We start from the raw sequence: 72089 nt of genomic DNA on the forward strand, positions 1-72089 counted from the left end.
AGGTTTTCAATGAGGATATCCCTGTACTTTGCTCCATTCAGCTTTCCTTCCATCCTGACCAGTCTTCCAGTCCCTGATGCTGAAAAATATCCTCACAGCATGATACTGCCACCACCATGCTTCATTGTTAGGATATTGGGCAGGTGATGAATGGTGTCTGGTTTCCTCCAGACATAATGTTTAGAATTGAGGCCAAACAGTTGAATCTTAGTTTCATCAGATCAGAGAATCTTGTTCCTCACAGTTTGAGAGTCCTTCAGGTGTTTTAAAAACTCCAAACAGGCTTTCATGTGTTTTACACTGAGGAGTCCTGGTTGTGCCAAACTTCTTCCATTTGAGAATTATGGAAGCCCCTGTACTCTTAGGAACCTTCAGTGCAGCAGAAAAGCTACCGTATTGTAGCCTTCCCCAGTTCTGTGCCTTGCAATAATCCTCTTCTCTGAGCTTTGCAGGCAGCTTCTTTGACCTCATGGCTGTTGCTCTGCTACAATATGCATCCTCAGCTGTGAGGCCTTCTATAGAGAGGTGTGTGTCTTTCCAAATCACGTCCAATCAATTAAATTTACCTCAGGTGGACTCTAATAAAGGTGTAGAAACATGTCAGCAAGAGAAATGGGAGGCACCGGAGCTAAATTTCAAGTGTTGTTGCAAGGGGTCTGAATACTTATGCCAATGTAGTATTTCAGTTTTTTTCTTTTTAATAAATTTACAGACATTTTTAAAATTCTGTTTTCACTTTGTCATTATGAGGTACTGAGTATAGATTAATGAAATAATAATAATTTCATCAACTAGAATCAGGCTGCAGCATAACAAAATTGAGAAAAGCGAATGGGGTCTGAATACTTTCTGAATGCATTGTATATAGTTTCCTTCATTCAATTAGCTTTAAATTGCCAGAATATGATTTTTTTTAAAAAAAATAGCTTTTAACTTCTGACAATACTTTTACAAATTAATTTTTTATGACAAATAATTCTTTTACAACAAAATGCCAGTTTGGTCTAGGGCAGGGGTGTCACGCTGCCGGCCCGCGAGCCAGATGCATCATAGTGAAACTGCGCCCACCCCATTGCCGGCAATGGTAAAAAAAGTCACGACACGTTATGCGACCTTGCGATTTTGACATCCCTGGACTAGGGGTTAAGGCACTAGGCTAGAAAGCAAGAGAACATGAGTTCAAGTCATGCCTTAGCCATGAAAGCCAGCTGGGTGACCTTGAGTCAGTTACTCTATCTCAGCCCAACCCATCTCACAAGGTTGTTGTTTGCAGGGAAAATAGGAGGGAGGTGTGTTGGATATGTACATCACTTTGAGTATTTTTAAAAATAATAAAGACAGGATACAAATAAATATTCTTTTAAATACCAATATGTTAAAGGGAGCACAGACAAAACTGAATGTGCATGTATAATTATTAGCAATTGTATGCACTGTATAGCATGTAATAAACATCCTATTGCTGCGAAAATTTTCTTTAATGTGAATTCATGAAATAGCACATTTGATGGACTGAAAACACACCAATATGATTTGTCTTTCCTTTTATAAATGGTATAGTCTTTTGATTAAAATATTATACAAAGTTCAGATGTGAGAATCACTTGGTCCTCCAGATATGACTGAAGTGCAGCCATTAATCACCTCAGACAACATCTTCCAATAACAGTTTTGCAACAAATTAAAGGACCAAGAGTTGTCCACTCTGAATTACAGTGATTTAAAACAAGAGGGGTCAGCCTAGTGCCTTCCAGATATTTTGAATGACAACTTCCTCTGACACCTGGAGGATGAACTTGAGTTTGCTTACCATCTAGTATTATATCTCAGAAGGAAAGAAGAAAGTACTTTAAATTTCTAGGCAGCTTCAATTCTTTCAGACATAGTAACCATAATAGAAACTTGTGAATTGGCTGTATCATTGTCTAATAGTTTTTTTCCCCTTCCCATGATGCTATTTAAATAAGCTTCATTCAACCATGACTAACCTAACAATATCTGATCTGAACTGTCACCTAAAGAACAGGACCAACATTTTAGAAAATGGGCAACCAGCATCCTGGATGCTGATTTTCATTTCTATCAGCCCTAGAAAGTTTGGCCTCAGATATTTCAGTTCAGCTTCATTTTTAACAAATACAGGGAACATTATTTACATTCTATGTACATTTATTGTAAATAATCTCATTTAGATTATGTAAAGTTAAAGACTATTTTTGGAGTACCATTCAAGATTTTTAAAAAAGCATCTTAAGTTCAGTCTCACCACGTGATGATCTTGAACCAGCTTTCATATATTCTATAGTAGAATACCACTTTTATTTTATCTACGTGACTACTATAGAAGTGCAGGAAAAGACAGGCTCTCTAGCATCCAGAAGCTACCTTGTTGGTTAGATTAGTTACACCAGAAAAAAATGAAGCTTTTAACATAGTATTTGGATTATATGGCAAAATAGAAAGCTCAGACAGGCCTTGCTTTTTTAACAAGATCAGGAACAAACATCCTGATGTTTATCAGTTTTCATCCTGATAATTTTTCACTTAGGAAACAGCTGCCTTCCTACATACACATTTAGGCAAACTATTGATCAAGTACTGACAGATCTCTTCCTCCACTTTTTTTTCTGGATGGTAATCTGTTTCCTCATTTCCCTTACCTGGTGAAGGGAAATAAAAGAACTGTGAAACTTTGTGCCTAGGAAAATATTGAGGTTTATTGAGAAAATATGGAGGATAAAAAATTATCCAATTCAATGCTTTGAAAAGCTGATAGATAACTATAGTTTCGTGGGATCTATTTTGCTTTTTACTAGAATACCAAAGTTAATTAACTAGGCTAGATGGAAATAATGGCTCAAGTGGGCAGACTTATGGTAAGAATTAAAGGGATGCTCTGAGCATATATTCAACTATGATTGGTATCAAACCAAACACCCAGTTCTTTCATTTTTTTTTAAAAAAAGTTTCTTTTTCAGCACCCTAACTTAGGGGAAAATGTGTTTTAGTTGTTGTTATAGTATTTTAGGCCAGCTGGGAACTTGAACATCTGCTGGCAATTGTTTATAAATGTATAGATCTAAATCAGACTTGAGGTATTGCAGTTTAAATACAAAACAGCAATCCAAGTTTTACAAGTAACACACAATCCAAGTTGAGATTTTAATTTAAAAATTTCAGATTAGCACATTTCTTAACTACTACTCTTCAATATGTCATCATCAATGTAATAGTGAGTTTTGCTTTCCTTTCTGTGGGAGACATTACTGGCAGGAAATTAAATTAAATTAGTTTTGTTTTCTACAGAGAAGTCTGCAACATTTTCCATTTTCCACTAGAGAAAATTCTCTAATTTCAAATTTAACTTTCTTTCCGTGTTGAAGACTGTATTCTTACAAAAACTGATAGACATTTAACAATTCCAAAGAAGCTTCATTTTGGTTACTATGGAAAGAGATAGAAGATGCATGAGCATTAATTTTTGTTAATAGTGAAGTGTTATCTGCAGAGATAACTCTTGCCACGGGACAAGAGTTACACTAATATCAAAGAAATAGTGGAATAGAATCATTGAAGAAAGGATGCCAAAGGAGGGACAAAATGATATGTGAATGACAAAATTTAAAATAATTTTAACTATTTTAAATAAGCAAATTGGCTTGTCCCACAGTGAGTTGTCCCATGGCAAGTTGGCTGTGGCGAATTGTCCCATTCCGTCTTGTCTGGCATGCCTTTCTGCATTAACAGACATCAAAGATTACTGAATCACACAGCTTCTCAATACTTTGAGGTCATTCAGGTTGTAAAAATTGCAGTTTGTGCCCTGAATAGCTATATATTCAGTCTTCCTCTAACCAGGATTTGAGATCTGACCACAAACATGGAACACCCTAATATTTGCCAGCTAGTTATTATAATCTTGCTATGGTTTCAGTCTTAAGAATTCAGAGTACCGTAACTAATTAATTAAGCACAGAACTATTTTTGCTTACCTCCTGCCCTAAGGTTATCTGAATGTATAATGCTGTCAGAAGATAACATTCAATTTCATTGGGTAAGCTCTTCATTCTAATAGTGGACAGGATAAAATTAATTAATACCTATAACTGTGATGCAGACACCACTCTGGCTGAAGTTTAAAAGTTTAAAGATCCCTCACGAGAGCCATACCAGAGGTCTAGCTCAAAGTCTGATTATGTATTTAAAGCACAGGAAGTAGCTGAGAGCAAGGTGTGTAACCTCTGCAACGTGCATTTAATTTATTAAGCTTAAAGCTTCAATACTAAAGAAGTTTGATAGCAACAGGAATCAAGCAATCTGTAACTGGCAGAGTTTTCGGTTTTTGTTGCACAGCCTCACTTGGGATCTCTGAACTACATTTAAAATTCAATGATCATGGTAGCTTGCGACTGGGCATGGAGTTACTGGGAATAAAATATTCCTCTCCCTGCCAATGGCTCTACTGTAAATCCCCTGCCCAGCCCATCATCTCTGTTCTACAAATGCATGCCCCAGGACAGAGGCCAATAATACTTGAATAAAAAGCCTGGGGCAAGAGAGCCAATGGAGTATGAATTGACATCTGTCCAGAAAGCAGCTCAGGGACAAGCAACCCATGATAAACAAAGGTAGCTTTGGCAGAGATGCTGGATACTGGAAAGTGACAAACATTGCTTGAAATCAAACCAGGCCTTCGAGGATTATTCAGACAACAGGTGTCTTAACCTTTCCCAGCATATGGCTGTCCACACAAGGGGGGGGGGCAAAGAGACCAGGTGCATGAAACCATCTAATTACAGGGGTCTTCAAACTTGGCCCTTTTATGATTTTGTGGCTGGCTGGCTCAGGAATTGAAGTCCACAAGTCATAAAAGGACCACGTTTGAAGGCCCCTGATCTAATAGGTTAGGGAACAAATACATTAAACAGAAAGAGGAGCGATTCGCCGTTCTGAGAAAACTCCGCGCAAGGAAACCCTACACCGAGTCGGCCAGCTTCAACGTGGTTTTGCGCAGCGGGATAATAATAATTAATAATAATAATAATAATAATAATAATAATAATAATAATAATAATAATAATATTGGTCTAATTATTATTATTATTATTATTATTATTATTATTATTATTATTATTATTATTATTATTATTTTATTTTATTTATATACTGCCCTTCTCCAGAAGGACTCAGGGCGGTGAACAGGGCAGATCCCACCCCCTTTACAGGGTCTACTTATAAGGTATCTGTTAGTGGGGGGAAAGAGGCCTGGGGCAGAAAGGATGGTCCCATCTTACAACAAGGTGGAGGAGGGCCTAAAAAAAAAAGGGCGCCTGTTTTTTTTTTTTTTCTTCCTGCCGGGAGCCTCCCTTCGAACTCTGAGCGGGTCGCATTGTGACGCCTGAATGGTTGCCGCGAGTGCGGTTCCCGCTGGGATCAGCTCCCGCGCGGGCTCGGCGCAGTCCAGGCGCTGCAAAAAAAAAGCAAGCAAGCAAGCAAGAAAAAAAAACATGGGGCTCCGCAAGACGGGAGGCGTGTGCACACTCGCCTTCTTGCTGAACCTGTGGTTGAACCTGCTAGCCGAAGAAGAGCACGACATGGTCTTTAACGACTCGCTGTCTCTAGAAGCGGCTTTAGCGGAGCCTGTCGTGAGGCTCGTGGAGTCGGGTGAGGGACTCCGGGCGCGCAAAACGGCAAGCCCGGCTCACCGACGCCGAGCCTTTCTGAGATTTCCCATAAAGAAAGGGAGGAGCTCGGGGGGGAAAAAAGGCGGGCTGCCGAGAAGCACGCTTGCACTTGGGTTTAGGAAGGGGGCAGCTGGGTGTTATGGAACACAGAGCGGCTGAAAAATACTGTGCATATATTAATATATGTTCCTGGCGCTAATGTTCTCGTAATGTGCTTCCTCGTTGAAATTTACACAGCTGTAGGGAATAAATGCGGAGCTGAATTTTGAACATTAAAACGGATCCCATAGGTATAAAAAGCAGTTTTATGTTTAAGGGATTTGTAAGCCGCCCTGAGTCTTCGGAGAAGGGCGGGATATAAATGGAATTAAAATAAAATAAGTGATAATTTGGAATTTAAACGAAGAATATACCTGCCATATATGCTTGGGTAACTAAATTGAGGCAGAGTCCAGGTTGTTTCACATTATTGGGGGCGGAGGGCGGGGGAACTGGAGCAGCTTATTCGTATTTCAGGTGAATTGCACTAAAGAAGAATTTAGGAAATACACTTGGCTCTAATTAGGTAACTACCAGCTTGTGGTAACTCATCCTTTTGCAGGTGAAAATTTGACAGAGCCTAAAGAAGTAGAATTTGGAGAATGCACTGTTACATGTGGTGAGTATATAAATATATATAAATAATGCTAAGGGTAGTTTTTTATTGTTTTAAGTTGTATTTTCTTATTTACTTCATGGTGATTTTCAATAATTGTTAGATATAATTTACAAAAACAATCCAGTTGATTGTCATTAGAAATTTAGGTCAGTTCTGTTGTTAATTTCACAGCCTGTAAGCTCTTTTTAAAAAGCCAATCCTTTTCTTTATTGGTTATGAGCTGCTTTCACCAAAGTAACAATTTCCCTCTATTTGTTGAACATCTGTGAGATGTTCAGAAGCTGAAAGACCTTCTGATGCATCATCTCACAGATGTCTTCCCACTTAAATATTGCCAGCTCTATTAGCACAAATCACTTCTCCGCAGTAGCCTATTCAGCACTTATACAATTTATTAGTTGTGTTATGGGTAGTTCTGGCCTCAGAAGGAGCAGAGGGTTTTTAGAAGTGGAGCGCTCATTGTCTAGTAACAGATGTCTGGCTTCATGCAGAGAAGAGCAAATTGGATAGGTGTTTCTCCCAGTGTACAGTATTCATTTCTCAGGTAGCTGAGATAGAAAACAAACTGGCTTGTTTGTTGTTGGATTTCTGCAGTAAAACAGGAAATATCCTCCAATCATGCAGCATTTGTTGTTAGTAATACTATTTAAATCATATAACCCCCCACACATTAAAATCCACCAGTTGGTATTTATCTTATAGTCAAATGATCTCTATTCTTTCTCTATCCAAATCATTCAACAGTTCTTTATTCTGTTTCACATATTATCCCAGCTCTTTTCACTACAGTGCTTAGATTTTCAGCAATTACAATAGAAGGATCACTAGCAGTAACTATCTGTAACTCATCCTCTATAATTTAGAGCAAGGGTCTTCAAACCTGGCCCTTTTATGACTTGTGGATTTCAGCTCCCAGAATTCCTCAGCCAGGCACGCTGGCTGAGGAATTCTGGGAGTTGTAGTTCACAAGTCATAAAAGGGCCAGGTTTGAAGACCCCTGATTTAGAGGTTTTTTCCTGTCCCAGCTCAATCAATAATCTTTATCTGTGTTGTATTTTATTTCAGAAAGAATTTATTTTTATAGTCCTAGCAATAACTATAGCTATATGTAGCTATAAGTTGCTGCTATAAACATTTTAATGACATTTTATTGAAGGGCTCTTTCTTTTTTGTTCTTTTGAATCACTGTTTTACTTCTGGTTTCTTCCTGAACAGTTTTCCTGGCAAGGTTTTGGCATTGCCTCCTTCCTAGGGTTGAGAGAGTCCTAGCTGGCTTTGTACTTAAAGTGGAACTAGAATTCACAGTTTCTTGGTTTCTAGGTGCCTTTAATCACTGATGCCTTTAATCACTACCGCAAATTGGTTCTCTAGAGACTCTGTAATCGTATTAATAAATATCTTTGATGCCAGGATTACCAAGTGGGTAACCTGGTAGCTTCTTTTTCTGTTTCTTGCCAAGTTGCAAAAAATTACATATTCCTGCCTAGAAGTGGCCTTTTTTCTATGGAAGAACTTTTCCTGTTCTTTTCAAGTTGGTATTTCTTTCTCACCCATTTGAGAACTATTTTTTTCTCTCCTCTCCATGATCTTCAGAAATCAGTTGTGAAATAAATAGGTATGATGCAAAGGATTATATTTAAAATCTATGTAATCATTTGATTATATTTTCTTCACCTGGGTTCTGAATGCTTCCATTGTACTGAGAAATCATCCAGTCTCTTGGCTAGTTTCCGCAGGGCTTGTATTTATTGTGAACAGATAGATACGTTGTATGGAATAGGAGTATAGGTGTGGATTGGGAATATATGGAATTGTATAGTTAGCAAGCACTCCAACAGCTTGTTTTCTTAAATATATTGAATTTAGCAGAATGAATGTCAGAATAACTTCGACAGTTATAGACACTGGTTTATACTTTGGATGATAATAGCACAAGAGCAAGGATGGGATACCAGAGTGAGTTCACGATCTAAAAAGGCCTTAGAAAGCGAATGGGAAACCATTATTTCTCCCATCCCACCTATACTTTCCAAGAACTAGAGGAATTATTTGTTGTCTCCCTGATATGGCTGCTGCTTTCCCTACCTCCCTACTATCTTTGTCATCATCAGTTTTTGTTTCACTCTGTGTGTATGAAAAATATTCCGTAGGCTTGCAAAACAAGAAAAATATTTTCAATAAAAGTGTCAATTCCTAGCCATTTACATTTCTAGTTATTGTATTTTTGAGTTGAGCCATATTCAGCCATGTTGTAGAATCCTTATTTTGTGACAGTTCCAGTAAATATTGCTGCTTCCCTTTGTCACTTGAAGTAATGTTTTATGACTTACATGTAGTCCAAGAAATATTATAGTATCCATCAAGCTGTGCTCAATAGATTCAAAAGTACAAAACATCAGAAGTTATTTTTCATATGCCTAAAATACAACTCAGTATTCAAATACATTTTATTCTGTTTATCTCTGGGTCAACAAAGCATTTTTAAAGCCCTCTTTGCTCTGTACTGTTCAATAAACAAATGTCTCTATAATGGATGATAATCTCTTTGATAATTTGCTGTGACTAAACATAATATTCTCTCCTCCCTCACATTATATGTCATTTTAGCAAGCAGGGAATGCAGCATTTAGCATAAGAGAAGAAAAAAGCAAAGCAACTTAGCATTTGTGTTTAATATCTTTACATTTTTTTAAAAAATGACATGGTATTGCTAAGTGAAATATTGACAATAGAAATTTGGGACTCTTATCTGATTTGAATTGCGTATATGTGTATCTTTTTTCTGTTGGCTGGAATCCTTTGCATATTCACTAGGAAATATGTGCTCTTAATTTTTTTTATTTATTCCTGAGTAAAGAAGATAAGTGAAAATAATCTGAAATGATATAAAGGAAGTCCTCGACTCACAACAATTCATTTAGTGACCATTCGAAGTTACAATGGCATTGAAAAAGTGACTTATGACTGTTTTTCACACTTTTGACCCTTGCAACATCCCCCTGGTCATGTGATCAAAATTCAGATCCTTGGCAACTAACTCATATTTAAGAGCCTTGGTGGAGCAGTGGGCTAATGCTTCCTTAAGTAACACCAGCTGCCTGCAATTAGTGCAGGTTCGAGTCCCACCAGGCTCAAGGTTGACTCAGCCTTCCATCCTTCCGAGGTAGGTAAAATGAGGACCCAGATTGTTGGGGGCAATAAGCTGACTTTGTAATATAATGCCGCTTGGGGGGGGGGGCGCGAAAGCCCTAGTAAGCAGGCATATACATAGAATGAAGGCTATTGCTAAGCACATTGGTTTGTGCTTAAATTGTAAGCCGCCCTGAGTCTTCAGAGAAGGGCGGGATATAAATGGGATTAAAATAAAAAATGATGGTTGCAGTGTTCTGGGTCATGTGATCACTCTTTGTGAACTGCTGACAAGCAAAATCAATGGGGAAGCCAGATTCACTTAACAACCGTGTTACCATCTTAACAACTGCAGTGATTCACTTAACTGTGGCAAGAAAGATTGTAAAATAGAGGCAAAACTCAGTTAACAGCTGTCTCACTTAGCAACAGAAATTTTGGGCTCAATTGTGGTCTTAAGTTGAGGGCTACCTGTAATAAGCAATAGTAGCTTGTGCATCAGGCCCAGTGATGGTTATAAGGTAATTTATTAATTTGGACTGCTGGACTTTGCATAGCATGTTCATGGCTACACTTCAAAAGTAGGCTTGGTTTTGGGGGAGACCTAGGGATTTTTAAGAGAAAAAAAATTGGTCTATTAAAATTCTACAAGTTGTAAGGCACCAGTTTTGCCTCTTGACCATCTCCTCCCATGCCAAACTTAGTCCTGTTTTGTTCAGGTTTTGGAGTGTTACTGTGATGATGAACAGAGTCCCAACCCTCTTCGTCTAAGTTATTTCCAGAATTCCATTGACGTACATATTGCTGTTGCTCCAATTACCAAAACTGTCTTTTGTCAGATAAATAGAGAATGTTTGGATATTTATACTTTACCTACTGGCCAGCTTGATTTGCTGAGTGTGCTTGATTTGGCCCTTTACTGCTCAAATTTCTTTCCTTTGCTAACTTGGCTGAACGCAGGCAGAGATTTTAAAAAGTTGCTTACTTGCCTATAGTCTTAAGCATTCAATAGTAGGAGTTTGTGTCATTCTGCCTCCCTCTGGACTTTTTAATATAAAATAGGTTAAGTGGTGGAGATCATTATTATACTGTATTGTGGTCAGCAATGTGCTGAAGTTAGTACCAGGTTGCTGATCATTAAATTTTCTGGAGTTTGGCAAGCTGGTGAGAACAGAGCTGAGCTATGATATTGACATGCTATTCAGCTGACAACAAAGCAGTGGCAATGGACCATCAGTATCAGTGAGGCTTGGATGTGTTGGGAAAATGGGTTGGGGGAACTGGTTGTTAAATATTCACCTGCACACCACTGACTGTGGCAATGTTACTGTTATATTCAAAATCAAACATCTACAAATACTGAATTAAAATTAGTATCCTGCTCTGGAGAGTGTAAATTTAAATATTTGATGGAAACAATTTTCCCCATCAAAAACCACCACAAATACAGGTCATGCGTTCCATTATTGTCACTCTAAAATATAGAAGATGAAATTTATTTCAACATCTTAGACATTAATTTTAAAAACCCTATAAAACATATAATCCACCGAAAGGAACATTTTGAATCTAACAGAAATTCATGCTATTCCTGAGCACATCATTCATAGACACAGTCACACACATAAACACCATTAGTGAATAATTTACAAATAACATTTATCTTTCAAGAGTTGCTTATGAATGTAATATCTGAAACATCCTTAACTTGTATCTTCTTTCTGGAACTCCTAGATACAATAACATGTTCACTATTCTGATTTTTCCATTGATACCAATAAGCATTAAGGATGCTCAGTACCTGATTGGAATGAGCTCATCAGAGCAAAAATGCTTCAGGCACCAGATGGTGGATGCTTTGAAAGGCCAGGTTCACGAAGGCTGCAAGCTAACGTTGATATTTAAATTTTAATTAACTTGTTTGTTTCAATAGTGTACAAAATGAAAGTGCATATCGAATTCAACTAAAAAGAGAATATTTTTGCATTGTGAGATGATGATTTAAGAGGTGGTTTAAAGCAGCATTTTACTTAGAAAATGTTTTTCTGAAGTCCTTCAGGTTTTTGGCACTTTTATTTTAAAAGATGGAATTTCCAAAGAGAGGAAATTAAAATGTGAGCTGGGGATATATAGATATATAAATAAAAGACACATGTACACACATAATTCTTTTTAATAATTTTGATCAAAGGTATTGGCATTCGAGAAGTTATATTAACCAATGGATGTCCTGGAGGTGAAACAAAGTGTGTTGTTCGTGTTGAAGAATGCAGAGGACCAGCAGATTGTGGCTGTAAGTCAGGATGTAATGAAAAATTCTAGTTGGCCTGTAAGAATTTCATGGCTCTCTTCCATAATAGCATGTGTTCATTATGAGGTTGGTTATTTATTTACTTAAACTTATAGGTCACATCAATCAAAATAAAAACTCTAGGCAGGTAGCTATAATAGTTAAAACTAAAACAGCATTCTGACAAAGAAACAAACAAACAAATGATAAGAGAATGTCCACAGTGGGGAGAATAACACAACTAGTTAACAAAAACAATACAGAATGCACAACAGGAAGCCAGATCACAAGGCATCCTCTTCTAGAAACTGCTGAAAAGGGCCACATCTTCAAAAGGATCAAACTTGTATCGATTTCAGGGGGAATGTTGTTCCTGGAGCAGAGACATAGCTTCAGAAAAGTCCTTTCTGTGAGGTTCCACAACATGACAGGACCTGGACTGAGCCAAATCTGCCAGGTCTGACTGGACAGAAAGAAAAAACTAATGCAAAGCCTAGAACGATGGCAAATATTTTGGACTTTATAGGTCAAAAAATTGGGAAATGCCTAACTTGACTCTTCTGATGATATCTCTCTCTCTCTCTCTCTCTCTCTCTCTCTCTCTCTCTCTCTCTCTCTCTCTCTCTCTCTCTCACACACACACACACACACACACACACACACACACACACGAAACAATTCTCTATCTCCGTCTAGGCCACTCTGAATAACAGCACTCAGCATTAGTGCTGAGGCTGAGCCAAGTAGAGGCCCAGGCTTTAACTTCAGCCCTAGCCACACCACTGCCACTCAAAAAAGCTGCTTTGTGCCATTCCCCAAGGCATATAAACCTTGGGGAATAGCATGGTTGCCCCCATAGCCCAGTTCTCCCAGGATCTGCCACATGCCACTTACCTTCAGGTGGTGTGTTCTCTTTCTGTTGACAGGCCTACCTGAGGCTGCTCCAGATCTCCCAAGGCCTCCATTCTTGAAGTGGCTTCGGAGAATGCTCTTCCTCACCTCTGCAGCCACCTCTCAAAACCACCTGAAAGAACACTTTGTGGTTGTGCAATATTTGGAGACTGTACAAGAACACAGCCCTCACTCTGACTTCAAGAAGGTCTGGAGGCCATGCGTTCTCATGCAGCCTCCCAAAATTGAGGAAGAAGGGGGTGTGTTTTTAAATTAGTTGTTGGGTGTTGGTGATACCATTGACATGTGTAGTATCATAGGTTCACCATCACTGTCTTTATAAATAACAAATAGCAACCTAAATTGCATTTGGATGTGGTCTTTTAATACTTTAGGTCAGAGGTACTTTTTTAAAAAAATAATAAGCTAAGATGCATGCTGTTTATAATTATTTTAACTTTAATTATTATTTCCAGAGCTTTAGATCAGGGCTTTTCAACCGGTGGTACTTGTACCACTTGTGGTACTTTGCCACGTGGCAGGAGGTAGGTGATTGCTAGCCAAGTGTAGCAGGGGAGGGGAATGAGCCTAAGTGAGCCAAGCCTGAGGGAGAGGGAGAGGCAGCTGCAGCTGGAGGACTGCCTGGGTTCTGCAGAAGGGCTCCAGCTGATTGGTGCTTCCAGAAGCAGCTGGCAGCTGGAGGTGAATTGAAGAAAAAAAAAAGGAGGGGGGGAAGAGAGGAGAGGCTATAAAAGAACTTTGGGTGGGGGAAGGGGAAAAAGACAACAGGAAAGGTTTAATCCCTTTAAACAAATGTAATTAGTTTTAACCCCTTTAATTGATCTGTCTGTGGCTTTTAGAAAGTTTTCTTTGAAGGTAAAGTGGCTTAATTTAAAGCTAAAGCTTTTTGCAATTAGGAGCCTTTCTGTCTTGAATTGCAACATTGTGACATGCCTGAGGCAGCTTGAAGTGAAAAAAAACAACTGAGTTTGTGTTTCTTTATTTTCTTGCTTTGCACTTGATTCCTGTGTCTTTAAGGGTACAGGGAAGGGATTGGGGGGGGGGGGCTGAATTCTTACTACACTGGAAGAGCTCAGAAGGGCCAACCAGGTAGCTCAGTAGTCTACAAACTTAGAAACTTTAAGAATTGTGGACTTCAACTCCCAGAAATCCTCAACCAGCCATGAGGGCTGAGGAATTCTGGGAGTTGAAGTCCACAAGTCTTAAAAGTGCCAAGTTTGAAGACCCCTGAACTAGCTGGTAGTGGTGCATACTACTGCTAAGCTTGTAAGCCGCCCTGAGTCTTCAGAGAAGGGCGGGATATAAATGGAATTAAAATAAAATAAAAATAAAAAAATTAATAAACACGGATAAATTGGTCAGTGCAAAGGGAAAGTGATTCAGCAAAGGAACAGCCACCAAAGAAATTAAAACTGGTACTTTTTAAACTTTTTTTCTACAGTTTGTAATAGTTTATTAGATTATAGAATAAAATACAAAAGCAAATAGTAGGACACAGTGGGGAGGAAAAAGGGGGAAAAACTGAGGGGGAGAAGGGAAAAAGAACAGACTTCCTCTGTTGCAGTAGAAGGAAGCATTAACACGGAACCTCAACTTTTTACTTTTCTGTAATATTATAAACTAGCCATTTCTATAACAACAAATGAATCTAATCAAAATCCCCCACCCCTTTTTTTTTAGTCATCAAGTTTTTGATACCTTGCTAAGCACTGGTGGTACTCAAATATTGTCCTGTCCTAAAAGTGCAATCTGTGAAAAGGTTGAAAAGCCCTGCTTTAGATGGTTGGAATGAAAAAGAAAAGCTAACCTCAAATTGAGTTCAATTCTTGGTGATTACATGGATGTGTCCATGCAGTTTCCACATGGAAGTGGTTCACCATTGTAATCTTCTAGAATCTAGAAGGTTTTTTTAGTTCAGTTCCTCAGCTTAGTTTACAGCTCTGGTGGACTCATATACAAGTTCTAACCAAGCCCAACCCTACTTAGTTTCCAAAAATCATTAATATAGTATCTAGTATCATATGGTAATATTATTTTAATAATGGCATAAAGATATGATGAAAGCTGTTTTCTTGTAGGGGGCAAACCTATTTCTGAGAGTCTTCTTAGTGTGAAGATACCATGTATATTTGTACCACCAGAAAATCGATTTCAATATATTTGGAAAATGTTGATTCCCGACCAAGTAAGTAATTTGTTTTAGGATATACTGTATGTTTGCATCTTGCGAATTTATTGTGGGATTTTGCAAATTATTTCCTACATTTTGTATCTAAATTATCTTAATTTAACAATCTATTAGGTAGATCTAAAATTAATGCTATTTTTACCTCAAGAATCCTCATTGTAAATCAGAGAAAAAGATACAACCTGAATGGCAAAATTGAAAGTTAACATGAAAGATATATTCAAAAGTCATTTAAAAACAGTTCATTCTTTATTGCTTTCTGATCTAAATAAGGCACTATCTCTACTCCTTGTATCATCCTTCATTATATTTCCCTAAGGAAAGAATTATTTTTATTTGCAACAAATCTCTCTAAATCCACCTCCAAGTTCAACCATATTATTTTTTTCCATGCCAAGTCCAGATGAATTCTGTCTTTTAAAATATTTTATTCAGGATTAAACCATTCGAAACAGAGGCAGAAATAGAATATGAGAATGAGCTTAATTGTAGACTATATAGTAGTCATTCATGTTAGCTAGATTTTTATAGAAATTTGTCCCCTCATCTCCACTTTTCCTTATTTAATTAAATAGTAATTTAATTAATAATATTGATGTTAATCTTTCCCTTAAACATATTTCTCTGGAATATATAGTGTAAACGGAAATCAGTAAGAATTATAAAATTATGATTTATTCTACACTTTATCTTAATTAACATTCTCTGCCTTCCAGAAGATATTAAAACCTGGGTTTCTCTCCAAATGTTAGGTCCAGAATATCAGGGGAATATATATGTGCATTTGTTTATATGGGATTGTAATGTAATCACCATTTCTTGTATTGGGTTATTTTAATTTGTTGTCAGGATTTTTTAATATTGATTTGTATGGATTGCTAGCAGCCTAGATTTATGTATTTAAAATAACTAAACAAATAACACATGGGTAACTGATTTTTTACTCCAGATGCTGCCAAATAGTTCCCAGCAATCTCTGTCACTGTGGCAAATTGAGGGGTGCTTAGTGGTGTTGTTCAGCAATGTTTACAGGAGCATAGGATCTTTTAAAAAAGATATGACTGGAGTCTTCAAGATATTCTTGTTTTGGATATTATAAGGGAAAAAGGTGGCAAAGTTTTCGCAAGATGTTGATGTAAATTCCTAATTATGAGATACATTTTGTCTTTTTATCACCTTTGAATCACTAGCAATCACTCATTATTCCTAATGATTCAGCTATTTTGGAAGTACACAGAGATACTCATCCTGTTGCATTTGAGTGTGATACAATAGAAAATGATGAATTGATTGCATCTGTAAAATATACAGTGTACACCACAGCTGGTAAGTTCATGAAATTTGAAATTGTTTAGTCAGATAGTACTTCTCTTAAATGAATCTTTATGGAAAGAACAACAGACTTGTTAATTTATTTTCAATTAAATATTTAAGGTGCCCAATTCTTTATGACTCCTACTGTGTTTCCCCAAAAATAAGACCCAGACTTATATTTTTTTATCTCCAAAAGAGGCATTAGGTCTTATTTTCAGGGGATGTCTTTTTCCCCCCACTGTCTTGCCTCACAGCAGCGGCACCAACAGCCTCGTCAAGCAGGAGCCCACATAGCTGCCGCCGGCCCACTTTTCTGTGGCTGTTTGTCATTGCTTGCGTGCGTTGCCATCGGCCTTCATTTTACCAACAGAGGCCTTCAGGAAAGACTTCTGCAGCCCAGAACAGAGTTCTGGGTTGATGTGCGCATTGCCCCCCATGTCGCCCACCCAGCCTCCATTTCGCAAAATGAAGGCCGGGAGAAGTCATGTGCATCAATCCAGAGCTTTGTTCTGGGCTGTTGAGGCCTTTCTTGAAGGCCTCTGCTGGCAAAATGGAGGCCAGCGGGGGTGCAGAAGTGGGGCGGTGGTGGTCACGTGGGCTCCTGCTGGACGGGGCTGTTGGTGCCGCCCCTGCTAGGCGAGGCAAGTGTTGGGGCATGAGAGGCCTGGCTGTGGCAGTCCTCAGGTAAATGGGTGTGGAGGGTGTGGGGCAGCTGCACCCCTGCCCTAGCTTGATTTTTACTCGTGCACCTCGCCTCACCCCATCCAACCAGATGGTGGGATGGAGTGGGTGGGGTCTTAACTAGGGCTTATTTTATGGGTAGGTCTTATTTTCAGGGAAACATGCTAGTAGCATAAAATATAGAAGATTTAAAATAACTATACCATACAATAATACAAAAGGAATGTCTGGAGAAAACAAGTCACTAACGAATAGATCATGTGACCCACAAAAGGCTCTCGACTGCTTTAGGCAAAGACCTGGAGAAAGACCCAAGGGATTGTCTAAAAAAATAGATCAGGGTGGGGTCGATACTGATTTGTATAGATATCCTCTTCTTGGTTCCTGTCAGGTGGCTTTGCTTAATAGATGGATGAGAAACCTGCTAAATCTCTTGGATCATCTAGGGCGTTTTTGTATATGAAAGAGTAGATATCTGAAATTCATTAAAATAGGAATTTTTGGACTGGATGGCACAAAAGAGTTGGGATTTTTGTGTGTGTTTCTTTTCTGCCATCTAATCCTAATCTGCAGTTCTGCAGTCTAGATGTAGCCATAATTTAGTGGAAAAAATGTTTACACCAGTGTTTGATTCATTATTCCCATTGAAAACAATATTTGTATGACTAGTGCATGTTTTGCAATATATTTATATTAAGTTTCAGAAATGCCCATTTTTAATTTGTACTGTATAACAATTAATCTAGCATTTCGGAAGACAAGAACAACAAGTAGCTGGCGTCTGCCCAGTTCTCCCCAAGCTCTTTGTAAAGGTCTTGAAATACAGGTAGTCCTCGACTTACAACAGTTCATTTAGTGACTGTTTAAAGTTGCAATGGCACCGAACAAATTAACTTATGACCGTTTTTTCACAGTTACGACCTTTGCAACATCCCCATGATCATATAATCAAAATTCAGATGTTTGGCAACTGTTTCATACTTACGACTGTTGAAGCATCCTGGGGTCATGTGATCACTTTTTGCAACCTTCTGACAAGCAAAGTCAATGGGGTAGTCAGATTGACTTAACAACCAGGTTACTAACTTATCAACTGCAATGATTCATTTAACAACTGTGGCAAGAAATGTTATAAAATGGGGCAAATCTCACTTAACAAATTCTCACTTAACAACATACATTTTGGGCTCAATTTTGGTCGTAAGTCGAGGACTACCTGTATTACAGAGGAAAATTTTAGTGATACGGTACCTGCAGCTGTCATCCTGCATTTTACACCCAGAGTAGATAATAATTCCAAGGCTTTAAATGAAACCTCCAATCAACATGAAAAAATGCCCCCTTCTTTCAAAATAATGCTGTTCTTTTTCTATGGTAGTTACAACTTATTGTTAATTAGGGTAGGTAATTTTTTCAGGAAAACTCTTGAAAAAGCTCTTATGTACACTGAGAACTTGGGCACTGGAGACACATTCCTTGTGTGGCCAATAAAGAATTCTATTCTATTCTATTCTACTCTACTCTACTCTACTCTACTCTACTCTACTCTACTCTACTCTACTCTACTTTCTAGTCGTAGTTGTAGTCCTAGTCCATTCCAAGCTGTCATGTGAAAAAAAACAGCATGGAAAGAATGTATATTGTCTATTTGTGAAGAAGACAAATACATGCAGACCACAATGAGAACGTATATAGAAGTAGAATAGTGAGTATAAAACAATGCCTCTAATTATTGTGTAGAAGCAGACATTTTAATACTTTATTCTCAATACCTCTGTTAAGTCTGAGAGTTTGATCTTGGTTTGCATTTACCCATCTTCCTCATTACTGAAATTTGTAAAGTAAGAAACAACCTTGATAACAGTAAAATAGAATTGCAATGAATGTTCCAACTCTGTTATTCTGTTTCTGAGATATTATTTAATATACATACTGTAAGTACGCTATTGCTTGCTTGATATATTTTAAGCTATGTGAGTTCACTGTGATAATGACAATTGTATTGTTTTTAATATTGGGTAAATTCAATGTTATATCAAATTGACTGCTGCTGCCAGTGGCAATTTTGCTTCTCCTCCTCCTCCATATAACCCAGTTACTGTTTATTCTTGAGAAATGAGACATAAAATATAAAATTCATTGAAGAAATGTGCCATGAATTCTCATTTGTATGTTAATAAAAAGTAGGAGAAAGAAAGAAACAAGGGATATTGCTTAAAGTGAACTTCTCTGTATTTTTATCTGCCTTTTTTATACATAACTACTTAAAATGAACTTTTACCATTTTCTTTAAAAATAATATAGTTTAATTCTTTTTATTCCTTGTGAGATTGATCTGTCTCCCAAAGTAGGAGTATTGATTTGCTGTCAGGAAAGTGGCATTGTAGAATTAATTTAATTTTTATTATCTTTTTTCCCTTTTTACTTGCCAGTAAGGCACATGGTCTATGAATGCCCTATCTCACATATAGGAGTTGTGGGGAGGACATCAAGTATAAGCATGTCCCTGGAAAATAGGTATGGCAGCAATGATTATCAAGCTATTAAACTAAAGCAGGAGAAGAGTGTGGGTGTGTAGAGCCACTGGTTTCTGACAGAGGAAATTCTTTCGTCACTAGATAGCTACTTGCTCTAGTAAGCTGACTCAGTAACTCTGGATGACATTGCTATTTCTGTATAAATCCTGAATTGTAAAGAAAAATAAAGACTATTACTATTTATCCAAAGGAAGGCACTGAATTTAGGCAGAGACAATCTTCCATTTATTGGTAAGGAAGCTCAGCAGTATAAAGATTTTTGTATGTTTATAAACTTTTTTTCTTTGATATCTCTTTTTTTTAGAAATCTACCTTAAATTCACATTCTAAAAATAAAGATTTAAAGAAAAGTTTATAAACACATACAAAAATGGTTATACTACTGACCCTATCAATAAAATGGTGATTGCTAAGTCTCAATAAGAATTAGTATAAATTGACTAGCCGCAAGAAATACTTTCTAAATTGTAGGGACAGGGAAAACAATAATACTAATGATTACTGATTACATTTATATATATAGCTTAAAGCAGCGGTCCCCAACCTTTACGGCTTGGTGACCTAGTTGGGGGAGGGGGAGGGGAACCAGGCCATGAGAGTGGTGGGCTGGTGTGTGCATGCGCAGCTCTACTCGTGCAAGAGTAGACTTTGGGGCATGGTCTCAGCTCCTTCAGGCTTCTCCACACCAAAAGCTTTTCCAAAGGGACGGAAGGCCTGAAGCAGCACAAGATTGTTCTCCCGAAGCCTTTGGTCCATTCGCAAAAGCCTTTGGCACGGAGAAGAGAATCTGAAGGTCTCGTGCTCCTTCAGATTCACCAAGGCTGCCCAACGCTCCAGTGCGGGCAGCCTCAGGCAGCGAAGCTGAGCAGGGTGTGCTTATCCCACTTAGCTTCTGCTCTCACCACTCTGCTTTTGGAGTATTGGGAGCAGGCAGCTTGTTGGCCCAGCTCGGGGGAAGAGGGGAAATCAAACTGCCTGAGCAGCAAGCCAGTGTTCTGTACCAGCCTGCTACCGGCCCTGCAGAAAAGGCAACCCCTTTATAAACGGCAAATGGCTGGAATGACGTCTGCCAAATTTATTACTACAAAAAACAAACAAGACACGAACCAAGATACAGGAGCTTTGAAACACTATCTGAGCGGTTGCTTTCAGCAAACCAGCCCTCCCCAAACATTCCCTTTATAAAGAGTTCAGGGCGTGGCCTCTCTCTGCCTCCTTCCGAGAAGCCCCACAGCCTTCCTCTGTTTACTCCTACTTGACTGCCTCCTGCGTCGGGCGTCCTTGAACAGGGCCAGCTGTGGGTCATCTTCATCCACGCTGTCAGGCTCACACAGCTGGGTCTCCATGGTGACCAAGTGGGAGGGGCCTGCCTGAGGGCTATCATCAGCAAGATCTTCAACCCCCTCAGCAAGGTCTTCAACACCCCCCTCCTCCTCTGATTCGTCCGACCCAACTGCCGAACCCACAGGCTGACCCTGAATCACAACAGCCAGCGCGCGAGCATGCATAGCTTCACTTACACAAGAGAAAAGCCTTTGGGGCGCCGGTTGTGGGGCTGTGTGCTTACACCGATCGGCCCTCATGTTGCCCGGTTGCAAATAGGCCGTGGCCCACAGGTTGGGAACCCCTGGTTTAAAGTACTTCATTGTAAGGTTCTCACCTACACAGTACATACTCAGCCTATTCTTTCGTATGTAAACCATGCACATATATTCAGGCACACAAACACATAGTTACGAAGGAAAAAAAACCTGCAGAGATCTAATTTCAGCTACATCAGCTTTATTTATTTTTATTATTTATTTATTTCCTGTCTTTATTACTTTATAAGTAACTCAAGGCCAGAAACATACCTCATACTCCCTCCTCCTATTTTATCCACAATAACCCCACGTGGTGGGTGGGACTGAGAGACTGATTGGCTTAACGTCACTCAAGCGGTTTTCATGTGTAAGGTCTCCTAGTTTCTAGGCCAGCATTTCACCGTTAAACCAGCACTTCCACATGTCGATGTCTAGTTTGAAACACATGCTTTGTTCAGATGTAAATCTAAATCATGTATGTTTGGTTAATGCAAATGGGTCTCAGCAGAGGCATTTTAGGGTGAGAAATAGGAAAAATCATACCCAGCAGTGAAACCAATGGGAGGTAAGGGAAAGGGAGGCACTGTAAGATTACAGAGAAGAGGCACAGATAGACCAGTTGGGTGTGATATGTTTGAATTCAAGTACAGCGATCAAGGGGAAAGCATTGGTAGGATTTGGGATTTTGGTTTGGCTGAACAGTGGTCTGTGCAAAATGGTCCATTCAAATACCTGATAAGCCAGAATGTGATTTTCCATTGTATAAAACATGTTTTCCATTTCATTTCATGGTTGAAACTAGAAATTTAATCAGTAGATACCTTTGTGCTCAGCTGCAAGTAACAAGGTCAGTTATGTAAATTCCAGAGTTAGATGGCTCTTACTTCCAGGAAATTAGGACTTCTTGCGCTGTTCAGTTTGTGTATTAATCTCATCCTCATATCATTCCCCCACAAGATGAGTTTCCACCATCAGCCTCTCTGGTGATGAGACACCATCAGTTGAGGATCTTAATTTATGGAGAGTGTTTGCATGAATACTAACAAACACTCATCCTGTATTTATAGACAGCAACGAGAAGAGCAAAGCTGGGGCCCTTTTTTTGCTTTCTTACCTTCCTTTCCATCATTCTACCCTTCCATCCCTTATGTTTGCATCTTCTGTTCTTGGAGATTGATATGTACAGTTATGTTTTTCCCTCCATCATTCTTAAATAATAGTTTGAGACAAAATGTTCTTTTTTTCCAGTAAATAAGGGCATTTTTTTCCCTGGGCTTACGGCTATTCATGGATACTTGAGGTGAGGCATCTGGTGAGCTTTGCTTGCATACAGTTTCACAATTTTTTATGCGTTCTTTTGAGGCTATTATAGTTTGGCAGCACTTATATCTCATGATATTGAAGTTGATTCATCTCTTACCAGCCAGCCTTATTGTCAAACAGTCGTAAACAAAATACACATAACAAAAAAAAAAACCAGTAGCATGATATTTTTAGTTTAAGGTTTTCTCCAAAGATTCTGAGAATTGATTTTTTTAAAAAAGTTGGGGGGGGGAGAAAAAAAAACTTATTAGCCAGCTCTCCCCCATCCTCCTATGGGTTCTGTTTTTCTACTAGTAGTAGTTTTCCTATCATAAGTGCCCCAATTTAATGCCATCAACTAGAAACTCAGTATAGACACAATTGCTATTCTGTAAATAGAGTCTTCTCTTACTATGAAGAAAGTAGCAGTGCAGTTTGTCTTTCGTTTGCAGGCGTTAAAAACTAGAGATTAAAAAACTATGTCATTCTTCAAATGGTTAGAATATATAAACCATCGCCCAGTGCGCTCACACAGAGAGGGCCTCCTCAGGGTGCCGTCGGCCAGACAATGTCGTCTGGCGACCCCCAGGGGGAGGGCCTTCTCTGTGGGAGCACCAGCCCTTTGGAACCAACTTCCCCTTGAGCTTCGGATGGCCCCGGACCTCCGGTCCTTTCGCCGCAACCTCAAAACATTTCCATCAGGCTGACCTGGATTGATGATGGGTTTTTAAATATGTTTTAATTTTTAACTGTAGTTAATCTATTTTGGGGCTGTTATTTAATTCTTTTTTAATTTTTGTATTGTTGTTTTTATTGTTGTAAGCCGCCCTGAGTCCTTCGGGAGATAGGGCAGCATATAAGTCCCATAAATAAATAAATAAATAAATAAATAAATAAATAAATAAATAAATAAATAAATAAATAAATAAATAAATAAATAAATAAACAATGTATCCATTTTCTTGTGCATAATGTACAATTCAGAAGTTTTCATTATGGATGTGGAGGCAATAGGAACCTCAGTGCAGGCAAGCGTAAAAGGTGCCATCAACTATTTTGAGCTATCTTCTTTCAGTTTTGAGGTGGATTTTAGCGTAAGACTGGTATAGCGTGAAAGCTACCCAGAAGGAGCATTTTGGACGAAGTTTGTTTCATTGTACTAATCTTTGGTTGTTTGCATTCACAATTAAAGTGGCTTCAATTTCTAATCACATACTGGCTCAGAAACTGACAGATTTAAAACTTGTGTTTGTTTTTGTTAAACATGAGTTAGAGCAACTGGATTCTGTTGCAAAACACAAACACTTCTAATTATGGGTCAGGAAATTGCTTTTCACATCAGAATATACTGTGGGCATACCCCGTCTTTATAAAAAGTCACTCCTAAATACTCCACTTCCCTCCAAAAACTTTAGGATAAATCATTATTTTTGCTAATATATATGGTTGTTTTTTTTTAAAAAAAACTGTGCTGATACACTACAAATTGCTGGAGATCTGTCGGTAGATCTTGATCTACATGTTGCCTATATTAAAGGCTACACCTAGTAGAGGTAAACTAAACATCCTTTATATTTTTAACTGTTTTCCATCATCTCATTAATAAATGAATTTGGTATATGGGCTGGTTCCCACACTGCTGCTCTATTTCATACTCTAGCCTATTTTGGTTTGTAACTTGCTTTTGACAAAACCAGTGACATAAGGCAGTTTATTCATGTTTTCTGATAATAGTTCTGCGGGGGAAGCAGTGTGTTGTAAGTGAAAGGGATGGTTCTTCTTATCTTGCCATGTGAGGAGAGAGCCAGACGAGAGCCAGAGTGTGCTCCTTGTTCTGCCACCCATGTGAGTGAGTGTGTTGGCAACAACAGGGGAGGAGGTGGAGGCGGCAGCTGGCCAGTTTTCATAAATGGCAGCATCTCCCACATGAACATGGCACAGTTGGCTGTGCTGAGGCAATTCCGCACTCAGTTTTCATTAATTCAGTTGGTTTCCTTTGCAGGCAAAGGCTGTTGCATTGCAATACTTTGCCCTGTAAAACACATGTAGCATATTAACTAGATTTGTCATTATCTGGAATCATCTAAAGAGGTTCAATAATAGTGATAACAACTAAAGAACACAATATTCAGCCGTTTTGCTGTTTCTGCTGAGAAACAAAATATTTCCCTTTGTCTTCCACAGAGGACAGCTGTCCCGGGTCGTAATTTCCGAGGAAATCTTTTTTCCTCCCCCTCCCTTTTTTTAAATTAATATCCAGGATTCCTTTTCCTAGAGATACGAAGTCCTCAAATCCTCAAAAGCTTTTTTTCTCCTACAGAAAAGGAAAAGTATTGTTCCATATCATTCTGTATAGGGTATGTAAGACCCACACGCTTATCAAAGCATTGTTGTAGCTAACCTCAAAGTTGAGAGTTTGCACCATAGCAACAGATAATATAAAAACATAAATCTTGGGGTTTTATTTGTTACATTGCATATACTGTTCAAATAAACATTGGATTTAAACAGTTCTTAACTGAAATTCTTAACTATACATTCTGCAGGAGCATATTTACAAGATTAGGGAACAAATGAGAGTATTCAGATCTTTTCTGCCTTTGTGGTAGCTTCAGACAAGTAGCAGAGGAGAGTTACATTCTGCTTTTCTTATTCTGAAGATAATATTCTACATATCCTTTTAAGTTATTGTATTACTGAAACAGAGCAAAGATCAAATGAGAGTGACCCCTCTCTTTATTTGCAGCAAAATCAAAAATAATGATGATTTGCTCATTTGCCTGGCTTAGCAGGAGCATTTCACTAACATTGGCTGATGTCAGAAATCTAAGGAGGATTATATTTGGTTAGTATTTTGATGGAGATCACCAGGATGATTTATAGTAGGGGTCCCCAACCCCCAGTCCGTGGACCAGTACCGTGCTGCAGTAGACAGCACACAAAACCACGCCCCCTCTGGTCCATGGAAAAACCTCTCTCCATGGAACCAGTCCCTGGTGCCCAAAAGGTTGGGGGCCTCTGATTTATAGGCTATAGGCTAAACTGAGAAAAACCATCCAGGAAGGCACCTCCGTATTGTTAAAAAAAATCTATATAGATCACTCCATGAAATCATAAAGTTGAGCACAACTTGAAGAGAACTTTACCTTATATTTTCCATTTATATATGACTGATAGTATTTCCACATCTTCTAATTAGAAGTATGTCTCTCCCTATTAGCCCGGACTTTGATAATATACCACCATCCCTTCAAGACCCAAACTTGGTCTCCTAGGCTCTTCTGTATCAGAATAAACTCAAATACTATTTGCACTTCCTTGTTCACTTGTGGAATGTTTGATAAGAATGTTGCATATTTGATGTGTGTGTGTGTGTGTGTGTGTGTGTGTGTGTGTGTTAGAAAGAAAAGAATTGAGCAGCAGGATAGAAAAATAAACTTGACATGACGGGCACAACAAGCCTGCTCTTTGCAGGACCTGAACAACGCTGCTACAGGCAGAACAACAGCGATCCCCAGGAAGGATGAATCTACAATGTACCCTGTGTCAGACTTCAGGACATGCCCCGTATTAGATCCCGATTTGGAGAGCGCGGCCACAACAACGATTCCCAGGAAGGACGAATCCACCACATGCCCGGCTTTAGGTCTTGAGATGGAGGCTCAGGGTCGACCAAAGAAGAGGGTGGGGGAGGCACAAAACAACTGCGGCTGGGTAATCGGCTCCCTGATGTGTATACACTCACCAGTGGAGCGACCATGAATAAGAAAACAACTTTTGATCCTGCATGCATGCAAAGAAATGCAGGACACTTAGAAATGCTACGGCCGTTTGAAGTCATTAGACAGGTGACCCGCTCAATGAGCAGGGTACAAAAGCAGCCGGCTATATAGGCAAACTCCCGGATCTCCTATTTTTACTCTGACGACGTCGGCAGTTTGGCCGACGAAAGCTAAGTGTTTTGCATATTAGAGAGTTTATTTTTCTATCCTGCTGCTCAATTCTTTTCTTTCTAACATGTACTATGCTTATGTATTTAGTTCCAGAAATAATTTCCGTATCACACATAAGAAATTAGAATAGAGTCCTACCAATTACAGTTACACTTACAAAAGTTTATCATATGTGATTCACTTGCCCCAAAGGGGTGTTTGGAAAGGCCACGATGATATTCACTCTATGATAGCAAAAAGTCATTAAAACGTACCCATTCTGTAACCACCTTATATGAAGCTAATGAAACTTTTGAGTAGATGATGAAACTCTTCCTAATAACTAAATTTATTTTAAATTTTATTTAGTATTTATACTAGATAATGGTGGAAGTACCATTAGTTTTATGACTAAAGTCAAATGGCTTAATTGTCTACAAACATGTTTGCCACTAAAAAGAATATTCAGTTGATTTCTTGATTCTATCCTACCTGCCAAATGGTTTGAAAACCTTTGAATCAGAAGGTTCCTGTATTATTTAAAACAAAATGACTATAATGAATACTTTTTCTACAATGTAGAATTCAACTGGCGATTATTAATATCTGTTTATGTGTACGTTGCAGTCTCTGAATACTTTTTAAAGCAAAAAACCAGGAATCGCATTTTGTAGTTGTATTTTGCTTCTGTTAGAAATGTTTACTATCAAGTCAGTGGCACCGATGATTATCTCAAGGGAGAGATTCTGGCTTCTTACTGGTTTCTAAATAGCTACCAGACTATTTGAAACCAGATGATTACACTGTCCTACTGTGCCACCAGAGAATGGTGTGGCTCTAGCAAGCATTGTGGCTATGAGTCTAGAGAGTGAATGATCATAGTCTAATAGATACAATTGTTATGATTAAAGAGAAAAATCTATTAGGCAATTACCAGTTGTATTAACATTCTTAAGGGAGTAATATGTAAGTTGAACTCATTGATTTCTGCTGAATAATAGAAATAATAGACAATGACACGTGAAAATTTCCTTTGTTGTTATTTAGTTCTGCACTAAATCATCAACCTGGGAGTACACCACAGCTTTTCTTACTTTAGCTTTTTCTCTGTTAGAATCATTCTCTGAATTATATAAAGAATAACTCCAGTAGTCATGACTCTAACTTCAACTTTACTTCAAATATTGTGTATTGTTTTGAACTGTCCGTGTTTTATTTACTTAGCCCACCTGAAACTCACACTCGTCAAAATTTTTATATAACACTTCAAAGGGCTATTGCACTTTAAATCAGTTTTTAACGGAAATCTTACTGCAAGCAATTGTATCTATTTTTCTAGTTTACCACATGTTCTTTTAAATTATTTCTGCTGTTATACTCTTAATCTTATCAGAGTGATGCAGCTTTTTTCCAACTATTTGAAGGTCAGTTTTGCCTGAGACTGTGGTAAAGCTCTATCTTGTTAAAGACCTTACTATTGAAAGATATTCCTTTATATGTCTTGTTGTGTCACAGAAACTGCACAATTTTAATTGAATTTCTTTGTTATAGAACATTTAGAACTGTTCTGTCAATTTAAAGCAATCTATGATAGTGTAGGGTTACAAAATCCTTTCTTTGAGTTTTTTCAATTTTTATAAAATTCCATCTAGCCCTTAAAATGCATGGAAAATTAAGACCCTCTTTTCTAATTTTTATCTCGTTTAATTTTCATGCCGTTTAATTTCACATTTCCATAACAGGCATCAGAGCAATGAGAATTTTCTTTTTTCTTTAGAGCTGGAAACAAGACGTTTCAGGAAGCCAAGTACAGATATCGTGTTGGTGTTTGTCCTCATAACTGGAGTTATAGTTTGCGTTGGAGTTATCTTTGCAATAACCTTCATCATTCTTAATTGGTAGGTAGATTGTTCCTAAATTTTAATTGCATTAGGATTTGCACTTACTCAAGTTTAACGTTCCCACTACCCCTCCTCTCTCCAAAAGCAGTGCTGTTCTCAGGAGAGAGGTAGGACGATGTGTGAACTCCAGAAGGTATCTGCAGTATGTTCAAGTACAAAACAAAAACACTAGCACAGACTTGCTTCTCTGGCAGTTAAGAGAGAGAACAAGATTTCTAACACTGCCAGATGCTTTTAATTGAGATGAAAAGCCTTGCACAGGCGCGCACACGTACATAGTCATGCATACACAGATCAAATGGGCACAAAAACACTTTTTTAAAAATATATATATAGATTTTATTAGTTTTTATAGGGTTAGGGATAGAGTGGGGTCAGGATTAGGATTGGGGTTTGGGTTGGGGTTGGAGTTTTCCCAAGTAACATTTCCAATATTTAACAAACAGCATATTGTCTGGGTAAATGTCTTTAACCAACAGTAATGGATATAGTTAATTATCATAAACAATATGTTGATTGTTTATGATAATAGCCGCCTTCTTACTAATATATATTCAAAATTACATATAACATTCCTTCCTTAATGATATACCGTACTTATAGTCCTTCTCCAGAATTTCAGAGCAGGTTTGGCGGGTCGAATCCCGAGTGCCGCGTAACAGTGAGCCCCTGTTACTCGTCCCAGCTTCTGCCAACCTAGCAGTTTGAAAGCACGTAAAAAATGCAAGTAGAAAAATAGGGACCACTACGGTGGGAAGGTAACAGTGTTCCGTGTGCCTTTGGCGTCTAGTCATGCCGGCCACATGACTACAGAGATGTCCTTGGACAAGCGCTGGCTCCTCGGCTTTGAAACGGAGATGAGCACCAGCCCCTAGAGTCGGAAACGACTAGCACGCATGTGCGGGGGAACCTTTACCTTTTTATTTCAAATAACTTCATTGTAAGGCCAACCTTCCTCTGAATGCAGATAGAGATTTGCAACCTATAATAGAGATTTCTCAAGAGAGATCCAAGTGAGGCATGACACTCTAATGATCATTAAAGGAGACTGTTGAAAAAGAAGAGGAAGTAACTCGACTGAGTTGGGAAGAGGTTGTAACCACCACTGAAAATTCCGTGGCAGAAAGCATACAGAAATGGAAGAAAATTAAAAGGCAAATTAGCAAAGAGGGAAAGGAGGGGGAGAGAGAGAATGTAAGAAAATTAAAGAAGATAAAACTAGATCAGAAATTCAAATGTTAGAATTATTTATTTTTTATTTTTATTTTAATTTCATTTATATCCCGCCCTTCTCCGAAGACTCAGGGCGGCTTACAAGCTTAGCAGTAGCCTTCATTCTATGTATATGCCTGCTTGTTAGGGCTTTTGCCCCCCCCCCAAGCGGCATTATTACAAAGTCAGCTTAATTGCCCCCAACAATCTGGGTCCTCATTTTACCTACCTCGGAAGGATGGAAGGCTGAGTCGACCTTGAGCCTGGTGGGACTCGAACCTGCACTAATTGCAGGCAGCTGGTGTTACTTAAGGAGGCATTAGCCCACTGCTCCACCAAGGCTCTTACATGGTTTAACATAGCTGAGAAGTCCTTTAATGTAACAAAGTTACATTAAGTAATATATTTACTGTATATCTAGAAACGCCTACAAAAATGGCTGGATTGAGAAGTTGGATTTCTCTTAGTTCAATAGGAAAATCCTTGGCTCAGTAGCTGAGCACACTTTTGAGTGGCATATGCCTCAGATTTACTCCCTAGCATCTCCGGTTAGAATTGAGAGATGTTACGTAAAATGCCAAAGGCTATGCTTAACATTTAAGGGGGGGGGGGAATTGAAGATTATAAAATAAATTAGGTAACATACAGTATACATGATCATGATTGGGTCACCCCCACCCCTCTGCCCAATTTTAGAACTTACATTTTTGTTGTTTGTCCTCAATCTCAAAATAGCAGAAACTGTGTTGTCAGTTTTTCACAATCGTGGCTAGATGATTTCTGAAGAGTGGAAAAATAAGATTTGGCTACTCAATATGATAGATAGAACTATAAGAAATCTACCTACAATATAGGGAGGCACCCTTTTGTTAATTTTGTTAGTAATAGCTTATCTAAGTTATCTTATCTCTGGTGACATTTGCTCTGTTAATATTTGGGTGTCATTTTTTATTATAGGGCTGCTGTGAAAAGCTTCTGGCAGACAAAAGTTTGGAAGAATAAGGATGACTTGGGTTCAATGAGAACATCAATTGGGCCGGCAACCACAGTAGAAGCATCTCAGATGTCACAAGCAGAAACCTCTGCACAGGAACAAGGTTCCTATCAGGAATGGAATGCAGCGGGCGGAGAAGAAGGAGAAGGGGAAGGAGACAAAGGAAATTATTAAAAGAAAGAGGGAAAAATATTTTATATCGAAGAGATTATATTAAAAGATGCACAAAATATTAAAGAGTACCACTTCTGAAAAAGTGACTTTTGCTGCTTTGATGAATGTTGCTTTGAAACGTTGAAATAATGTGGTGTGAAACTGTAGGAACCAGATTTAAAGGTGGATTTCTGCTGTTAACGATTAATATATAATTCACCGGAGGCTTTTGCCTTTCAGGGTTCTTGAAAACCAAAAATGAAATATTTTAATGAGTTAACCAAACTTGCAATCAATAAATGGCACTCTGATTCTAAATATTTATTTTGTTGTATCTTTCTATGAGCTATTCATTTTTACAAAATTATTATAGCAGATTTGCTGATATATGTGATATTTCAAGGAATTTATGATGTATATGTGCATTTGGCTGTATGCCAGGAAAAGACCTTTGTTCCTGAATACCACTGAATTCATTGCACTATTCTGCAGCTATATTTAGCAATCTGTGAAAGACTTTTTCATGATATGACATGTTAATATTTTAATGAGATGACATGATGTAATCTCATACTAAGCATCTGTGTTGCCCAGTAATAAATGATATAGTAAACATGGATTCACATACAACGTTAAACAACAATAAACATTAAGCATAGATTGTTGAGTAAGCCATTGTGTCATGGGTCAAACACACTGTTAAAATAACCACAACCGTACATTAAGCAACATTTTCCAAACACATGTTACAATTAAATGTAAATAGAACATTGTGGTTAGCATTCAATCACGTTCAAGTCCGCGGTCAGTTATGGAAACTTACTGAATGACTTTGGACTGCTCACCATCTCCATTCAGCCTACCTCAAGACTTGTAGGGATAAAAATAGAGGAAAGTACTGTATTAACTGTCCTGAGATCCTAGACAGGACCTAAATGTAAATAAACACATAAATTGTATAATTCAGAGCTCTTATTTTCAGTTGTACAAATCATAGTTAAATTTGCATGTAAAGGGATTAGAGTATGAAAGTGAGGGTATTTTTAGATCAATTTGAGATCTTTATGGCTCCAGAAAAAAATTAAAACTAAACTTAATTATGAATCAGGTAGGACATTATAAATATGCTATAATAAGTAGACATTGCTGAACTTCAAAAGGCTTAGAATAAATAACTGATTCAAGAGAGTTATACTAAAAATCTGGAAGCATATATAGAATTGGTTATGATGTACGTAGAGGTCTTCTTTAAACATTCAGTAAATAAAAAATGGACAAAATTTGAGAGTTTTCTGAAGGAAGCCTTACTTATTTCTCTTCAATTCAGATAGCGATGGAAGTCTTCTAAATGCATCTCATGTAACTCTTTAAAGCACTTATCAACTGTCTCTGTACCTTTAATTTTAAGAAACAAAATTAACATTATTGGATATAAAAGTCTACATTTAAAAATGGCGTGTTATTTTCCCTAAGCAGACTTTAGCAACCAATAAAAAGACATTTGTATTCTGAAATGGGCATGGGTTGTTTTTTTGTCTGTCATTTAGTGAACGAATTAGAGCATCCTAAAATCTGATTGAGAGCCAGTTTGGCATAACAGTTAAAAGTGCAGGACCAAAAGTTGGGGGGCCTTGGGTCCTCAACTAAGAACCATTCTCAGCAACCGTTCAAACTTGCAGCAATGCAGACAAGATTGGTGCTTACCACTGGTTCTGCTGTCACAGTGTCTTCGTGGTCACATGATGGTGATCCAGACACTCCTTCCCCAAAGGATATCCCAGCTGAGGGGGACAACAGTTCTGTGACTGGAAAGTCTGGGAGTCCATGTTGCGTTCCCTCTGGAGATCTGTGACTTGCAAAAGGCTCTTGCAGGCAAGGGTGCCTGTTACATGAATTCACCTACTTTAGAAGGATGCCAAATGAGAGACTTCCTAGAAGATAAGTGGTAGGAGCAGGAGTTGTAAAGACACTGTCCCCAAATGTAGGAATGTGGGGCCATGATGTGAAAACCCAGAGATATTCTTTCAGACTTGTAACTTTTTGCCTTACAGATTCATGCAACTACAATTTGCCACAAGGAATGTGAAGCAATGCAGATACAGAGGTTCAACATAGCACATACAATGCATATTTTACATACATATGACCTTCACATTGTAATGATCAAAGTATGTGTTTTTGGTTCATAGATATGCTTTCTGCACATGTATACATTATGATACATGACCTGCATTGATGTGAGTGGGGCATAATTTTGACTAGGTTCTATGAGTTCAGAGTATCTACTGAGCAATATATATGGAGAGGGTTTAATTGAAGTCTAAGATTTAATATATTATTTTTTAAAGTAAATGTTTATTTTGTGTAGAATTTTATAGCCTCTGCAATATAACATAATGTTCAAGGTGTCTTGTTGTATACATGTAGCCCTAGATTTAGCACCGCAATTGGGACTGGAATTTCTGTTGCTAAGTGAGGCAGTTTTTAAGTGAGTTGGATTCAACTCTTTTTGCTGTGGTCATTAAGGGAATCACCATAGTCATGAAGTTGTCGTGGAAAAACCCAATGAAAGAAACAGAAGACAGCAACACAAAACAATAATTCTTACTTTAAGATTCAGTGGTTTATTTTGCTAATAATTTGGAACATAGCAAACATAATAATACAACATCACTTACATTATTAACCCATTGCAGTGAGGTCCAATGACATAGCAGTTCCAATGAAGACAGCTACAGGCCAATGGCAAATCAATCAGGTCCAATCCCAAATCTTTATACCCTTTCCTGTCCTAAGAGTTTAGACCACGGGTCGGCAACCCGCGGCTCCGGAGCCGCATGCGGCTCTTTGAGCCGTCTCCTGCGGCTCCCAGCCGCCCGGTGCGCGTGCACCTCTTCGAACGGGCAGTGGTGCGCGCACATCTCTCCAAATGGAGAGTGGCACCGCCCGTTCCAAACCGCCGCCATCCCGTCCGGAGACCTGTCGCGTTTGTCAAACATTGACGAACACGGCAGCTGTGCAAACGGGATGGCGGCGGTTTGGAGAGTGCGCGCGCACTTGCCAAACCGCTGCCATCCCATCCGGAGACCTGCCGTGTTCGTCAATGTTTGACGAACCCGGCAGGTCTCCGGACGGGATGGCGGCGGTTTGAAGAGTGCGCGCGCACCTCTCCCAAGCCGCCGCCGTCTGGAGACCTGCCGAAGTTTGGGGAGGTTTGGGGAGGTGCGCGCGCACCTCGGAATGGGTAGCGGTGCCGCTTCTTGGGAAAGCTGCTGCGGCCCGTCTGCAAAGAAGCAGCGCCGCTGCCCGTTCGCGCGGAGGTACCGAGACCTGCCGACGTTTGGGGAGGTTTGGGGAGGTGCGCGCGTCCATCACACACACACAAAAAATGGCAACCGCGCACATCCGCGCATGCGCAAGAAAAACCCATTTTGCGCATGCGCAAAATGTTTTTTTTCGCATGCGCGTGCCTGGACGCACGCACGCGGCTCCCACTTTTTTTATGTGTGATGGAACCAGTTCCCAGTGGCTCTTTTCCTTTTTCAGGTTGCCGACCGCTGACCTACACAAAGGGAGTTTTCACCGGCTTTCTGTTTTGCTCTTTTGCTTTGGAGATTTTGTAGTAATGCCTAGCAGTTCTATTGGAGGAGGAATGGCTCAGGTTAAAGATGCTGAGCTTGTCAACTGGAAAGCTGACAGCCCAAGTTCAAGACCTAAGTGCTACGCAATGGGGTGAGCTTCCATTCCTGCCCAGCTCCTGCCCACCTAGCAGTTCCAAAGCAGGCAAATGCAAGTACGTTAGTACATTAATAGGTACCACTTCGGTGTGAAGGTAGCAGCGTTCTATGTGTCTTTGTTGTACAGCCAAGCTGGCCACATGACCACGGAAAGTGTCTTTGGACATAATGGAGAAAAGCACCGCACTCTGGAACCGGACATGATTGGACAGGAAATCTTTACCTTCAGTTCATCTGGGAGACCCAGTTTGGTTCTAGTCCTGCCTTAAGCACAAAGCCAGCTGGGTGACCTTGGTCTAGGACAGGGGTAGGCAACCATGGCTCTTTTATGACTCATGGACTTCAACTCCCAGAATTCCTGAGCCAGCATAGGTCAGCATGGAAACCTCTCCCTTCCCCTCAGCATAGCTGGCTCAGGAATTCTGGGAGTTGAGGTCCATGAGACATAAAAGAGCCAAGGTTGCCTACCCCTGGGCTAGTCCTTCTCTCTCAGCCTTAGGAAGGAGGCAGTGGCCCACCACTTCTGAAAAACCTTCCCAAGAGAATGACAGGGACTTGTCCAGGCAGTCTCTGAGAATTGGACACAATTAAATGGAAGAAAATAAAAGCTCATCTGTCCATTGGTCAAGAAATTGAAGGTAGGTTAATTTTTAAAAGATCATCATATATGAACTAGTTTCACTTGACGTGGGATCTAATAGTTTGTAACAGATATTTTTTACAGTTTTATTTTTTTGAATGTCTAACTCAAAATGAAGGTAATGAATCTGAAAGATGTTCATTATATTTTATTACTTAATTTAGTCACAGACTTTTAATAAAAACCAGGAAAGCAACAGGAATTTTGTAGCACTGATATCTTACCAATGTTTTAAAGATTTTGTGCTTCATATAGAACAAATAAAAAATAATCATGGAAAGAGACTATTTAGTACTGTACGATCAGTGAAGATATTTTCTCCAGGGTGCTTAAGATTCAGGAGACTATAATTTGAATTGTGAATCAGACACTAGTTTCAGCTGATAAGTAAAATTTCCAGAAGTTTGAATTACAGTCAGTCCTTGACTTACAACCATACATTTAGTGACCGTTTGAAGTTACAATGGCACTGAAGAAAGCGACCGACCATTTTTCACACTTTAGACCATTGCGCCATCCCCACGGCCATATGATCAAAATTTGAACATTTGGCAACTGGCTTGTATTTATGTGTCCTGGGGTCATGTGATCCCCTTTTACAACCTTCTGACAAGCAAAGTCAATGGGGAAGCCAGATTCACTTAACGACCATGTTACTAGCTTAACAACTCAGTGATTCACTTAACAACTGTGGCAAGAAAGATCATAAAGGGGGGCAAAGCTCAATTGTCTTGTTTAGCAATGGAAATTTCGGCTTCAAGTGTAGTCATACGTTGAGGACTACCTGCAATTACAGTTGGGAATAATACAAATTCAGAGTGGAATTCCATTTCTTTATCGCACACATCAGTCTGGTATTTCCAGACAATAAAAAAACACTTGGACCGTATGGTTTTATCCATGTTTATTTAGAAGCAAGTATCATGAAGTTCAGTGGGCCTCACTCTAGAATACATACATAGAAGATTGTTTTTAAGTTTGCATTCTTGTGCCCATTTGTCTGTACCAAAATCCCAAATGATCACAGCGTTACTTCTGGATTGACTGACATAGAGTTATGCTATATGCATAAACCAATATGTTTTCTTAATATAAATTTAAACAATATGGCATTTGTATCTGTATTTGAATCCGCCAATTCATATAGAAAATGACATGTTTCCTTTTTCCTTGTAATAGTAGATCAAAAAGCTGTCAGAAATATTAGGTAAGAAAAAAGCAAATATTTTGATTCACGTGGTCTAACATAGTAGTTCTCAACAGGTGTTGTGTATACAACAGACCTCACAAGTAATTTAGGTGGGAAACACGGTATGCAATTTAAACTTTAAATATGAAAGCTTACCATAAAGTATAATTATTAAATCATTCAATTTATAATGTCTTTCTTGAGGCTGTCAAGCTCCTGAACAGGAAATAACTCTATGTATGATTGACTTGTGAGGTCGGTGTGTTGTGCAATTAGCTCACATGGTGTAACAAGATGGTGGGTTTGTTGTCACTGTGAGTTGTGGGGGGGGGAAGCACAAAGGGAGGCTCAGCCAATCTCACTGTGCACATGTTATACTTTGATAATAAAGGTTCATTCATTCCAAGAGGAGGAGAATCCACAAATCAGGGACTTTGTTGACTATGATTGGGACAGAACACCTGGCTTCACTGTGGCCAAAGTGGAGGAAGAGCCTGGAATCCAGAAAGCCATCTTTTTTTTTAAAAAAAAAAGCATTTTATTAATTTTCTATCATTGCAATTTATTTGTTCTTAATGAACAACGTGTTGTCTGGGTTAATTTTTGCTTAGTCATAAAAATTAATTTCTTACTCTCTATCTCGTTTTTCCAACCATTGATAAAATAGGTTCCATGTTGGAAAGTACTCTGTGTCTTCTTTTTCTTTAATTCTCAATGTAAGTCTATCCATTTCCGTACAGTCCAATATTTTCTTATTTGTCACTTCTTCTGACAATTCTTCTTCTCATTTTTCCAATGTTGTGCAAATACAATCCTCGCTGCTGTTAGTACATGTAATGTTAAATATACATTACACATCTACACATGTAGATTTTAAACCTGAACTTTTTTTTAATTAGGCATAATGCCAGAAAAATTTGATAAACAGAAAATCATCTTTTAAAAGCTGGCTTCTTTTCCAGCCATTTTATGTACAGGAGACAGTGCAGTTCAAGGCCATTGTGTAGAAAAACACATTGTCTGTTTTTGTGACCCTAGTCCAGTAATATCGTAAGGAAGCATAAAGTGAACTTAATTATTCAACTCTATTTCCTTAATCCCTTTATATCACCAATCCTAATGAGGACAGGAAACCTGAAACTTGCTAATTAAGTAATTATTTCCTCTGCTTTATATCACAAAAACACCATCTAATTATTCCTAGGTTGTTGTTGGGTTCCTCCCCCCTCTTTTCTTTTTCCTTATTTCGACACTACCATATGGAAAGTTCTTTGCACTCCCTTTCTCATTCACTCCTATTCATCCTGCACTCCCATCTCCTTGCTGATGTTTTTACAACCAAAACCCTGCTCCCCTCATCAATTTTTCCTGCCTTCCCATAGACATGAACAATTAGCTGTAGTTTAAGGGGGTGGGAACTGAAAAGCCAGAGCAAAGGGCACTCAGACATTTTCCTTTTCTTTATTCTTTAATTCATTATCCTTTGCAGTAATCTCTCAAAATTATTGCTTCTCAGAAAAAAGCAGCACATTTTTTAAAATTGCTAGTTGCTGCTATGTAGCCTTGGTTGCCTGGCTCAAAAGAACCACCTTTGTTTAGAGAGCAAGGGCCCTAAGAAGCCAAACAGAACTTCTCTTATGGTCAGTTCTGCCAATGAACACCTGAGATAGTGAAGGAAAAATCTTCATCAGGGTTCAGTCCAAGCTGGGAATAAACAACATGGCGACTGCTTTAGAAAGAAGGTTGCAGTTTATTGAAGAGGAGAGCCAGACAGAAAGATGGCTCTGGAAGAAAAGAGAGAGAGCACATGTAGGGAGTGCTTGTTTACACCCTCTGAGGCTTTTGAGGTTGTTTCCTGTTCCTGTTTGAGGCTTTGTATTTTTTGTGTCATGTATTTTGACCTAAGTCTGAGTGTGCCCCTTTGGCATCTGTGGGTTAATCCTATTATGTCCTGTCTTAGAGTTTGGGTGGGGTATGCAGATTTTAGGTATCTTTGTCTTCTTAATCTTCTAGCTTCAACCTTCCTGAATGAATTTGTAATCTGCATTTCTACAGAGCTGGTTTCTGCTTGGGGGAGGGAGACTTGGGGCTATTAAGAAAAACTGGGCATGCTTTCCTGCCTCTTTAAGATCCTTTGAGGAAATATATTTTTCTGCCCTTTTATTATTTCCTTCTCTGGGAGGCTGACTTCCCACAATAGCTTTAGGCAATCTGCTTTACTCAACCTTCCAGCAAGGGCAGCTGAAGAAACAAATCAATGGGTGAAAACACCAAAGAAAAAAAAAGATGACACCAGTCAACATTTCCTGGGAACTGAATGCCAAAGGAAAGCTCATTCCTTGCCTCCACCTTTATCTTGGAAAACTGTGATGTTTAGAATAGGGTGGCAGACATCGAACTCAATTGTCCAACAGCTTTTATATGGACAAAATAATCCTTTGTCTGAGATGTACTGAAAAATCATCTGGAAAGGCTACAGTATATAGCTACCTGGCATCTGGTATAACAGGTTTATTCTAGAGGCATACTTGTGTGGTTCAAAGACCAATGAGCAGATCTCAGTTGTATCTCAGAGATTCCATAAAGCAAAGACAGAAAAGATGGAAAACTTCCAGTTAGGAATTCGTTTTCTACAGGACTTTCCTTCTGACCATAGTGTTTTGGAGAGGAAGGAACAAATATATCCCTTGTTATCCATTATAAGCAACCGCTCAAATAGATTTTCATTCATTTTATATGGGAATTCTGGGAGTTGAAGTCCATACTTCTTAAAGTTGACAAGATCTGTATCTATCTACTTAGAAGTTTGCTTTTAACTTCTATGAGGATATTTCTATCATGAATTTTGTTTTCATACAAATAGTTCACAGTCACTACTATTTTTCCCTGAACTGTGACAAATCCCAATGGACAATTTCTCTTGCATCTGTTTTCCTTGACATTTTCTGACTATACTGTATGTATGTAGCAGATAGTAGACCCGGTGGGGCAGGGGGAGAAGAGGGGAGAGTGACAAAAATTATTTTCTAACATTGTGCTGCAAACTCTATCCCCTCTAAATCAGCCTTGTGATGTCACATGTACCTATGAAAGGGTTAAAGCTTGCAATGCAAAATTGTGACACTGTTTTCCTCCTGTTGACAGCAGAAAGCTTCCGCAGATGTTCATGCTAGCAGAATCTCATCCATTTATGCTATATATTAAATGTCTTCAACATGAGAAGAGGGAGAACATTCACTTTCAAACTCTCTTGTAACCAGTGTCTTTGCCTGTCCCCAACAAACAAACCTAGCACCTTTCTCTCTCAAATTAGAGTTGCTTCGTTCTGGTAGTGGGGCTACTTTGCCTGCCAATGCAATTCTGTAAAATCTTCCTTTAAAATATCAATAAAGCCTTGTTTGGCCAAAACACTCTTCCAGCTTTCTCCTTTTTCTCACGGAATATGTCCAAAATTGATAGATTATATGCACTAATATACCTAGAGTATTCATAGAAACGTATCAAATGATCAAGCTTCTACATATCCTGGTTTAAATCAATAGGGCAGGGGTCTTCAAACTTGGCCCTTTTATGACTTGAGGACTTCAACTCCCAGAATTCTTCAGCTAGCGTGCCTGGCTGAGGAATTCTGGGAGTTGAAGTCCACAAGTCATAAAAGGGCCAAGTTTGAAGACCACTGCAATAGGAAGTCCCTGCGCTTTCTGATAACAATCCCAATTGAGAAGACATGCCATTAAGGCAGTCCTCAACTTACGACCACAATTGAGCCCAAAATTTATGTTGGTAAGTGAGAAATTATAGGACAAAACTGAGTTTTGTCGCATTGTACTTTTTCTTGCCACATTTGTTAAGTGAATCACTGCAGTTGTTAAATTAGTAACAAGGTTGTTAAGTGAATCTGGTTTCCCCATTGACTTTGCTAGTCAGAAGGTTGCAAAAGGGGATCCTACATGATCCCGGGACACTGCACCCATCATAAATATGAATCAGTTGCCAAGCATCCAAATGTAAATCACATGACCATGGGGATGCTGCAACTGTCATAAGTGTGAAAAATGGTCATAAGTCACTTTTTTCAGTGCAGTTGTAACTTTGAATGGTCACTAAGTGAACTCTTGTAAGTCATGGAGTACCTGAACATGAATGCTTCATGACAATTTGAAGTAGCTTTGGATTTGAAGCTTACACGATACGGGCCACTATTGATAGCAATAACATGCTTTTTTCTCCTGGCTTAGCTCCAGTTTCTTTGAAACTGAAGCAAGCTTCCTCCCCCCCACAACACCAAGTCCCTCCTGAGTTTGTGGGTTATCCATTTCCCTGGGATGGGAATTAATGGCAAAATCCACTTTCCAGTTTGTGTTCTCTCGCTTAGATCCCTGGCTTGTTCAGCATCTACCTTGGACAATGACTGTTCACAATTCCAGCAATGATCCAAAAGTAACTTTGCAACCAATGCCTGCATTTATGTTCCTCGTAGCGTCTTTCAGTCAGGGTCACTACAAGTAGTACTATACTGCATTGTGCTGTGCCTGTCCTATTTTTTTCCTCTCATCCCTGCCTCTTCTAGAGAGTCTGCTTAAACAAGCTGTCTTTTCCTGAGTTGCTTTCCTCTGCAGCATAGCAAGCCCTTAAAAAGTTCAAGTTTACAAGCTCAGCTCTGAAACCTTAATTAGTTGACTAGAATCCTTTGGCTGAGTGGCAGCTGCTGCCTGACATTGACAAGATCCTAGTAACTTTCATACTGAAGGTCTCTGTTGCCTCCTAAGGAAAACTGAAGTAAACTCCTAAGCAGAGTCACGATTGTATGGATTTTCTCTTAGGGACCACTTTGCTTAATGACCAACTCACTGGAACCAATTATTGTTGCTAAACAAAGAAACCTATACTGTCTTCTCACCTTTAAGGTATCACCACAAACAATGGGACTCTCAGTGACTATAGACTCTGAAGGCCCTGAGCACTGATTGTATCCCATTCTTCATGCACTTTTAATGGTCAGCTGAGGGAACATGATAGCCCTTTTCAGGGTCTCAGTATTTCAAGATCAGCTGAAATAAAACTAATCATAGATCACCTCCAGACTGCCTCAGAAAAGAGGAAAGGAAATGTTATAGAGTGGAAGTGGTCTGAGTTTGCAAACAGTATTTCAGAACTGACATAAAACAGATAGTCTCGGAAGTTGTGCAATTCGATTGGCTTGCCTCCCAAAGTCTGAAATATTATTTTAACTCACGCCACTACTGAATATATATAGTCTCTGTCTATGAATTTGTTGTATTTTACCTTTATTACAGTTTCCATCCTGATTTCAAAGATAGGAGTTTGAACACTAGCATTACTGAAATGTAATAGTCTAAACAATCTGTTACCGGAATATTAATACTTGGTATCTAGATACTGCAGCTAAAAATACTTCCTTTCAAAAAATAGACATCAGATGGAAATTGTCACATGCATTATGACATCATGATGCATGTGATTTCACCTGCTTTCTTTTCTCCCTAAGGATGTTCCTGATTCCAGAATGACCTTTTACCAAGTACAGATTGGTGGAAGCCCAATTTGGTCCAAAGCAAATAAGTTTGAGAATGTTCTAGCCTTACCTTCATTGTTGACCATGTTTATCTTACCAAGCACATACTGTTCACTATTAAAATGCTGTAGATGTAGTCCTTGACTTACAACCATTCATTTAGTTACTGTTCAAAGTTACAACAGCATTGAAACAAGTGACTTATAACCAGTCCTTATAGTTATGACCATTGCAGCATCCCCATAGAGGAATGATCAAAATTTGGGATCTTGGCCATCAGCATGCATTTACAACAGTTGCAAAATCCTGGGATCATATGATTGCCATTTGCGACTTTCCCAGCTAGCTTCCAACAATCAAAGTCAATGTGGGAATCTGGATTCACTTATTCATCATAGGGCTCGCAGCAATTAAAACTCTATTCAAATTTTTGAAAATTATTAAAACATAGATATAAAAATGCTACAGAAACATGTACAACACAGTGCATAGCTGAGGTATACCAACATCCATCACAGTAATAAACACATCCACTTTACAGGCCTTACCATACCTGGGACCCCATCCCTTGGCAAAACCAAGTTATTAAGACCTCACAGAAAGCCAGTATGGTTGGGGTCTATCTGATCTCTTGGGGATGATGTCCCAAGAGACATGAAACGAAAGGTTGTCTTCTTGTGCTCTATCAGCTGGCACTCCCTACCAGTCAGGACCCAGAGCATCTCTTTCCTGATGGATCCAGATGTGTAGATGCAGTCCCCCACATAATTATTTCATCTTCCATACTGTATCTACAAAACTGATTAGATTCATCAGGAGACAGATGCTCTGGGTCCCAACTGGTAGGTCCCAACTGGTAGGGAATGCCATCTGGTAATGCTCAAGAAGATCACCTTTTCTCTCATGTCTCCTAAAGATCAGAGAAGATCTGACATGGAAGGATTTAACTGAAATTCTATACACATCACTAGGGATGTCAATATACAGGATACATGAGAAGATATTCAGATGCCATTATTTTTTCTATGCCTACGAAGGACAGAATCATGCAGTCAGTGATTCCCTGTGACACTCTATGAAACCAAACATTGGACTTTGAAGAACCAGGATAGCAAGACTACTGATGTTGGAAAAGACTTCAGAGAATATAAAAATAAGTCATAGAACAAATTGGTCCTGAGGATAAACAGTAGCAAAGACTTAATTACAGAGCTAATGGGTGCACCATTGGAATATGTGAAAGGTCAAGTTGGGGACAACTCATCTGGAGGTCTATCTATATGGTCACTAAGAGTCAACAACAACTAGTTGGAACATAACTTGGGACATAGACTAATTTATGGAGCCAAGGCAAGCTGCTTTGCACAGATAGCTCTATTCTTTGTCCTCTGATATCTTGCTGATTTATCCATCCCAAGGAGGCAGCTGCAGTATTTTGCCTAATAGAAAGGCTGGTCCAGCTACACATAAACATAGCACAAGACATGTCAGCATAATAGGGATTCCTGTTTTTTACTTTAAATAATATAAATAGAGGGTTGAAAGTATCACTTCGTGGCACTACAAATCCATTTCTATTCAACTTCTGAATTGCTGTGGATTAATTTTTTATTTTGTACAATTTGTAGTACATATATAAATGCTAAATAAATGGTAATCAGCAATCATAACTGTAATAGTAATTCTCAATTAGTGGCAGAGTTTCTGTAAGGAATTGAATTTGTTTTAGTTTTGGCTATGGGGATACCAAGTGATTTGTGAATATAGAAAATCATGTTCATTATCTGATCTTGGAACAAGGGCAAGGCAAAGAGAATTAAAAATGTCTTTGTACAAATGAACTAATTTATTTTTATTATTTTCATGCATGTAATTCCAAAGAGCAGTTAATACCCAAATGAAACCTTTCTCTGGAATAATTTTCTCTGAAATTGGGACAGTAAGTCTGATTGGTTAACATATGTGTTTGGTTCAGGTAGACAATGACTCAGAGTGGTTCACAATGAAAGAGTTTATTCAATACACATAAGTCAACTGACAACTGTCAAATGTTTCAAGCTTTTATAGTAGAACTGTTTGAACTGTAACCAATCATCAATCGCTATTTTCCCGCTTCTTTGCAACTTTAACCAATGGTTGCACCAGAATCTCCCGCTTCAAGAACCTACTTTTTGCAACCTGCTATTTACAAGTTTGCAACTATTTACAGACACAACACCCCTTACCCCCCAGTTGTTGTTATTTATTGACATAGTCTTTTAAGTATTTGGGTGGCCTATGGACCCTTGAAAGATATCTATTGCTTTGGACACCTAAGTCATTTCTATCAGATTGTCTGCTTGGCTGGCTTACACTGGTGGACCTGGACTCTTGACTAATTGGCTCAGATGCTTCTCTGCTAACACGTTGTGGTTGTTGTTGTGTTTGATGTTCCGCTATTGCTGGCCTGCTCACAGGGGGCAGCTCCCAGTCAAATTGACTGTGTTGTTGTTGGTTAGTTGTGGACGGACTGGTTTGCATTTCTGCTTCCCCACTAACAGGCAGGTTGTTATCAATAAGCCCTGATGCAATGTTCCCCCTTTGTATACTTTGATCCCCATCAGTTGGCATGCAACCAATAGTTCTCTTCCTTAGCTGATCTATATGTCTTTTGCTAACCCTATTCCCTTCCCCCTCAATAGTGTAAGACAAAGGTCCCAATATCTCAGTGACCACCCCTGGGACCCATTTGTCCCCTTGTGCATAATTCCTGGCCCAGACCAGGTCCCCAACTTTGAATGATCTGTTTGGAATGTCCGGTTCCGCACTTGGTGGTAGTCTGTCAGGATGTAACCTGTCCAGTTTGGTGGTTAATCTTTTTCCCCACCTCATTTCTGCTGGGCTTTTCCCGGTAGCCGTGCACGGGGTCGTATGTTGGGTCAGCAAGAATTCTGCCAGTCTTTGATGCCAATCGCCACGGATGATTCTCTTTAATGCATCTTTAGTGGTCCTCACGTTTCGTTCAGCCAAGCCGTTGGTGGACGGGTGGAAGGGTGCTGATGTCGTGTGTTTAATCAAGTTGGCCTTGAGGAAATCCTGGAATTCAACAGAGGTGAATTGGGGCCCATTATCTGACACAATTACATCAGGTAACCCGTGAGTGGCAAAGAGGCCCCTTAAAACTTGTATTGTTTTACCAGAAGTCATTGAACTGACGGGTACTACTTCTAGCCATCTAGAGAAACTGTCCACTACTACTAGAAAGGTTAACCCTTGGAAAGGTCCAGCAAAATCAATATGAATCCTGGACCAAGGATTCCTGGCTAACTCCCACTTATGAATACGTGTGTGTTGCAGCTCAGGTCTAGAACGTTGACACAAATAGCAATTAGAAACACATTCTTCAATGTCCTTGTCAAGTCCTGGCCACCATAAGTGACTCCTAGCCAATGCCTTCATACGTACTATTCCAGGGTGACCCTCGTGTAGTTCTAATAAAATTGTAGGTCTGTGGATTTCAGGAATGACAACACGGTTTCCCCACAGAACGCATCCCAAATGGGATGACAGTTCATCCTTTCTTCTAAAATATGGACTGTACTTGGCATCCAGGTTAGTATTTGGCCACCCACTAAGGACCCAGGTCATAATTCTTTTTAGGATATGGTCATTATTTGTTGCTACAGCTATATCTTTAGCGGTTAAGGGGCAATCAGGAATGTCCTGTAAAGACATTATTTGTCCCACAGGGCAGGGTCTTCCTCAGTGTTATTTAATGGCAGTCTGCTAAGGGCGTCTGCATGTCCCATTTCCTTTCCCGGTCTGTGTTGAAGGGAGAATGAATATGCTGAGAGGAAAATTGACCACCTCAGCATTCTGGGCGACATTATTTGGGGTGTCTGTTTATCGGTAGTAAACAGTCCCAATAATGGTTTATGGTCAGTGAGTATGGTAAAGTTCCTACCATAAAGGTAATCGTGGAACTTTTTTACTCCTGCCACGATTGCTAATGCTTCCCTATCAATCTGTGCATAATTCCGCTCTGCTTTAGTAAGCGTCCTGGAATAATATGCGATTGGCTTTTGAACACCATGACTGTCCAAGTGGCTGATAACAGCCCCCACACCATAAGGTGAAGCATCGCAAGCTAAATAAATTGGTTTATTTTCAATAAAATGGGTTACTGTTGATTGGCTAGAAAGAATGTCTTTTAATGTTTGGAAACTAACTCTATGTTTGTTAAGCCACTGCCACGGGGTTTTTTTTATCTAAAAGTCTATGAAGAGGTTCTGCTATGGCAGCTTTGTGTGGCACAAATGTGTGGTAAAAATTAACTAAGCCAAGGAAGGCTTGTAATTCTGCCTTGTTCCTTGGTTCTGGTGCCAATTTAATTGCTTTGATTTTATCAGGGGTAGGATGAATTCCACTTTTGTCTATCCTAAATCCTAGAAATTCAGTGGACTTAACCCCAATGCAACATTTTTCCTTTTTTAATTTCAGTCCAGCCCTCCTAAACCTTTCCAATACCTGTTCCAGACGCTCTGCTAATATTTCTTCATTTCTTCCAGCTATCAGGACATCATCAAAATAAGGGCATACACCAGGTATGCCCTTTAAGGTCCTCTCCATCACTTCTTGAAAGATGCCTGGAGCTGCTGCAATACCAAATTGCAGTCTGTGGACTCGGAACGCCCCCTTGTGGGTAACTATCGTTTGAGCTTCTGCAGCCTCTTCAGAAACAGTTAATTGCAAGTACGCCTGCGCCAAGTCTAACTTGGCAAATATGGCGCCGTCCTGTATCGTGGCGAGGACCTGCTTCACCGTCGGGACCGGGTAAGCGTGTTTTTTCATTCCAAGGTTCAGGGTGGCTTTGTAGTCAGCGCAGATCCTCACATCCCCGTTAGGTTTAAGGGGTGTGACGATCGGCGTTTCCCACAAACCACCCTCGACTGGTTCTAAGACGCCTTGGCCTACAAGCTTATCGAGCTCGGCCTCGATTTTTTGCTTCAGGGTGAAAGGCACCCTTTGGGCCTTAAGCCTGATGGGTTTAACCGACGGGTCTAAATTAAATTTAATTGGGGGCCCTTTGTATTTACCTAAAGACCCATCGAATACGTCTGCGAATTCATTGCAGACTGATTCGAGGGTCTTATTTTTACTAACTGTATTTATTCCCCCTATCCAAATGCCCAGGGCAGGGAACCAGTTAAGGCCTATTAGGCTAGTCCTATGGCCTTCAGTAACTATTAAATCTAAGGCTCCCTTAAACCCCTTAAATTTAACGCTAAGGGTAATTTTTCCTTTTATTTTTATTGGGGTTTTTTGGAAGTCGGTTAATTGGATTTTGGTTGAACTAAGTGGAATTTTTCTGCCACTTATCTGTTCAATCCTATCCAAGGTTTCACTAGATATTATGGACACTGAGGCCCCTGAATCTATTTCCATTTTGCAAGGAACCCCTTGCAATTGGACTATGATTTTTAATTTTCCTTCCGGAAAATTATTAATCTTTCCCTTCCTACTATGATTAACTCGCGCCACCTCCCCACGGTTCAGAAATTTAGCCCACGGTCTAGGGGTCTCTTTGCCACTATAGTAAGGGGTTACCTTACCTTCGGGCCAAATGTTGACTTCATGTAGGCGATTGTCGCGTGCACGACCCCTGCAGATGGCTTGGATGTGGCCGGTCTTCCCACACGATCTACATCTGGCGGTACGAAATCTGCATGTTGCGCGGGGATGGTTGCCCCCGCAGCTGCCACATCGGTTGTCGTTTTCGTGCGGTCTCGTTGCGGTGTCTTTCCATTGTCGTTGGGTCGCTGTTACTTGTCATTGTGGTGTTGCGGTTTGGAATCGGCGGTTCGGTTCAGGCCCGTCGCTACGGGATGGTTTTGGTGCCATTTTTCCAAACCGTCTGGTGACTTCGGCGATGTCATCTTCCCATTGCTGATCCACCTCCCCGCAGTCCACAAGGCCTTCTTGATTGATTTCGGCAGACGCAGCCATGCTACTACGGGGGGGGTCGCGGTACCCGGTGGATTCATACGTTAATAGTTCATCCAGTACTTCTTGCAAATCGCCGGTGGGCTTGGCGATTATTCTATTTTGTAGATGCTCGTCTCGCAAGCCCAGTACCACTCGGTCCCGAATTCTGATTTCCAAGTTGTCATACTTGCATCGTACTGCGGCTTCTCTGACTGCAGCAACGAATTTTTGAATCGATTCGCCCGGTCTCTGGTTTCTTTTTTCGAAAATACGACGCCAAAAGTGTTCGGATCTCCTTGGCGTGAAATGTACTTTTAGTTTAGCTAACAGATCGGCGTACGGAACACTTGAGACCGGCTGTGGTTGACAAAGTCCTACAGCGATCCGATATACTGGTGTGCCGCAAATTGTCAGTAATGCTGCTGCCTTTTTTCGGTCATCCGTTATCCCGTTAACAAGCAGGAATCCTTCGACCTGTCCTACATATTCTTCCCAGTCCTCTGGGAAGCTTGGGTCGAATTCTTTTAAGGACCCGATTTGCGCCATTCGGAGAATTGTTGATTCCGCCGCGGCCGCTTGTGGTTGACTGTGACTTCTTTTCAAAATTGCCGCCTTTGCGCAGCTGTTCCGCCGAACCTTCTCTGGTCTGCCGTCTATCCCACCTTCGTCGCCAGTTGTTTGGTTCAGGTAGACAATGACTCAGAGTGGTTCACAATGAAAGAGTTTATTCAATACACATAAGTCAACTGACAACTGTCAAATGTTTCAAGCTTTTATAGTAGAACTGTTTGAACTGTAACCAATCATCAATCGCTATTTTCCCGCTTCTTTGCAACTTTAACCAATGGTTGCACCAGAATCTCCCGCTTCAAGAACCTACTTTTTGCAACCTGCTATTTACAAGTTTGCAACTATTTACAGACACAACAATATGCAATAACCAAATCTTTTTCCCCCCAAATATATTCATTTAAAGGAGTCCAGGCACAAAATTAACAGTTCCTCTTTTGTTTGGAGACTAAAGGCTGGTAGCCTACAGATGGCCATCTTATGTTTTTGAATGCCTCTTTTTCAGAAGTTTGTGATGAATCAGAGCTATTTAGAATCAGAGTATTTAGAACGTGAGCAGATCCATATCCCAAACTTAAAAATCCTTAAACATGAGCCAGATTTACACAAAATACCAACCCATCTAAACCACAAAGGTTCAAGCTAACCTAGCATGTTGTGAAATATATTTGTTTGACCTTTACCAATGTTGGCACGTTGTGTGAGGGACATACACAGTAAGGGGCAGGAAGAAAATCTGGAATTTGCCATAAACACAGATCTTTTGTGGGAAATTATCATCATCATCTGGATTATGACTTTAATTGAACTATAATCGGGGGAGAGAGCAGGGGGGGAGGCTCAGCTAATCTCAATGTACACATGTTGTACTTTGACAATAAAGGTTTATTTATTTATAATGGCAGCCAATATGGGAAGAAAAGAGACAGAGTGAGAGAGGGGAGGAGAGGGAGGGAGGGACTGGTAAAAGATAGATTTAGTTCTTATATATGCAGCATTGTTGTTAATTTATAAAGTAAAAAAAAGTAGCATGATGAGATGACAATTTAATCAGCTGTAATTTATTAGATAATGGAATTCTGTGTTATTCTCATTAACCACTGCATTTTGTAAAAAAAGTTAATAAAAAGATATTAATCCAGATAAGTAAATATATTAATAAAGCCCAGATTAAATAACATATTTTATATTCATATTCTCATACAAGGATCACTAAATATTGATTTTGTAATAGAAAGCACACATTAACTTCCCATATCATTTTATAGTAGATATAAAATATATTTTTAATGAAAGTGGCAATTTATAAATAAAAATGAAAGTAATGTAATGATTGGAGAACATTATCTGTCTCTCTCTGTGTGTATGTTTACGCACATTACTGTACACATTCTACTTGTTTTAAAGAAAGCAGCTATGTTTAAATTATTTAAGGCTAAAATTGCTTTTTTGGCAAGAAATTTCAGCAGAAAAGCTTAACAATAAGCAAAGAGATTTTTTTTAAAAAAAATGTTTTCCTATATTGTGATCACAGGGGACATTTATGTGATCAATGTGGTCCAAAGGCAGAAGAAGATACTGGCGATTCAGCATTTTGAAAAGCATTCTGCCTATTTAGGCTGCAGTCAAGCACTTAGGATTCTAATTTTAGGTATCCACCTTCTAAAATCTAGGTCTGTTTTGGCATTAACTTATCACAAGGGAATTTCCTTTGTCCAATTTCAAGCCTGTTTCGTAACAGGTCTGCAGACGTAGCATTTGTCATACAGAATGCTAGAAATCTGAGAGGTATCTTTTTAAATAAATAAATAAATAAAGCAGGAGCTGGGCTCATTTCAGATGCTAGAGACCAAAGCTACAGCTTTCTACAAGTTTCCCATAAAACATTACTTAATAGCACAGCAATTATGCTCATTGCTCATGAACCATAGATGCATTTGCGGACAAATCCGTTCTTCTTCATCCTCACAGAAAATATTTTTTTGGTGTGATTCATGAAAATATAAATAATTAATTCCGCCTCTGATTCAATTCAGCTTAAGCTTCTTCCTTTCTTATACTGAAAGAAAGGTCGATGCGTTTCCCAGAGAGCTACAAGGATGGCTGCCGGGTCAAAGTGGTTCCATTCTGCAATAGCCTTTTTGGTGAATAATTTAGAACGATCTTTTCCACATAGGCCCAGTACTCCATAGGAGGATCTTCAGACAGTTAAAGAGAGCTTCAGCTTCCAGTACCAGGTAATTGCAGTTTATTACCTTTGTTACTTATCCGTACCCCAACAGGGTCAGAAACCCAGCTTTCTCTTCTGGATGATCTTATTGTGCAACCATTTCATTTACCTACATAATAGCTGGAAAAGCCTGTGCAAGTTGAGACAATCAACCCTAACCCTAACCCTCTGAGGTCAACCCCTCTTTTGCAATACTTCACTCCTCTTCAACTGAGGATATGGGACCGCATAATATTTTGGGGGAAGAATTAATATCTGTTGCTACCTTGTCCCCTCACTAAATGTGGGAATGTACCATCAACTCAACATGTCTAGTTCGGATCCTAGTTAAATGACACTATCCCGTGTCAATTCCAAAGTCAGCATCTCTAGATAACAATCTAAAGAAAGAACTCATTTGCTATTTCTCTCCTGCATCTACTTCTTTTTTTATATAAACAACAAAGATAATTCTTTTCTGAGATCTTTCTATGATTATATGCTTCTAAACTGTATGATCATTAGGATCCACGACTCAAGAGCCTCTTATTTCAGATATAATAGACTATCACACATTTTCACTAAACTGGACTTGAAAGGAGCTTACAGCTTGATTGAGTTGAAAAGGGGACAGGAATATTTAACAGACTCTGACATTTGATATGGCAAATATGAATACACAGAATTGCCCTATGTTTTAGATAACAGCCACATCAAGTTCTCCCGATTAATGAATGAAATATTGTCAGATATTTTGGACAAATATTTAATACTTTATTTGGATGTCATTTTGATTTTTTCCAGAATATCCTTATTTACCTTCTACTCATGCCAGGAATGTATCACAGTGACTATACAAAAAAAATGCTCCATGATGAGTTTAGAAAATGGGTATTTGATCTCCATCTATTTGAGATATTGGATTTCTACCAAAGGAGTGCAGATGGATTGTGCAAAAAATTATGTATTGGATTTGTTTAAAAGATTTATATGACTACCCACCTTGTATAATATAACACTATGTGATTAACAACAACATAAACAATAAAATGAACTCCACAGAATTGAAACCAAACAATTAAGGTGCCGTAGTATTTCTATGCCTACTAGTCATATGCTGGGCTTCACTCCTGTCCTGGCCTAATGTCTTCATCTTCAAGGCCAACCAGACAGGGGACAAGTTGTTTCAAAGGGCAGGCACTGCTATGGAGAAGATCCAGCTCCTAGGTCTTGCTTCCTAGGATGAACCAGATGATATCATTTAATGGGCAGAAGCTTTCAGAGTATCCATGCAATTTCAATTCATGTGTATATGGCAGGTGCCCCAAACATTAAAGTTTTCAAGTATTCTCTTGGCGTTGCTCACTTTTTAAGAAGATTCATCTCTGGTTTTATAGAATCTACAAGACCATTAGCTCAGCTTCTTAAAGACCTAAGTTTAGATGATCTCCTCAAGAGCAACTTGCATTTTATCCCCGCCAGTGCTTAGACATTCAAATCCCAGCTACTCCTTTGCTGAGCAAACAAATGCTTTTAACTCTGCTTTGGGGAGCTGTCCTTGGAAGAACTGCTCTTTCAACAGTTCAACTCTTCTCTCAGTGGAGGTGCGGAATGGACTTCTGAACATGCACATTACAATTTGGGAATTCACCTGGCTAAATGGCACTAAATGGAGAAGACCTCCAAGATCCCATCCAGCTCTATTCTGATTGATGGATTGAACTCTTGTGTCTTCAATAGATTGTTGCTGGATGCAAAAGCAGCATTTCATCAATTGAGACAATTCTTAGAAGAAAGATCCCATCTAGTATAGGTGCAAACAGAATATAAGTATTTGGAGCACCAAAGGAAAGCACAGACCCTCACACAATATCAATTAGGCAGATACAATTTTTGTTATATTTCAATTGACATAACTACATCATCTACATTCTTCACAAAGTAAACTACTGAATGTCCTATCACAAAAATCTAAATTTGACATTCTCTGGTCATCCCATCTCTCCCTGATCTTGACAGTTTTGACTGCCGCCTCTCCCCAAAAGAAGAGACATGAGGCAAAGGTGAGCAGGGAGACAGACAGTAGATCTGTTGGGTCAGATCTGCTTACAACAGTAATGCCCATATAGCAAGGCTCAAATTGCTTCTAGGAAGCCCCACAAACTGATTCTCCTTTCTCTGCAACTGAAGGAAAACTGTTTCACAATGTTTATTTATATCTTTCTCTTCCTCTCAACTTTGCCACGACATTAATCTTGGACCAGTGTTGAATATGTTACATCTTTTTCTCAAAGCGTTCTGGTGGCCAAGCGGGTGAGGAGACAGTCAAAAAATAACTGCAACATTTTTAAGCTGAAGACAAGAAGCAGAATATCTGACACTGACTGGATCAAGGGAATTAAGCAGGGATGCTTTACTTCTGTACTTCTGATGTATTTCAATACTATATTATAAAACAAATCTCATAGCTATTTCTAAAAAATAATAAAAAAGAACTAACAATTCTACTAAGAGTTAACTTGGATATTTAGATAGTTTCCCTGTCAGCAGAAAAAATAAACCTGACAATCACTCTTCCTAATGTAGGATGGGACTAGGGAAGAACTGAATTTTGACAGAGGCTGGAATAGTGGACTGCAGTCTGCCAGAACCTATTCCAAAAAGCAGTTGGAGATTTTTCGTTCCTGCTTTGCCAGAAAACCCTCAGCTGCTAGGAGATTTACAATAAAGAAGGGGAGGCTTTCTTGTCCTGCTTTATAGAGAAGCCCTATCATCCCCTGGCAGCCAGCCCACTCTTGTGGGTTTGGTGATGCATAGGGCAAGAAAAGTTCTCACAGGCAGACTTTGATCGGTGGGGTGCAATTTCTGCTGACAGCTCACACAGTGCACAAAATGCCCCATGGATCAAGCTGCCTATCAGTCAAGGCTGGCTTGTATGGCGGGGGGGGGGGGGGGGCGGGGGGCGGAATGTCCTACCTCAGGGCAATTCAAGTTGCCTGCACTTTGCCTGCTGTGCAACATGACCAAAGTGGCCACAAATTGCTGGGCAGATCCCAGTACCTCCTGGATCACCGGCACAGTTGCTGCCCAAGCTAGGTTTGTAGTAGTAAAAGACGCCCCTTTCAAAGTGGAAAAGAAAACTCCATTTGGGTGGCTTCGGCCATGGGCTGAGGAAGAAAAGCAGATTGCATCCTGATGGTGTGATCTTAAACAATGGTTTGGGAAATGATCTCGACCTTAGTTAAAAGGAAGTGTGACTGTATCATAAGCTGAGAAGACAGAGGCCAGAATGTTCCTGGGTGCAACAGCATAGTTGGAGATGCAAGTGACATAACACAGGTCAGCAATACTTTTGTTAATCTTTGTCATTTTTAATCATCATCCTCACTACCACCACAACCACTACTATCATGTTTGCTTTAGTTAAATCCTGACTCCCAATTAGCAACAAAACATTTTGTGACGACTTAAGCCAATGTCCTGGTACCACGTTTAAGAAGGTTTAATGCTATGGATAATGCACCAGGAAGGTCACTTCAAGGCTGCAGGTTTCATCATTTGTGGTCACATAGGCTGTCAACAGGACCTACCTTTTCATTCATTTCTGACAGCCTAGCTGCAGCAGCAACCAGTGAACACCCATAAAAACAAGAAAGGAGGCCGCAGGGCTGCAACAGAGCCACAACCCATCCAGGGAACTGTGAAAGGTTAAGACAAAAGGATGGAGAATTTTTAGCAAGAGAGTAGGAGGTGTTAGAAGATAAAATGGGCAGAAGAAAAAGGAAAACAACCAGTCATCTTTTGCATGTGTCTGGGTGGTAATCGGCAAAGACTTAAAACATCTTCACCTATTGAAGCATCAATAATTGGTATAATAATCTCTTGAATTACTTTTTTGGTCAAGTTTCTCTTCCTGCCTCCCAAACATTACATTGCATTCCCATTAAATTTATTATCATCCATCAAGAGATTCCCACTGGGGATCTCCTTCCTTCTAGATTTATTTGTTAATAGACTCATGACAGCCGATGATGGCTCTCTATTTTTATGAGATTATTAATTACTAATGCAGTTTTATCACTGCAATCACAGAGTTGCCAAACATGTATTCACTTCTTTTGAAAAGCTCCAGCCTAAATTACAGCTTCATCATCCAAGTTTCCATTGGAATAGAGAATACCAATATAATTGATAGAAAATAAGAGAAGGCCATAAATTTAAATATTTATATTTAAAAAATTACATTTAAATATATTATTAAATATTTATATTTATATTTATCAATTTGGATGAGTTTGATCTCCTCATTTTGACCAATTCTCCATTTTCCTTGGACATTTGCACACTTGTTGCTCCTCTCCTTAGATTTAGGAAAATAAGGGTGTGCTTTTGGATTGAATTCTGTCTTATCGTTTTTAAAACTATTAACCTTTTTTAAGGGTCCCTTATTACTTTACTCAAGAAAAGCTGAATAGTGCAAATTTCAAACTTCTTGGTCCAAACAATACCTCTATTGTAGTTCGGCCCAAACGTACCACTGCTGTTTATCTCAATGAATTTTAATCCACCACAAATATTATGGGACAGGATTTGTGAGGGTTGTTACATTAAGGTTGTTGTGTCTTTCCCTACTTTTTTTCCTCTGTGTTTGTATCCTTATGCCATTTTTATTTCGGTGGTAATTGGGGGAAGTGTGAGTAACTGCTTTAAGCCTAGAGATGTATGTGTACAGAAATCAGGATATTTCTATCAATGGAGTTATTCTTCCCTCTCTTCAACAGTATACACAGGAGCCCTGAGCTCAGTCAGTTTCTCCCTAATTATATGTTGTGTTTTAACATCTTGAGGCATACATACTGTAGATTTCATTAGAGTTTAACAGTTTTAGAGTAACACTTTATTTAATTGGTTAATTGACCACATGCTTAGCTTTAAATACATAAGCTGCCCTACAGGCAACACTGAGAATGATCTTAATGGCTCATTCTTCATATCGTTCACACACTGTACATATTAAACTTTCTGGTTTTCTCTTGCTCTTGGTTCTATCCCAGTTCCTCTTCTTTCCTTATCTCCCAATGCAGAGACCTTCATCCCTAATGCCAATAAGGCCAAACAATGCTTATGATAGTAGTAAAATGGTAACAACTCTTCTGCTCTCATTAGAAATACAGTGGATACATCCAAGAACCTTTATCCTCAGTACAACCTCTGCAGGCAGTCATTTTCCAATTGCCCCAATCTAGCTGTTAAATTCTGTTGAATGCCTCTTACTCCTCTGGAATGCACCCCTTATCTCCTAGGGATCTACCACCTTACTACATTCCATCACATAAGCAAAGCAATGTGTTTCCAGTAAACGTGCAACAACCTAGTAAAATATATTGGTTAAATCAGCCTCAAGATCAATCATTGAAAATATTTTTTTCCCTTCTTACCTTTTACCTGGGGGAAAAAACCCACCATTTTCCAGCAATTTTTACTGTCTAGTAGGGTTGTGCCCTGATTCAGCCAAAATCCCAATTCTGATGTCAAAGAGGATGATGTTGTTATTGGTTCCCTCATGCTATGGGATGGAGATTCCCCACTTGTTCTTTCTTTGTTTCATAATCTATTTTAGATCTCTCTTTTGGACATGCACTTCAGAAATTTAACATGCTAGAAGCATGTAGTGCATTGTAAGGCATCACGCTGTTTGTGTTGTGGTGGGAGCGGGGTGGGGTAGTATTTGGATGGGAGACTACCAAGAAGATTTTACTAAACTGGACACTCAAAACAACAAAGAAACAGACAGACAGACAGACAGACAAAGAGAAAAACCACGCTGCAAGAAGACACTTGCAAACTTCTTCCATACTATTGCCCCCAAAACTATGTTGATATGTTCATGTAATCAGCAGAAGCTCAGTTTGATTGAAAGGAGAATAGTTGGGTTCACATATAATACTGAGTCAAACTGAAACAAGTCATATTATAGCTCAGTATAGTGCATGAGATAAATGGGGTATGCAGATTAAATCTTTCTTTTTGAACAAGTAATTGAAAGTATATGAACGTGTGAAAGAAAAATTTGTACTTTTGTTGATAAATTGAATAAGCTTAAATGATGCACCGTTTTACACAAATGTGGATATGAGAATTGGTTGCTGAATGTGATAAGAGGAAGTAAAGCACATACAAGAATGAATGGAATGCTTAGTGAATAGCAACTCACCAGGCAATAAAACAAATACATATAATGTTTCCTTTATTGTTTTATATATTAATGAATAAACCTTTAAGATATGCTTGTGTTACATGTGCAATGTATTGGTTGTGGACAAGAAGATACATGCACTTCTATAAGCACAGGTTGCCATGTTCTTGGCTGAAACTTGAAATTTTTCAGTGAATTTTAAACAGAGTGTTTGAATTACAAAGGAGCACAATACTGACGTGAAAATTAATGCATCGTATACCAAGGTAGGCATATTTGACAGATAAAATTGAGTTGATTGTAGGATAGACAGATGTAGAAAAATAATGAAAAATTGTACCAAATAGAAGAGGTTTTGTACCTTAATAGAATGTTTAACAAAGATGGAAAATGAAGACATGCTAATCAAAACATGCTGATTGTAGTAGAGAAATAGTGGATACCATGTATAAACAAGTTTATGAAATTTGTTTCAAAATATGATGTCAGAAACCGATGCTTTGTTTTGTAGCATTGCCAGCTCTCCGTTATTTTTTTAAATAAAAACATAAATCTTTAAAAAATTAAAATCAAGTGTAATAAGGATTTGGTTGAAAATTAAGGAAGATGTTAACAGCAAAAAATCTCCAGCAAAGCAACAATGTCAGCAAAATGATGTCATTCCTGCAATGACATCATAAACATAATGCTTTCATGGCACTCTTGCATCTTCACATTGGACAAAAGGACACAAGTCGTGGCTTTTGCATGATGTCATTCATGATGCTGTATTGTCCACATGCAATTTGCAGGACAATGGGACAAATTGCCATGGCCATTTCTCTGTGGCCAATTTGCTGTAGCCATCTCACCACGACCAATTTGCCACAGAACAACTTTCTGCAGACAATTTCATGCGGGATAACTCAATGCGATACATATTACCTGCCACTGTTTCTTTGATGTTATTTCCATTTTTGTCAATGAAAATAATGTCAAAGAAACAGTGGCAGATAGCATATATTGTTGTAAGTTATCCTGTGTAGAATTATCTGCATTGAGTTGTCCCATGGTGAGATGGCTGTAGCAACAGGGGTCTTCAAACTTGGCCCTTTTATGACTTATGGACTTCAACTCCCAGAATTCCTCATCCAGCGTGTCTGGCTGAGGAATTCTGGGAGTTGAAGTTCACAAGTCATAAAAGGACCAAGTTTGAAAACCCCTGCTGTAGCAAGATGACCATGGGAAGTTGGCTGCAGTGATTTGTCCCAGACAAACACCCGTGATCCATAGATACATCATTTCTGGCATAAGTGGGAGGTTGTTTTTTTAATCAGGGAAAAAGACAATTCACTTATCAGATTTACTTTTTGTTAAGTTTTCTGCAGATTCAAAGAAACAAAACAAAAAGAAAAACAAAACCCACCCCTCTAATAATGCAGGCATCTATGGGATAAACACTGAACAAATTTAACAGAAGTAAATATATGGAAAGCAGTGTCTACAGCCTCCTCCATAAATACATGTTGGGAAACGTCACCCTACTTCTGAAGTGCATCACTCAAAATTATGATTGATTATTTGCTAAACTGGTTTTAAGCCAAAACCCATCACCGTGTGCCATTTGCATTTTCTCTTGATAACAGGGAAGCTGTATCATTTCCAAGTTGTATTTATGTACAAGAAGTGTCTTTCATTGTGGCAATCTCAGAGGTTTAAATGTGACATCTACTAACAAAGCTAAAAGTGCCCAGAATGGAATCACATAGCTAATTTCTCACGCCATATGGTGATTTGTTTCCTCCAGTCACCCCATGCTGATTGACTGTACATTGCCCAGTTACACACGAAACCAAAGGCAGCTGCAATATGAAACAAAATTACTTGGAATTAAATTCCGCAAAAATAATGAGATTTGCTTCCCAGGTAAATATGAACAGCAAAAGGGTAAAAGTCTTCTATTTCTTCACAGATGACATAGGACTCAATTCTTTGTTTGGGTTTTACTTTTGGTGTTGCTCCCATTATTTTGTTATTGTTGTTAGTGCTGCTACTGATGTTGGTTACTTTATAGTATTTTTAATGATGGATTTAATCCAAGCATATATGTCAACTCCTTGTCTTTTTCTCATTGGTAAGGAATTTTCAAAAGTGAAAGAGAATAATCCCAGAAGGCTGTCTCAGAGACACTTCCAACATGGGAGGCTGGCCTGGGACAATGAAGGCTTATTCATGAGAGTCTGTACATACAGAGATGGTGGTTTAGAATGAAGAGCCACAAAACCAAAGCTTTAGGATTTTTACTCTCAGAATAAAGTAACCTTTGCTTCTCTGCAGCACTTTACACTAGTCTATACCTAAAGATTATGCTGGTTTGAAGATGCTTCTTAGACAGTAAAGATGTTTCTGAATCTTACAATGCTTCAAGGCATCCAAAACAAGACAACACAATATTCAAAGGACTGCTTCTTATGATGATCAGAAGCTGTCCACTTGTGGAAGCCACCAGAAGACATTAGATGGGATAACTGAATGGAGAAAAAGACCTTCCCTCCTCCAACTGCCCTTTTCTAGGACAGCTGTTTAGCTCTATCCAAGGCAGTGGAAGTTTTTTGTTTGTTTGTTTCAACACAAACGTGACCTGCACTTCTTGGAATATGGTCATGACCTTGTTTTTTTTAAAATCTTCAACAGAAGAAGATGCTCTTCTTAACTTCTCGATGGCTTTTGATACTGTTGATCATGGGCTAACCCTTTTGGGCAAACGTAGGGGGTTAGGGATGGGTGGCATAGTTCTGTGCTGGTTCATCTCCTCCCTCTGAGGTTGCTCCCAATTAGTATTAATAGGAGTAAGAGGTCCAGCTCTTGACCCCTGATTTAAGGGTGCTGTAGGGATTGGTGGTCCTTTATAACATTTACGTACTTGAAACCCTTGGATGAGATCATCCAATGCACTTATGATATCCAGTTATATATCTCCATTCCAAGTGAAGTGAGCGATGCAGTGGATGTTCTTTTGTGGTGCCTTGAGGCTGCAGAGGTCTGAATGGGGAACAACAGACTTCACCTGAAACTGATGATACCATTTTATATTTTAACAATTTACTGTATACTGCCCAGAGTCCCACTTTGAAGAAGATGGGTGGTAGATGTGAAAAATATAATAAATAAATGTGAAAAATATAATAAATAAATAACTCTTGTTGTAAGGGCCAGATGATATTCTAGGATGTTGTCCATTTGTTCTAAAACTAAGTGGAGACTTCATATCCTTATTATTATCATTAAAGTATTCTGCAGGACTTGGTAGGGTGTAGAATGCTGTGTAGTCTTGACACTGTTTGTCTGATTCTGAGCACTGAGGAATTTGAGCAATTTGTGGCTTCATACTGAGAATGTTTTGCTGCAAGCTCAGCCATTATAGCTTTGGGCAGATGGAGTACTTCCTCTTGTTTCCTAGCCTAAATTCCTAAGTCCTCCTACTCTACAAGGTATCCGTAGTTCTCTTCAGTAATATGAAGATGAATAATTAATCTCCAAAAATAATTTGTAGTCAGGGGTTGCAAGCTCAGTATAAACAATGTGTTTAGCCAAGGAATAGGTCATATTCTACATCCCCACACATGGTGGTGGCAGGTTACTTTCCAATAATGCACTTTGCTGAGAGAGAAAAAAAATGTAAACAGGAAAGCAGATGGAGATGGAAGAGGAGGAGGAGGATAAGGAGGAGGAGGAGGAAGAAATGGAAAGGAGCAGCATAAAACTGGTCTCTCAGAGTGGGAAATGAAATGCTGTTTGTAGAAGTTGGTAGTCAGTTTGTTTACTTTCTGCAGAGTTTGTTGTAATATGCAAAAACCCAAGGAACTCATTTCACTTTTGGGGCATATCCACCCTGTCAGTTTGCTCCATTGTGAGTCTAGGTCAGACATGTCAAACACAAGGCCCGGGGGCCGGATGCGGCCCGTGAAGTGGTTTCATGTGGCCCGTGAAGCCATCCTGGAAACAGTGAGGGAACGGCCCTCACTGCCTTGGCCCTGGCCCAGAGACCCTCCTTCTGCCAGAGACCCTCAGATCTGTCCCACTCCTGCCCAGGCCCCCATAGGCACCCTTGATGCGAACGATGTAGAGCTGGCCACGTCCACCCAGTAGGCCATATGCACTCTAGCCACTCCCACCCAGTAGGCCACACCCACCCAGGCCGCACCCACCCGGCCCCTTGAGGGCAACCACAATGCTGATGCGGCCCTCAATGAAATTGAGTTTGACACCCCTGGTCTAGGTCATCAACAGGTTCTGGCTTTAATGACAAATTACATTTTATTTTATCGTGTTCTAGTTTTCATATATTGTATATAAATCATATTTTAAAATCTTAATCCGGGATATTGCCAATGTTTTTAACCTAATCCTTTGCTTTCATTAATTACTAAAAATAAGTTATAATTAGAAACTGGCTTATTTTGAGTGTAAGATTGAACATCAGCAGTACTTGTCATTCATAATCAGCAAGCTCTGAAAGTCTAGGACAGAGGTATGCAACCTTGGCTCTTTTATGACTCGTGGACTTCAATTCCCAGAATTCCTGAGCCAGCATAGCTGGCTCAGAAATTCTGGAAGTTGAAGTCCACGAATCATAAAAGAGACAAGGTTGCCTATCCCTGGTCTAGGAATTAAAAGGGACAGCACATGAAAGTGCAAACCAATCAGTTTTATATACACTTACATGCACACACAAGATTAGGCATAGAAATTCAGTTTCCTAGTCTGCATGATTGTTAGAGAAAACTGTAGAAATCTCTAATATGGAGGCAAATAAAGGCTTTCCATCTGTGAGGTGCTGATACTTTGTACCTTTATGTTCCATTTAAATGAACTCTTGAAGACTGAACATTCTTTATTGGTCAAAATACACACTGAAGCAGAAGCTGACTTCCTTGGTCTATATAAAGATTAAAGGAACAATGCCATTTCTAATTCTCAGTCTGCCTTTCTTCTTCTTGGCAATAATAATCATTCTCACTGTTCTGAGCCAATGTGGTATCTTTAACCATGAAATGTTGAAGTTGAGTAGGGTTGGGTTGAAAGTTGAGCCAACTGCTATTCACAGACCAATCTACTTCACAGAGAAGGCAAAAGGAAGAGAAAGACTCCCTTTTGTAGGTGGTCTTGAACTTCTTGAGGAAATGCAAGTTATAAACATAATAGTCAAGGCTTTTTTTCTCATAGAATGCTCAGAACGGAGTTCCGGCACCTTTTTGGGATGGAACCTTGTAGGGTAGGCAAGGCAGGTTGTATGACATGTGTGAATTCCGGCTGTTATGTATTGTGGGTAGACCGGTGAGACAGATGACGAGACGTCAAGGTTTCAACTGAGCTTTATTGTGGTTGAACTGAGGAGCCTTCACAACCTGGCTCCTTTAAATACTGTTGCCAACAAACCAATAACCAATCCACATCCTTAAATGGTCCCACCAGAACAGGCGGTCCAATGAGACGGGAGTTAGGACGCCACCTGTTGTTGCTGGGCGCCTCACAGCTGATCTTCAGCTGGCTGTCATCTTAACTAAGCTTTAATTCATCTTAATATATAACACCGGCACCTTTTTCTTTTACAAAAAAAGCACTGATAATAGTAATAATAGCAATAGAACCAAGCATTGGTTGAACTGCATAAAATGTGTGCCCTTAGAATGAACCTTCCATTATGTCTTGGGTCATGGTTCACAAGGGAAGTTTTGTAAAGCAGCCCTCACCAAACTCGGATTTTCCTGGCATGGATTGTAGCTTTGAGAATTCCTTGCCACCCAAGTCAGTTTGCTAGACTGAAATTCTTGTTGTCCAACAAATCAGAGATATACCATGCTGTAGGAGACACCTCCTTAGGACCCATGACTTCCTAAAATGGTTGCATCAGGTTTTTCCAGAAATGACGGCTGTGTGACATATTAGGATCCCTTTACTGATGTTAAAATTTCTATATGTTTAAGAGGCCTTCCATCCAAAAACCTTCCACTCAATGGCAGTATTAATAATGCAGCTCAGCATTAAGAAGGAAACGCTGAACCTTGGAGAAATGACAGGTTTGAGGATATCAGGTCAGTAATGAAAATAATGCAAGCAAACCGAGCCCAAATGATCAATAAATAAGAAGCAAATTTTATTGCTGTGACACTCATGGTAAAGTAGCATCTTCTCCATAGTAATAAGCCTTATGGCTTCCCAAGACATGACATTGGCAGGCTTGTACTTTAAACATGCATTTGCCATATTTGAAAGCAATGAACTGAGCTATCATTTCAAGGTTGCAATAGTGGACCTGGACAAAAATTCAGCAGTCTCTTCCATAAATCTAGTGCTTTATCTCCCTACAAGATATATTCCCTGTTCCAAATGGGATTACTCCTCATACAGTAACCAAACTGATGGAAAGAGAGAAAAAGTAGGTGGGGAGAGAGTTCATACCACACAAACACAATATGGCTCAGTGGTTTGGACTAACATGGGAAAAACCCAAGTGCAAGTTTGCCATCAACGTGGAAGCTAATTAGGTGACTTTGAGCCAGTCTCTCATTCTCTCTCAACCCAACCGATCTCCAAGGGTCTTTTTTATTGTCAGGAATTAAAAGAATGCCTTGAGTTCATGAAGAAAAGGCCGGATATAAAGCTGGTAAAGTAAAAAATAAATAAACAAATACTTATTTATACATCTTCATACCTTATAAGTAAGTAATCAACCTGCTGTTAAATTTATCATATTGGAGAGAATGTGGCCCTTAGATATACAGTTGTTGTTGTTGTTGTTGTTAGTTGCGAAGTCGTGTCCGACCCATCGCGACCCTATGGACAATGTTCCTCCAGGCCTTCCTGTCCTCTACCATCTTCTGGAGTCCATTTAAGCTCATGCCTACTGCTTCAGTGACTCCATCCAGCCACCTCATTCTCTGTCGTCCCCTTCTTCTATTGCCCTCAATCTTTCCCAGCATTAGGCTCTTCTCCAGTGAGTCCTTCCTTCTCATTAGATGGCCAAAGTATTTGAGTTTTAGCTTCAGGATCTGGCCTTCTAAAGAGCAGTCAGGGTTGATCTCCTCTAGGACTGACCGGTTTGTTCGCCTTGCAGTCCAAGGGACTCGCAGGAGTCTTCTCCAGCACCATAGTTCAAAGGCTTCAATTCTTTGGCGCTCAGCCTTTCTTATGGTCCAGCTTTCACAGCCATACATTCCAACTGGGAAGACCATAGCCTTGACTATACACTTTTGTTGACAGGGTGATGTCTCTGCTTTTTAGTGTGCTGTCTAGATTTGCCATGGCTTTCCTCCCCAGGAGCAAGCATCTTTTAATTTCTTGGCTACAGTCCCCATCTGCAGTGATCTTGGAGCCCAGGAAAATAAAATCTGTCACTACCTCCATTTCTTCCCCATCTATTTGCCAGGAATTGAGAGGGCCAGATGCCATGATCTTGGTTTTCTTAATGTTTAGTTTCAGCCCAAGTTTTGCACTCTCCTTCTTCACTCGCAACAAGATTTGCACTCTCCTTCTTCACTCGCAACAAGTAGGCAGACAGAAAAAACTTATCTCTACCTTTAGATTTTCAGAAATTAATTGATTTTAATGTGAAAATTACTGTGCTGTAGATTAGATGACTAAACATGGTTACACAGGATTTGTTTTAATCACTGCTGATAGTTTCATGTTTGAGAGGGTGTTTATTTTTCTCTCAGCATTTCATTTGCAAGTATATTTGTTTTATGGATTTAGAAGAAGCACAATTTCAGGGATAGTACAGATTTATTAACACCTGTCTTGCTTTCTTGTTAACTGAAGAGATAAACCCTTGTTTCCATGGTCCCAGATTTAACTTTATTTATTGATCTAACTTGCGTGAGAATACAAGATGTCTTTGTTAGCTTTACTCACTGTCCCTTTATGCGTTATGTTTTATTTTATTTTCTTATAAGGTATTGGGTTTTCAGAATTGGGTATTAAACTAATTCGCTCTGCTTTCTACTTTTTATAAACGTTTGAAAGTAATGTACAGAGAGCAGCATGTAGATAGGAAGAGACTTTTACCAGATCAGTTGCCCTTCTATTGTCATACTGTATTATGTAGTCTACTTGTAACTTTCTGGAAGGATTGCCCATCTCTGCTTCAAGCTTCCCATCTCTTGTGACCGGGTGCTTTGAAGATACCAATTATTAAATTTGGAGTCTTCTCAATGCCAAGCACATGTTCTACCACTTTCCTATGGCCCACGTGGTATCAGTTCTGGATATCTTATCACATCCTTTTCTATGGTAGAATGGTATCCTATAAATCTTCTGCAATACAGCTATGTTTGCATCCACTATATTAGAAAAGGGGGATCTGTATTTTTAATTTAAAAACAGTCTTTTCCCAAAAGGTGTTTGTATATTTGCCTGTATATGAGCTACAAAGCACTCCCAGTACAGAATTATGTGTAAGTGCATATGTCAGAGAAGTTCTTTGGCTGTCTATCTTCTTGCATAATCTTTTTATTTGTGACATTTCCTACATCTGTCATTGCACATTGTCTGTCACTTGTAAGACTTGATGCTGGAAGTTGGTTAAGTAACTTTCCTCATATGACTAAAACTTTGCTTTAAAACTACTGTAGTATTTTTTTTAGAAAGCTATATTTTTTCAGACCAATGCCAGACCCAGTTTCAATGCTGTGCACAGATGCAGTTCATGAGATTATCACCCAGCAAATTACATGATGACCTTTTCTGATTAAACATTTTCCTGTGATTCAGGAGGTGTAATATGGAGAGCAAGAATTGAAGCTTGAAGTCTAAATTAGATTGTCACTTTCTGACTTAGAGGGCAAAAAGTTGGCCTGCTTAAACTTTCTCCCCTGGAGAAAAAGGGAGATGGGATTTTCTTTCCCCCCATCCTGTAGGCTGAAAAGCAGAATACTGTAATGCTTTTTTGAGAGAACAATTCTGAAAAACAAAATGTTATGGGAAGAGAGAGTGCATGATTTCACTCTTCTGCTGAAGGCCACATTTTGTTTTTCATTTATACATAAATGCCAGATTATCTACATATCTTCCATGTTGTATCTGAGACATATAAGGCTGACATACACTGAATCAGACTATCAGGTTCAATGTAGCCTATCTTGATTGGTAGCAGTTTTTCCAACAGCTCATATCATGTCCATTTCTGGTTGCCTGGCATTGCCTTAATTTGGGAATGGACAATCTTGGCTCAGGATCAGAAGTTTGTAGATGTCCTTTTTACAGCACTATCACAAAAAGAAAAAGAAAAAACCCCAATGTAGTTCCAATGAAATAATAACAATAATTATAAATGTTTCTCCTCCCTCATAATGTTGTGATTCAGGGTCAGCCTGTGGGTTCGGCATTTGGGTCGGATGACTCAGAGGAGGAGGAGGGGGGTGTTGGAGAGGTTGCTGAGGGGGTTGGAGAGCTTGCTGATGAGAGCCCTCAGCCAGGCCCCTCCCACCTGGTCACGACGCAGACCCAGCTGTGTGAGCCTGACAGCGTGGATGAAGATGACCCACAGATGGCCCTGTTCAAGGACGCCCGATGCAGGAGGCAGTCAATCAGGAGTAAACAGAGGAAGGCAATGGGGCACCTCGGAAGGAGGCAGAGAGAAGCCACGCCCTGAACTGTATAAAAGGGGAATGTGTGGGAGGGCTGGTTTGCTGAAGGCAACCGCTTGAATAGCTCCTGTTTCATGGTTCGTGTCTTGTTCTGTTTGCTTTTGTGTCCATAAATTTGGCAGGCTTAGTTCCAGCCTCTTGCCTTCTTGTAAAAGGGGTTGTGCCTGCCTTTTCTGCAGGGCCGGTAGCAGGCTGGTACAGAACACATAATCCAGGGGAAACATCTGAAAATTTCATCCTTGCCTATGTAGATGACATGGCCCTATCAACTCGGCAGCACTTCCCACACTCTCTGGCATCCTCCTCCAACCATTGCAAGGATTGGATTTCTATACATTAGCTGGAAATTACTGGGATTACCGGGATTATCATTCAGACTTTGGCCAAAAAGTTTGTCTGTCTGCCTGTTACATTATCTCTGTATACAAACCACTAAAAATTATTTCACTAAGCTTTCTCTATGTTGTAACCGACTGTGAATGTATTAACAATCTGTACTTATTGTAAACAAATGCTCTCAACATTTTTTGTTTTAGTGATTGAATCTTTAACTGATCAAGGCAATGAAATATTAATTAATTTAATCTCATTACTTGATGGAATGATGTCAAGATCATAGAGATATTTGGATAAGCAACTGGAAAAAAATATGGGGTGTGTGTGTATACACACACACACACACACACACACACACACACTGTATATATGATTAGGGTTAGGGTTTTTATAAAATAACATTCTTGATATTTAGCAAACAGGATGTTTGGGATTTTGTATGTATGAGTGGCTACAGCAAGACTATTATGTGCACATTGGTGGAAAGATTTGACTTTACCCATATTAGAGGCATGGATAATGAAGATTATGGAACTTGCTGAGATGGTCAAATTGACAACTTTAATTAGAGATAGGATAGGACATTGTCTAAATGTAAAGATGATTGAAAACATTGATTTTTTCCCAAGAAACAGAAAAATGACATGATATATGGTTCTGAGGATTAGACTAAAAATAATATATTGTACAGAAAATATAAACAAAGCTGTAACCTAAGAGTAAGAGTATTTATAATTATAATTACTCTAAAAAAGAACAGAGGTCACTTCTCTATTATTCTTTTTTCTTTTATTTTGCACCTTTGTCTTTGCTCTTTTCTCCTTTCACTTTTCTTCTTTCTGAATATGAGCTCTTGTTTAGTTTTTATTCTGCATTAAAAAAATTAATAAAAAATATTTTTTAAAAACGTATCAGAAAAGCTGTATGGATTTCCTCTTTATCTCATCAGAGTAGATGAGGAAAAATGGTAGGAATGCTATCTATTAAGACAATAACAAAAGGACATAGAAGGCAAACTATCTTTTCCCAGATCTGTTTCTTTCCCTTTTCCTTTTAATATGTAGCAGTCCAACAATGAGATCTTTTAAGATTATTAAAAGGAGATACTCTGTCAGTCCAATATTTATAATGAACATCATCTTAACATACTCAATAGTCTTGCTTTTGACATGCTTACAACATAGCCCCAATAATAGCTGCTTTTAGGAAACACATTATAAAAACATATTTTGCCATGGGAAGATTCCTTCAAAAGACTGTTTACACTAATGTTTTCAGAAAACCTTGGATAAGTTGATATTCAAGCTAATTTAGGAGAACAAATCAACACAGATCCATCCACTAGTTTTTAAATAATATGTATATGAAACAACTGATCTTCAAATCAAAATATTAGGTCAGCCTCTATACCAGAAAGCAGACAAGTGGCCAATATAACACCATTTTTCAGTACCAATTTGGATAGAATTCAGAAAACATGTGGCTAGAAAAAGGTCTTTGACAATCACCAAAATTCTTCAGTAAACATATTAATCATAGGATAATTGAAGAGGTTCTTTGCAGGTAACAGATTAAAGAATGGAAAGAAATGAATAAACGATTGCCTATTACAAGGAAATAAAAAAGAGCTTCAGCAAAGGTTTGGATTGTGACTGTTGATTTTACCTTGTGTATAAATTATTGTTCTATAATTAGTAGTTTTGAATTCTAAAAGATTTTGAGTAAAATGAAGAAAAGCCAGTGAATGGTGAATAAGATTAAGTACTTTGAGCAGGTAAATACAAAAAAGTTGAAGTAATTTTTGAGTTTCTTTCATTGAGGCTTCTTGTAAAAAAAGAAAATTTCATGCTGGGGATAGTTAGAAAAAAAAACCTGGAAACAAAACAGCCAATATTATTCAGCTTTTAGAAAAATCAATGGTATGGTTACATTTGAATATTGTTCTAGTCACAATAAGCTAAGGAAGATGACTGTAAAATTGGAAAAATATAGAAAGAAATAGCCAAAATCATCAAGAACCTGGAGTGATTCTGATTTCTGGTTTGCCATTGTGGCTGCTGCAGCCGCTGGAAGGTGAGCTCCATCTCCTGTGTTCGGTTTCACTCTGCTAGGGGACCCTGGAAAGGGTCAAGAGTTGCCCTGTAGGGAGGTAGCCCTTCCGCTTGATCCGGGGCAGCCGTCCAAACTGGTTGATGAAAGACCGGCCATAGAAATATGGCTCGTCACTAGGCTGCAGACAGCTGAAGTTAAACTTACCACCAGGCATTTCTAAAGACTGGGTGTGATCTGAACCTCTCTTTAATCCCAAGTATTTTCTTTACCTGCAAAAGCTACCCAAAGTATCTTCCCCCCCCATGAGAGGGAAGAGAACCTCTATCCCACCCTTTAAGAATAGGGGCAACTGAGCCTTGGGGGAGCAGTGGGCTAATGCCTCCTTAAGTAACACCAGCTGCCTGCAATTAGTGCAGGTTCGAGTCCCACCAGGCTCAAGGTTGACTCAGCCTTCCATCCTTCCGAGGTAGGTAAAATGAGGACCCAGATTGTTGGGGGCAATAAGCTGACTTTGTAAAAAAAAATGCCGCTGGGGGGGGGGCGAAAGTCCTAATAAGCAGGTATATACATAGAATGAAGGCTATTGCTAAGCACATTGTGCTTTAGATTGTAAGCTGCCCTGAGTATTTGGAGAAGGGCGGGATATAAATGGGATTTTTTTTTAAAAAAAACCTGACTATCCAGGGAAGTTAAAACACAGAAAGAATAACCGTAATCTAACTGGATTTATATGCTTCTAAAATTTGGGGACCAAAAGATTTCTTATCTTTACTGAAGACTTTGGTTTTTATTTAGAAAAAAGAAATAAAATTGGAAAAAGGATTATAAAAAATTTGGACTTAAAAAACTTTAAACAGCATTGGTGACATCTTGTGGCTAAGTTTGATATTACAACTTGTTATTGTCTAAAGGAGACTTGGCTTGAAGCCCAGATTACAGATAAGACTTTTTCAACCTTGACAAATACCAGCTGTGAGAAGCTCAGCTGTGTCCTATATCCAGTTATAAAATTATTTTCATTCTCTGACTTTAAAGCCCTCAACTTAACACACCATCAAGAGAATATGGATGAAGACCAGGAACAGATTCTTTTTATGTTGAAAGCAATACATGAAACCATTCTTTCAGCTTGTGATGAAATAAGATGCTACAGAAAAGAACAAGATGTCAACCTAGTTATACAAACCCAAATATTAAGTACAATTAAAGAATCAACTACACAGAAGATAACAGAAGAAGTGGAACAATTAAATACTATGATAGAGGATTCAACTGACCAACAAATACAGTCAATGGAAAATCCAGAAAAGGGACTGACAACACTGAAAATGGAAAGGACTTTCTATATAAACCAGAAGAAATTTGAGGAGCAAGAAGAAGAACAGACCAAAGGGAAAACAAACATATCAGGACAACTATGGGGATTTGGAATAATAGAGAGACAATTCATATATAATAACAGAGAGAGATCTATTTGATGACTTAAAAGCATTGACATGGAAGGCGAGCTGGCAAAGGAAGAAAGCTAGAATAAGGCTGAAGAAAATTGGGCTTTTGATTTATTAGAGAGGATTTTATTTTACTAATTAGAATATATTCAAATAGACAAGATGTGTATTTTGAATACTAGATTTTGTTATGAATTGAGATAAAGAAAACCTTGGTCACTTAAACTTGGAAGTATAATTATTAAAATTTGAATATTGCAATGTAATTTTATTAAATTTAAATATTGATGGGAAATTAAAAATTTGGGAAAACAAATAAATAGGATATTGAATGTAAAAAGTAATTAAGATATGGATAAGCTAAAATTTATTGATAAGTGTAATAAGCATGTCTTTACTTAGCTGATATAACAAGAACTGTATTAGCTTAAATGTGAGACAGTAGATGATAAGGGAAAAAGAGAGGAAATATTTAATGTTGAAATAAGCGAAACTTGTCATTAAATTTAAGATTTGGAAATTAGTTGAAAATAAGGATGTTATATTATATTATTAACTAGGTGGAAAATAGAATATACTCAAATAGATAAGATGTGTATCTTGAATATTAGACTTTGTTATGAATTGATATAAAGGAAACTTTGGTTACCTAAAATTTGGAAATTATAAATATCAAATGTTAAATTTAAATATTGATGGAAAGCTAAAAATTGGGAAAAACTAATAACAGGACACTGATTGTCTATAAAGATTGAGTGTAAAAGCAACTAGGATATGTATAAGCTAAAAAATTATCGATAAATGTAATAATGCTATTTTTACTTAATTGATATAATAAGAACTGTATTAGTTCAAATATGAGACAGTAGGTATTAAGGGAGAAAGAGAGGAAATATTTGACGTGGTAGTTTGAGATTTGTACTAAAGACTTTTGTATGCTATTGAATTATCGATTAACCCAGCCACCACGTTGCTTTTTAAATACTTAAATGTAAAATTAGAAAATTAATAAAATATTACAAAAAAAATAGAAGCTGGAGTGATTCTATTATGATTTTGGGCTTTTTTAAACAGAGATAAAAAGCGAGTAAGAATAGATATATGGGTATAAAATTAGGCATAGTACAAGGAAAATGAATAGGAATAGGTTTTTGTTCCTTTCTCATTATAGTCAAACTTAGGATCAGCCAATGAAGTTGGATGGTGGGAGGTTCAAGGCAGATTAGCAGACTTCAGAATGCTATAACATTCTGGTGTCAAAAAAAAAGAAAAAGAAAAAGGAATCTGTTTTATTTTGGTACATGTTGCTTTCTTCTAATGAGCTATTGCTCTGAGGGGGAGGGGAAATCATGTACCTTGTGCTGGAATGATCTTACCTATATTCTTTCCACTTTCCAGAAGCAAGTCCTGCTCAGATTAACAAATCATCAGGACAATGATCAAAATGGAGAGTCATTTCATGTGTTCATAAAAATATATTTAATATCCACGGGTAAATTCTTGGATCTGTAGAAGCAACTAGTTACTTTATATCTGCAGAAATGCAAAACAGAAACATATTGTTTAAAATGTTACATAATTAAGTAATTGCACAAACAGGAAAGCAATTTCAAGCCGGTTAGTAACTGGATTGGGAACTCGGAGAAGCAATAATTACATTGCAGAAAACAAAATAATTAGTTGGCTTTAGCTCTGAATGGGGAATATGATGAGCATGATTTAGACCAAATGAATGGACAATAGACAGCTGGACTTTCAATTAGGAACTTTGGAGACTTAGAATAAATATGAGCCTTTAGTACACAATCAGGAAAAGATGACCTAGAGATCTAGTTATGCTTGTAGTTTGGACAATCTCCAACCTTGAGGTTGTTGTGCTAAGTGATGTGGTCATAAAGCATAATTTCACATGACTGCACCAACTTACAATGGCAGTTGCAACAATGCCGTTGTTAGGCAAATCCTGTGTGGTGGCAGAATTTCATAGTCATGTGATCTATTTGCAACCTCCTGCCAACTTCCCCACTGATTTTACTTGTCGGAAGCTATCAATGAAAGTCACAAATGGTGATAACATGACACAGGAAGCTGCAGAGTTGAGCTGGTTGCTGGGCAC

General features: G+C 38.9%; 1 protein-coding gene across 1 annotated transcript; it reads left to right on the forward strand.

The window, feature by feature from the left end:
- Nucleotides 1-5594: 5594 nt before the first annotated feature.
- On the forward strand, nt 5595-30491 carry SPACA1 (sperm acrosome associated 1; the record flags this gene model as incomplete). The annotated part of the gene is made up of 7 exons (XM_083350173.1): nt 5595-5664; nt 6286-6342; nt 11663-11764; nt 14752-14858; nt 16052-16187; nt 27988-28108; nt 30281-30491. The coding sequence occupies 7 exons, from the start codon at nt 5595-5597 to the stop codon at nt 30489-30491; spliced, it is 804 nt and encodes a 267-aa protein (XP_083206299.1).
- Between the last annotated feature and the right edge of the window lie 41598 nt (nt 30492-72089).

The sequence above is a fragment of the Vipera ursinii genome (genome assembly GCF_947247035.1).
Source record: "Vipera ursinii genome assembly, chromosome: 1".
Lineage (NCBI taxonomy): Eukaryota > Metazoa > Chordata > Lepidosauria > Squamata > Viperidae > Vipera > Vipera ursinii.